The sequence below is a fragment of the Trachypithecus francoisi genome, unplaced genomic scaffold (assembly GCF_009764315.1).
Source record: "Trachypithecus francoisi isolate TF-2019V2 unplaced genomic scaffold, Tfra_2.0 Lachesis_group12, whole genome shotgun sequence".
Taxonomy (NCBI): domain Eukaryota; kingdom Metazoa; phylum Chordata; class Mammalia; order Primates; family Cercopithecidae; genus Trachypithecus; species Trachypithecus francoisi.
Window position 1 is genome coordinate 61529444 of NW_022681457.1, and position 60948 is coordinate 61590391.

Sequence of the window (60948 nt, forward strand, 5' to 3'; positions counted from 1 at the left end):
CTTCCCCAGTATGAAGAGCTCAAGCTGGGAACGTTAGAAGACAGACTCCTTGCAATCTACAGTTATCCATTTACTGATGTCTTAAAGAAGCAAGAAGTAGAACTCCCAGCCAGTCAGTGATGATGCCAGCAGCTCCTCCTAGTCTATCACCTCAAGAGGAGCTGTCAAAATAACAAATGACATATTTTTAAGTTGCAGGATTACCCCTTAGCTGGGCTCTCTTGGTTTGATTAGCAGTTACTTTTCCTTTTAGTATCTTTCTTCATCTTCTCCTCCTTCTTCTTTTCATTTTCTTCCTCTGCTCCACTCATCAATAAAGGCCACTGTTTTCAGGAAACTGCTTCTCTAGGAAGAATTGAACAGTATCCTATTACAATCACATTGTCTTGTTCAGAAGCAGGTGGTATTACCTGTCAACAGGGGTTTGGGGCAGAGCAAATAGCTCCCACCCAGCTCAGTGGAGCCACTCCCTGGCTCCTGGGGAGAGAAAAATGGCTGAAGGAGAGAGCTCTTTGGAGGCCTCAAAATCTCATTTTCATTCCCCCTGCAGAGAAGAGACTGACTTTATTGACAAAGACGACTGAAAATCGCTTGAGCGTTCCAATAACCAGTCTGCGTTGAGGCAGAAAGACAGTCTGGCGGAGGCAAGCTCCCTGCTCCACCACTAGCTCCGCCGAGCCACGCTTTCCTGCAGCACCAGTCTGTGGCATATGCAGACTAGACTGAAAGGAGCCTCCTGTCGGCCTCAAAAGCAGCCCCCCTCCACCTCCACTCCCAGCCTGCTGGTGCGTTTCCTGGATCCCAATCACAAATCAACACGAATGCAGGGAATCTCTGCCAGACACCAAACTCTAAGGCTGATTCAGGAGCTTGGGGTCAGGCCTAAGTTGGCTTGGACCAGGCACAGGTCCCACTTTCCACTGGAGTGCCCTGTGGCTTGGCTGCACATTGCAGGTGGGCCGCTAGATGTCACTATTATTGATTCTTGTCCTTATACCCAGGTCCTGAGTCTAAGACAGGGTCTCAGGGCTAGGGGAACTCTGGAGAGAATTCCTTCCCAGTGTTGACTGCAGGACTGCTATATTTGCTATGTCTGAGTTCCTCGGTGGGCCTTTTCTAAATAAGTTAGCATCTCAGCCCCAAAACAGCAGAGCTGCAAATTAAGCAAAGTCCAGTGTTAGCCAGAGCCAACTTTCACAATCACGTCCCCTGCCTTTTCTCCTCCTCTTCGTCGTCATGGTTGATCATTATGTATCCTTCTGGTTTACTTGGGCCCTCAATAAGAAATCAATTAATATGTATGCCTCACAGCAGCAGGGATTTTAGATGTCGATGTGCTGTTGAAAAAACGTAGGTCTGTGGCTTTTAGCAGAGAATGAATGACAGATGGATAATTTATGACGGTCCTGGAGACCTGAACTATAATTATGAAGTATTTCTAGGTGTATATTCAGGATGCAAAGTGTAAGGAATCCAGAGCTAATGTTAATTTATTACTGACAGCTGTATATATAATAATATATCACATCTTTTCATCTTACATTCCTTCTGACTTACATCTAGCAATCTTTTCATTCATTAATAAAATCAAGTCTTGCCATTATTCTTAATGAAGTTCCATCTTGAACCCAGACGACTCCTATCATTAAACTCTGTGCTTCTATATACCAGTCACCTGAAACTCAAAAAAAAGGATAAGTTGAACTTCTTGTTTTACAAGCAAGGTGAAAACATTGGAAAGATGGAGCCCACTTGCTCACAGTCCCACAAGAGCTAAGTAGCAAAATCAGGGACAATTTTTGGGTTTATTTTTCTCAGCTCACACTACCACATCCTTTTTTCCCTTTTAGCTCTTTTGCCTCCTCTCACCCTTGTACAATCTCTCCTTTTTTGAGGCAGTGTATTTTTTAAAGGTCATGATAAAAATTACAGCTTAAAGAAATACGGGCCACACGTCTCGTCCAATTTTCTGTGCTGTGCCAAAGACTTACATGATTAATCCCTTCAAAAGAAATCTAATCTTATCACACCAAAGACAAGGTGTCCTTCATAAGTATTGTGGCTGGAAACAAGTAGGTCTTCCTCCAGTTTCAACTGGCTCAATGTCTCATTCAGTTTACAACCAGTCATCACCTTGGCAACTTACTCGAGGCACTGTCTTCAGTGTTCCCAAAATGTAAGCAGGGCTCCAGTTCAACTTGTAAAGCACTATGTGTCATCAAATTCCATGGTCACTTTAGGAGATACAGAGACCCATGATACTTGTAGGAGAAGCGAAACCTTTAGCCTCATCAACTAATTAATGGCCTCAAAGTAAAATAATGAGGTGTGTGGAGATAGGGATTCAGTTACCGGGTCATCTCTCATCTGAAGACACAATCAGATTCCACTGAATAGGCGCTAGATAACTGAGTAAGCAAGTTTCCTATCTATAATACTAAATCTTACTAGGATTGTTTAATTAAATCATGATAAATAACACTCTGTGGCAGGTGAGAGGTGCTGAGAAGAGTTTAGATGAGACGTCCACAAGTTCAGTGGAACTACATCTGAATGCCTTTGCATTCTTCTGACTTAAAAATGGTGACTGCAATTTTCCAGAGAATTCTTTTCTAGGAAAAAGAAATACTGAGGTTCTGTGTCCCAGGCTTTTTGAAGTTGTCTTGGTTTTCCTATCAGATTCTGTATTGTATAATTTCTCAGTCTTCAGGAATGAAGGCCCTAATTATTTCATTATCATTTCTTTCTGCCTATAATGATTTCTTCCTAATGGCTCTGGCTGTTGCAGGTACATCCAAGTAGGGAGTGGGTATCAGTGGCTGTGTCATGCTATAGTAACAAACAGAGTTCTCAAAGAACTAACATTAGAATTACCATTCCACCCAACAATCCCACTACTGGGTGTATACCCAAAGGAAGATAAATCATTTTACCGAAAAGACACCTGCACTCCTGTATGTACTGAAGCACTATTCACAATTGCAAAGACACGGAATCGACCGACGTGCCCATCAGTGGTAGACTGGATAAAGAAAATGCAGTACATATTAACAGCAAGGAATACTATGCAGCCATAAAAAAGAACAAAATCATGTCTCTTGCAGCAACATGGATGCAGCTGGAGGCCATTATCCTAAGCAAATTAACACAGAAACAGAAAGCCCAATACTGTATGTTTTCACTTATAAGTGGGAGCTAAACATGGGTTATACATGGACATAAAGAAGGGGAAAATGAACATTTGGGGACCCCAAAAGGGGAGAGGCATGGAGGGGGGAAAGGTCTGAAAAACTACCTGTAGGGTACCACGTTCACTATTCGGGTGAGGGAATCAATGGAAGCCCATATCTCAGCATCACGTAATAGACCATGTAACAAATCTGCACATGGACCTCCCAAATCTAAAATTGAAGAAAAAAAAAAAAAGGCCAGGTGTGGTGGCTCATGCCTGTAATCCCAGCACTTTGGGAGGCCAAGGTGGGTGGATCATCTGAGGTTGGGAGTTTGAGATCAGCCTGGCTGACATGGTGAAAGCTCGTCTACTAAAAATACAAAATTATCTGGGAGTGGTGGCATGCGCCTGTAATCCCAGCTACTCAGGAGGCTGAGGCAGGAGAATCGCTTGAACCCAGCACGGGGAGGTTGCAGTGAGACGGAGTCGCACCACTGCACTCCAGCCTGGGCCACAGAGTGAGACTCCGTCTCAAAAAACAACAAAAAATCAGCTCCAAAATCATCAGAGACTTGCTCACCCTACATATCCACCACCCTGGGTCAGCTGGGGACTCAGCTCATCGTTGTCCCTCTAAGATGCTGGCTGATGGGGTGGCTGCCACCTGAAACATTGCCAGTCATCAAGCCAAAGGGAAATGTACTCTGGAGGGAACTGCACTGGCAATTAAATGCTCCAGCATGAAGGGAATGCCCTCACTCCCACACACCATCCATTCACCAACACCAGTACTGGCCACACCCCCAAGCCACAGGGCCAGGAATTTCTATCTAACCTTATGCCAGAAGAGGGACAACGGGAACTAGCTGGTGAATACCAATAATGACCACCACAGGAACTTCAGACAAAGATACACTTTCGTTCGCTTGTTTTAGAAGTTCTTTATTTTCCCTAGATTATATTATACTGTGTTTCTGCACTCTCCCTTGATCAAATAATTCTGTCATTTCATCTGTCTACTTTCAGATTCATGGACATTACACTTAAGACATGAGTAATGAAAAGGCTCTCTTCAGTTCAGATAATGATAAGCTAAGATGGTTTGTGCCAATAGCCCAAGGGAAGGAATTGCTCACACTACTTGTTTGTTCTCCCTTTCAACACTTCGTATTTCTGGTTTTCCTTGACTGTTTTTTCCTTCCACCCTTCTATGCTAGTCTCCTGCTCAATCTCTTACCTTTTATTGAAAAAAAATTACTCAACGTTTTATTTTTATTTCTTCATAGCTCTTTGGTCTAATTGGCAAAGGATTCTGTGGAACAGCAGAATTCTAACTTTGCAGCCAGGTGCGGTGGCTCACGCCCATAACCCCAGTACTTTGGGAGGCTGAGGCAGGTGAATCGTGAGGTCAAGAGATCAAGACCATCCTGGCCAATATGGTGAAACCCCATCACTACTAAAAAGACAAAAAAATGGCCAGGGGCGGTGGCTCACGCCTGTAATCCCAACACTTTGGGATGCCGAGGCGGGCGGATCACGAGGTCTGGAGATTGAGACCATCCTGGCTAACACGGTGAAACCCCGTCTCTACTAAAAATACAAAATGTTAGCCGGGCGTGGTGGCAGGTGCCTGTAGTCCCAGTTACTCTGGAGGCTGAGGGAGGAGAGTGGCGTGAACCTGGGAGGCGGAGCTTGTGGTGAGCCGAGATCACATCACTGCACTCCAGCCTGGGTGACAGAGCGAGACTCCGTCTCAAAAAAAAAAAAAACAAAAAAGAAACAAAAAAATTAGCTGGGCCTGGTGGCACGCCCTGTAGTGCCAGCTACTGGGGAGGCTGAGGCAGGACAATCACCTGAACCTGGGAGGCGGAGGCTGCACTGAGCCGAGATTGCGCCACTGCAATCCAGCCTGGGGAGAGAGTGAGACTCCGTTTCAAAAAAAATAAAAATAAAAATTCTAACTTTGCTGGTTTCCTAACCCCCAAATTCAGATGAGTTTGTATTCTGAAATACAGTAACAGGAATTATCAGCCTTTCTGATTCTAAATTTTGTTGGCTCTTCCTCCCAGGACAGTGGACAGCCCAGCCAGCTGTAAAGGCTTCTAAAAAGATCAGGAATAGATCCCCAAGAGGTATCTCACCAAACGAGTCCATTCCATTACAATGGCCGGAATCTTCAGTTTTACTTCCTTGCTCATGTCCACCGCTCACCCGGAGTCCAGACCCAAGCACCGCACTGCGTAGTTCCTAATACGGCAAAACTATCCAGCATTTTTGGTGAAATTGGCTGGAAAGCTTCACTCAGTCCGTTTTTCACTGTTAGCAGGGGAACCACCCTAGTATCTTTCATAATACAGATCCGAATGACAAACGCCATCGTGCCCTCGGAGGGCTGAGGTTGTGTTACTGGGTCTGGTCCTACAAACCCTGAAAATCCTGAATCTCTCAAGCAAAGAGATTTCCCCCCCAGCTCTTGTCCTTAACAGGCACCCCTTAAAGCCAAGCTGCGAATCTGGCTAAGACCTCTATATTTTAGCCAAGAACACCTCAAAATGTGCAGTCCTACCAAAAGAACTAATACAAATCTAGAAGCACAAGTCTAAAGAAAAAAAAAAAACCAATGCCCATTGTTGAAAACCAATTGCGGGGTGAGTGGGGTGATAAGGCTAGCCCAGAGCGGATTTAGGCGACATGGGGAGATGCCAAAGTGAATACACGGTGACTTCTAAACCTAAACGTCTGGAATGGGCCGTGAGAGCCAGACAACTGGGCCCGAACCCCGCCTGAGAGCCGAGATTTGCAAGGGGCTAAGCCGGCTAGAGAACCTCCCACTCGCCGGTCCAGCCTCGGCGGCCCGGGATGCTCGTGGGCGGGGCCTGAGCCTCGCCCCGCCCCCGCTGCCCGCCATTCGGGTCACCTGACCCACTCGCGGCTCACGTGATCCATCCCCAGCGCCGCCATTTTGGAGCTCCGGATGAGGAGGGGGAAAGCGGGGGAAAAGAGGGAAAAGAGCCGGGAGAGAGGTGGGCAAGGACGAGGGTGAGGGCACGGCCGGGTCCTGGCTGGCCAAACGAGGCTCGCGGAAGCAGCAGCCGCCGCCTGACCGCAGGTACCGCGCCCCGGGGCCGCCCCTCCGCCCGCTGTTAGCGCCGCCGCCGGCCATGTGCATCCTCCCCTCAGGCCTCTGCCGGCGCTCGCTTCCTCCTCAGCCGGCCGAGCCCCTCCCGGTGCTAGCCACAATCCCCAAGTTCCGTGTCCGGTTTCTGTCTTCTGTGCAGCAAGGCCTGCGGAGACCCCGGGCTTGCCCTGCAGCTGGGGGTGGGGGGAACCCGCTGCTCCCCGCATACTGTCACCAGCCCGGCCCGCCTGTAGGCCCGCCCGCAGGCGTTGCTTCCTTCTGCAGACGTGAGATCGTTTAGGCCAGCCGGGATGGACCCCAGCATCTTTTGATTAGTTTTCTAAGCCCCCTCATTCCCCACCCATCACCTCAGTCCTTTAGCCAGTGCGTATTGTAGTAAAAGGTAGTACGGAAACGCGGTCCTGGTCTTCTGCATTTATTACCGTCCTCTGGAGATAGAATTATATCTCCAGAGATCACGGAGACCATCAGGGAAAGTTCCCACCTCTTAAGACCTGGGGGCATCGGAATGAATGGTTTGTGTAGAAGGCCGGGATGATTAATAAGGTGGAGGCCACTTTCCCAACCCCAAGGCGGTCTTTTTAAGTTTCTGCAGTGGGCTGTAATTTGCTATCAGTCTGCATCGCTCTTCTCAGGCAATTACTGGATTTATCACCTCTTTGAGTTTGCACTTCCTCCAGTACTCTGCTCTCACTCAGAGTATGGGTTGCGTTATTGATTAAAAGAAAACCTGGCCCTTCATTCCTTTACCTCACTAACTCGTTGAAAATTAACTTCAGGGGAGCCCTAAAGATGTTTTTTCTGCCCTGGCAGTGAGCTATTTTACTTAACCGTAATCGATAAGGTAGTTGCATTGTAGGTGAAACGAATAAGCATTTTTTTTATCTTTTAGATTTATTCTAGCCAGTATAAGAAACAGTGGCAAAGAAATGTAGGACCAGAGTAGGAAACTGCATTAGAAGATATATAGGTCACACCACTGTGTCATGTCTTTTTACGCTGTTTTTCTGCCTATTGTGCTTGCAAAATTTGCAGAATCACTCTTTAGATTGTGTTTTTAGTTTAGATTAAAATAGCAATGTGCAATTTATTGTTCCATTCTCATTAGAAAATCGTGTCAGTAAAACCAATCGTGTAGAGTCTAGTACGTAAATTCTGAGGTAAAACAAAATACACAATTATTGGGAGAAGTTTCCAGAGCTATTTTTTCCTAACTTCTGCAAAACCCTCAAGTCGGCTTGTTAGATAAATTATTTAAATTTGCATTACGTAATGGGGTTGCATGAACATTCCTCTGAATTTCTTTTTACATGGAATATTGAGACATTTTTCGCTGCCAAAAAAAATCGTTACTTTGTTTCACCAAGAAAGAGAAATGTTTTGATACTATATACTTTCGTTCTTGGCCACAGCTGGATTTTGAAGATTGATCCAAGGGACTGTGTTAATTTCAGGAATTGATTTGAAAGACACTGGCTCTGCCACTTAACAGCCATGTAACCTTGGGTAAGTCACTTAAACCACACTGAGTGTTTCCTTATTTATAAGATTGTATAACACCCACCTAGCCTGTCCCAAAGAGTTATGAGGATCAGATACCACTAACATGTTTGATAGAGCCTCACTGTAAGGAGCTGTTACTCTTTTCAGTATTGATATTTTGTACATGTTTATTCTCATTGAGAATTAAGAGGAAAATTGGTGTATTAGAGAAAGCATGGCTTTAGAATGAGATCGGCCTGGATTCCTGTTCTTAAACCAGTTACCACTTTGTGTCTGTGAGTCTCAGGTTCCTCATCTGCAAAAAAAAAATACACAAAATTTGAGTATTACACAAAATCTACAGAGGCATTACTCCCTAGACTTGCACCTCATGGGCGAGGATTTCCTCAGTCTTTTTTGTAGTCTCCAGCACTCTGGTTGGCACATTATAGGTGCTCAATAAATGATAATAAATCTGAATATTGGTTAATGTTAGTTAGACCTTATGTCTTCATTGCAGCTGCCAATTTAGAATATTCTCTCAGGCTATGTGCCAACTAAGAAACTCTAGACTATGAAACTCCATATACTTGTGATATTATACTCATTTTTTTCTTAGTGGTAATTAATAATTACCTTGGGCTCAGAAGATTTTAAATCAGATAAATTATAGCCAATATAGTGAGTTAAATCTATAAATAATGTGTAAGCAGTTTCCAGGTAACTTTATAGACAGTTTATAATTCAGGGACCTGAAAGTTCATCTAGCTTCACCCTCTTGTTTTACATCTGAGCAATCTAAAACAGAGACAGTGACTTGCCTAAGGTCACACAGCTAATTGAGGGCACTTTAGGGGAGGGACCCTTGAGCTTATGTCCCCTACCTTCTTTTGGCTGGAGCAAAATAAATGTGTCATATTTTAGAATTACAATAATGTAGAAGAATGGGGAATTTATTGGCCATTACTTCTATAACACAATTTTTTTTTTTTTTTCATTTTGGAAAAAAATTCTTATTCTGAAAGAGAAGGTTCTTTTGTATTGTATTGTACTGTTCTTCATATATACACAGAAAATTATAGCCTTTTCTCCAGGCCCACATAAATTGTTCACCTTGATTTTACTCATGATAACCATACTACTGTAACTATAAGGAACTAATTAGATACACAAATCACCAAATAGCAAATTATAAGGAAACGAAGACAACTGAAATAATTTGGCTCCTAACTTTTTGTAAGAAAGATATTAATTAGAAGCATTTGCCTGTGGAATACTGTTGTCAAGGAAAGATTTGAGAGAGTTGGTGGAAAGGGTTATAGAACTTTTCTGGTTTGGGATAAAACTTTAGCTTATTACTTATTTATTTGTAACAATTTAATATATTTACTGTAATGTTGTTATGTCCAAAACAAGAAATTCCAAACAAGAAATCTCCTGTTTTGCTAATGCCTGTCATCTTCTTTCCTCCTAGTGAACTTTCGTATTCAGCCACATCGATCTTTTCACTCACCCCCAGATAGCATGCTTATTCTCACTTCTAAAAATATAGTCATGTCATGGCTGCTTTTCTGGTCACTGCTACCCTTGTGTCAACTTGTATCAGCAGTATTCCAAGGAAGCACATGGCACGTTGAAATGAGGATAATTCAAGGAAGGTATATTTACAAAGATACTAGTAATAAAGGTGTTGGACTTCAATAAGCAAACCACAGCATAATGCAGTTATCTGGAGCTAGCAGCATTAAGAGAGGGAGAGGTATCAGAATCAGAAGAAGGGTCTTGGAGAGCAGCCTACCTGGAAAGAAATAGCCTTCTATTGAGGAACATGGCCAATCCAAGGTGACCTAGAGATAGAGAACCGGGACAATGAATATTCTGATCTCACTGTGCTACCTCCCTCTCATCTGTCATGGTTCTTCATTGGCTGACCTCAACCAGAAAGCAGAGGGTAGGGGAGCCTAGTGATGTAATCCCTCTGACACAGAGCAGAATGGAAAGGAGGATACAGTGAGCCTGGAGGGCAAATGGATGATGTCTGGCATGCTACCCATCCTTTGGGAACCAGTGGACATTTTAACCTCTCCATGAAGCTTTTGCTTACCTTGCTAGCCCAAAGGAGCTCTTCAGTCTCTTTCGGGATTTAGTCATTGACTGTTGCCTTTTATTTTACCTTGTGTACTATTGCATTGTTTAAACGCGGTTACTTTTTAACTTCCAAATGTTTGCCTTATCCATTCAACTCAGTTTTAAACTACAAGTATTAAGAATATAAAATTTTTCCTGATACTTTGCCTTGAGTCTTGCATGTAACAGTTTGTTACATGCACACACATATTTGTATTTCTGCATTAGTGGTCTAAGTAAAATTTCTGGGATTCTAAGTAATCAAGAAATTTGAAGAGTTGGCCATAAGGTAACTTGCCCTCTGTGTATACTTTATTATGAGTTGTTAACCTTTTTATTATGAAAAATGTTAAACATTTATATAAGTAGAAAGAACAGTGAATTCCTAGGTACTCATCATTCAACTTTAATTACAGAATTAGTCATTCTTACTTTATTCTCATCCTCTCCACCCTACCACTGTACTGTCACCAAGGTAATTGTTTTACGTGGATCTCTTGGAGGCCAAGGAGAGTATGCAGATTGTCATAGTTTATGTTGTCATCACTATCGAGCCACTGACATTGTATGTGTACTCCTTATTTCATCTCTTTTGTTCAGATTTACTTCACTTGACAGGCAATCTCATGTGTGTGTGTGTGTGTGACACACGCACATACGTATCATACATATATGTATTTCTGCATTAGTGGTCTAAGTAAAATTTTTGTGAAAATTGGAAGAGTGGGACTTACAGTAGCTTCCCCTCTGTGTATACTTCATTATGAGCTGTTTAACATTTTTTTTTTTTAAACAGAGACTCGTTTTTATGAGATTAACCTGTGCATTGGTTTTGCATGTGGACCCAAACTGATTTTTCAGGTGTTTCCTGACATATTTTATGTTGTCATATCTGTTTTATAGCTGCCATTACTGTACTTATCCCCAAATGTATGCAGCCTTTAAAATGAGATACTTACATAAATGTTCAGGGAAAATTGGCGCATCTGCTGCAAATTTCCATTAGCTCTTAATGCCTGAGCAGACACAGCTTTAAAAATCTGAATGTTTTGTCAGATTCTTTTGTAGTAGTCTTTTTCTTGAATTAAGATGAACTCCTCCTTTTCTTCATTTCACTTTCTTTTTAAGGTACACACTGAAATATCCACAGGGAGCAATTTGCACTGGTCTGTGTCACTTCGCTTATATCATTAAGTAGAAGAGAGATAACATGAGTCACCTTCATAACCCTATGGGTGTGCAAAGTCTCTTGAACAAACATTCACTTGTTAACCTCCAGATGATCAGTCAGCCTACATGGGTGTTAACATTTCATGGAGAAGGAGACCTTAGATCTACAGTAGAGAGCCGTATCATGTTCAGAAAATTGAATGTTTGGGGATTCCTATTATTAAACTTGTTATTTAACCAATTTGCATTTAACCATTGAACTGACAGAAATAAGGCCTTAAGTTATTGACTGTTGCCTTTTATTTTACCTTGTGTACTATTGCATCACCTTAAAGGGAAATCAGTAGTCACATGAAGAGCCCCAGCTCCCCTTGGCCTAAAAATGTGGAATTCTAAGACAATAAAGCAACTTAGGAAGTCACAAAAGGGTTTTTCTAAGGAAACAAATTGTTCCCCCATTGGTCTCCTCTTTAGTGACTTACAGCTGAGCGAAGAGATCTAAAACGACTTTTGTTCCTTCTACCTGAGAAAGATGAAACAGAACTAGTATTTTGAGAGACTGTTTAAGGGAGAGTGGCTAAAGGACCACGGGCCTTTGGGAGCCAGGGTAGCCGTCACTGTTGGAATGGCCATGGAATGCATTTTCTGCTGTGAGGGCAGTAAGAGACAGCTAGTAGCAAAGAGAAAAAAGCTGATGCCATAGGGCAGAGTATTGTTAGGAAGAAGGGAAGAAGTAGTACTGAAGAAGCCAAGAGTAAAGTGTTTGCATTTTTGCCTGATGTGGACGTAGATCTAGAAAGCTGGCTTGCCAGAAGGAGTAGAAAATGAAGAAAAGCCATAGCTGCTGCCCAGAGTTGTGGGCGACCTGGCACTGAAGCTGGTCAGCACTGTGTGTGTGGGGGGGGCGGGGGGGCGGCGGGGAGGAAGGGAGGGGCCTGGCAGGACATTAGGTATCATCTTGGCAAGGGCTGAAGGGCCCTTGTATGTTGATTCAGCCATGCGGGGAAGAACAGCCATGATTCACCACCTAAAATAAGAATTCAGAGCCTGGGCCTGAAGTTTAAGAATAGTGTGGTCTCTGGTCTATAGCTAGTGCCACTAAAAATTTTTGTTGGCATTTATTGAATGTTGTGAGTAAGATTCCAGAATGCACCTAAAATGTGGAAAAACAAAACTTGTTGCTGGAAAAAAGCCTAAACTTAAAAATGTGATCCAAGTCAACAAATTAATCTCACTTTAAGCCAAAGGAAATGTTTGAAATGAAAGTACTGCCAGGAAATATAAAGAGTATTCTAGACTTAGGCAGGAAGATTTATGGGTATTTTATGTTTAGTGACTTCCTCAGCCATAATGCATTATTAGAAGGAACAAATAACCTCTTCTAAGGAAACTCTGTTCATATATGGACCTGAAACACAACTGGGATATCACTTTTTTCCTTCTCTGATGTCCCTTACCCTTTCAGAAAAAAAAAAAAGAAGCAGAAAACAAACAAAAAAAAAACATATATGTGGATATGAGTAATAGTTGACCACTAATATGACCTCTAGAAAAAAACCACAGCATAGTTTGTGGTTTATCCTCAGGAAGATAAAGGAAGTAAAAGTAGGAACTAGATCATTGCTTTTATTTAATTTCATTTATATAGTACTTTCCCAAATTCACTATGCCCTGTACAAACTACATGACTGTAGTTTCACAATTCCAAAGATTTGGGGAGAAAATAAACAAATTTGTGATTTTAGTAATAAAACTGTAGCTGTATTTAGTATAAGAAATAGTCTCTCAAGAATTGTATCAGTCATGGACTTTGTACAGAGTGATATTTCACAGTAACTGGAGGGGTTTCACATGCCTTGAGAATGGCTATGCTCCTTTAATCAAAAGGAATAGGAGTCTTTTCTTTCTTTTTTTTTTTTTTCTTTCTTTCTTGGCATTGTGCAAAAGGGAGCGAGTACTTTTAGTCCTGCTGGATGCTGAAGGCAAAGAAAGTGAAGAAAAATGGAGAAAAATATCATCATTTCCAAAGAAATAAGTGATAGAGGGGAGTATCTTCATTATTAGTCTTGATAGAAGATTGCATTCTAAAGAGAAATTCTAACCAATTTAAATTTATACTGGGGATCGCCAGGTGTGTGGATGTGGAGCTTCCAGCGTGGAAAATACTTAGGTTAGATTTGACACTAAAATTCGCTTATATTTCCTAAATTACATGCCTGTAATTATCCTGTAACCTGGAATTTTTGTTTTACATTATCCTTTTTAGATATGGAAGAAAGTAGCAGTGTTGCCATGTTGGTGCCAGATATTGGGGAACAGGAAGCTGTATTGACTGCTGAAAGTATCATCAGTCCTTCATTGGAAATTGATGAACAAAGAAAAACTAAACCAGATCCATTAATCCATGTTATCCAGAAGTTAAGCAAGATAGTGGAAAATGAGAAGTCACAAAAATGTCTTTTAATTGGGAAGAAACGCCCACGTTCAAGTGCTGCAACACACTCTCTTGAAACACAAGAACTTTGTGAGATTCCGGCTAAAGTAACCCAGTCACCTGCTGCTGATACTAGAAGAGCTGAGATGTCACAAACAAATTTTACCCCTGACACTCTTGCCCAGAATGAGGGGAAGGCTATGTCTTATCAGTGTAGCCTTTGTAAGTTTCTATCATCATCTTTTTCCATCTTAAAAGATCATATTAAGCAGCATGGTCAGCAGAATGAAGTGATATTAATGTGCTCAGAGTGCCATATTACGTCTAGAAGCCAGGAGGAACTTGAAGCTCATGTGGTGAATGACCATGACAATGATGCCAATAGCCACACCCCATCCAAAGCCCAACAGTGCATAAGCCCCTCCAACTCTTTATGTCGGAAAACCACAGAAAGAAATGAAACCATTCCAGACATCCCAGTAAGTGTGGACAATCTACAGGCTCATACTGTCCAAACTGCATCTGTGGCAGAAATGGGTAAGAGGAAATGGTATGCATACGAACAGTACGGCATGTATCGATGCTTGTTTTGTAGTTATACTTGTGGCCAGCAGAGAATGTTGAAAACACATGCTTGGAAACATGCTGGGGAGGTTGATTGCTCTTATCCAATCTTTGAAAATGAAAATGAGCCCCTAGGCCTGCTGGATTCTTCAGCAGCCACTGCACCTGGTGGGGTCGATGCAGTGGTCATTGCTATTGGAGACAGTGAACTGAGTATCCACAATGGGCCATCGGTGCAAGTGCAGATTTGTAGCTCAGAGCCATTATCATCTTCATCTCCTTTAGAAGAGAGTGCAGAAAGAGGAGTACACCTAAGTCAGTCGGTTACCCTGGACCCCAATGAGGAAGAAATGCTAGAAGTGATTTCTGATGCAGAGGAGAATCTGATTGCTGATAGCCTACTTACATCAGCACAGAAAATCATCAGCAGCAGCCCCAATAAAAAAGGGCATGTTAATGTGATAGTAGAGCGATTGCCAAGTGCTGAAGAAACCCTTTCACAGAAGCGCTTCCTCATGAACACTGAAATGGAGGAAGGGAAGGACCTGAGCCCGACAGAAGCCCAGATTGGGTGCGAAGGAACGGATGATGTTTATCGTGCTGATAAATGTACTGTTGATATTGGGGGATTGATCATAGGCTGGAGTAGTTCAGAGGAGAAAGATGAGTTAATAAATAAAGGACTGGCTACTGATGAGAATGCCCCACCAGGCCGGAGAAGGACAAATTCTGAGTCTCTTCGATTACACTCATTAGCTGCAGAAGCCCTTGTCACAATGCCTATAAGAGCTGCAGAGTTGACAAGAGCCAACCTGGGGCACTATGGAGATATAAACCTTTTAGATCCAGATACTAGTCAAAGGCAAGTAGATAGTACATTGGCAGCATACTCAAAAATGATGTCGCCACTTAAAAACTCTTCAGATGGATTAACTAGTCTTAACCAAAGCAACTCCACCTTGGTAGCACTCCCAGAGGGTAGGCAGGAATTGTCAGATGGGCAAGTTAAGACAGGCATCAGCATGTCCTTACTCACCGTCATTGAAAAATTGAGAGAAAGGACAGATCAAAACGCTTCAGATGATGACATTTTGAAAGAGTTGCAGGACAACGCCCAGTGCCAACCCAACAGCGATACGAGTTTGTCCGGAAACAATGTGGTGGAATACATCCCGAATGCTGAACGACCCTACCGTTGCCGCCTGTGTCATTACACAAGTGGCAACAAGGGCTACATCAAGCAGCACTTACGAGTCCATCGGCAGAGACAGCCTTATCAGTGTCCTATCTGTGAGCACATAGCAGACAACAGCAAAGATCTGGAGAGCCACATGATCCACCACTGTAAGACGAGAATATACCAGTGCAAGCAGTGTGAAGAATCCTTCCATTATAAGGTAAGCATTCGTTCAGGAAGTCTTTCAGAGGACCTTAGCATCTTAGAGTGAGAAGGGAACTTTGTAGATCTAGTCCAACCACCTCATTTTATAGATAAGGAAACTGGGTCCCAGAAAAGTTGGATACTTTGCCCAAGGGGATCCCAACTTATCAGTATTAAAGTTGGGACTGAAATCTAGGTCTTCAGAATTTCTGCTGTAGAATCCTTTGCCCTGCCTGCTGCCTCCTTAACAGCCTCTGTGTTTGAGTGTGTATAGTTTATTTAAAGTGTTGATTTTCTGTTGCAAGAGAATTATAGGGAGTATGTAGTGGATTGACATCATACATACGTTTGACTTAACCGTACATCATCACGACAAAAAAATACGTATTTTTCATCTTATATGGCCCCAAAATAACAGGCATTCAGTTCAGCTTCTGCACAACCAACAGTGATGTGTATCATTGCAGAAGGAAAAATGGGCTATAGTGGACCTATTGAAAGGCACTGTCATGGAAATAGAACCATGTGTGTAATGTTTTATGGGCAGGGTAAAGAACTTTCAAAGTTATTTTGACTGATTTTTATCTTAAGTGCTGACCTTATCAAAACCAACATCCTGTATGAAGTGCTATTTTATAAAGGAAACTCGTTGAATCATTGGTTTCGAACTTTTCCTCTTCAGTGGGCCAGGTGACTCCTTGAAAATGTATTACAAATGTTATCCTAAGGGCTAACTAGAAGGTAGACTTTTTCCTTCAGATTACTGAGAGCTGGGGTCTAGCTGTGATAAAAAGGTAACAGGAGGGAGGCCGAGGCGGGCGGAGCACTAGGTCAGGAGATCGAGACCATCCTTGCTAACATTGTGAAACCCCGTCTCTGCTAAAAATACAAAACCTTAGCCAGGCATGGTGGTGGGCACCTGTAGTCCCAGCTCCTCAGGAGGCTGAGGCAAGAGAGTAGCGTGAGCCCGGGAGATGGAGCTTGCAGTAAGCCGAGATCGTGCCACTGCACTCCAGCCCGGGCAACAGAGCGAAACTCCGTCTCTAAACAACCAGACAAACAAACAAAAAGGTAACAGGAATAAAAAAGCCCTTGAGTCTGAGGTTCACTGCTTCTCAGATTACACTCATGAAATTCCAAGTAGGACATCCAATATAGGCTGCAAAGACAAGTTCCAGAAGTCTCCAGGAGTTTCTTTTGCTGCTGAGCTCTTGATTCATGGGAGTGGAAGTAGAGGAGACAGGATGTCCTTGGAGGAGCACTTCCAGTTAGGTCTCTTACACATTTAGATATTTAAATGAAAAATTAGGAGTCCGGCAATTACGGATTGGATTTATTTTTGTGAAGTTGCATTATTCTGAACACTGCTGGTTCCTCTGGGCCTACCAGTGTTTCAGTAAATACGGACACCCCCTGTGTAATCACTTAAGAAAGCGGTGACTTCCTTTCAGAGAATATGAAGAGGAACTGTCCATTGCATGATGTTATGATTTGCTAATGCACCTCTTTCTATAAATTGTCAAATGTGTCAAATGATCTTTTAGCAGACTTGATTTTAAAATATGATAATTCGTTGTACTAGGCCATGAAAGCAATGAACCCGTTCTTCTACAGCCTCCTAAGAGTTGGACATGTATATTTATTGAAAATTACATATTTCTTTCCACTTTTTAGAGTCAATTGAGGAATCATGAGAGAGAACAGCACAGTCTTCCAGATACCTTGTCAACAGCAACTTCTAATGAGCCAAGAATTTCCAGTGATACAGCTGATGGAAAATGTGTCCAGGAAGGTATCTATGTATTTTGTTATATGGGCTGCAGTGACTCGCACATGACGTAAAAGTGCTCTTAGTTGTCATGATTGGTTATTTTCAGGGCAAAAGCCTATATTCTTCTCCATTTTTGTACCATGGATGTGAGTGAATCTGATCTCTGTTTCTGAGGAAATGCCAAGTACTGAATGAAGCAGATGATTACTAGGTCCTAGGTGAGAAGCCCTAGATAGTAAGGATTCATCTTCAGCTTTGTAGGTAGATATTGCAGTTGAAACTTAAGCGCCCCTTAGAAGGTGATGTACCAGCAAGCCAGAAAAGCTACAACATGGAAAACAGGCTTCCCCTCCCTCTCTCGGCACCAGTTGACCTACTGAGAACAGAGCTTTTGCAGATGGTAGGCCCCCACCCCAAACTTTAACTGGGGCTTCCCACTGTTATCTTATTCTTACCCAAGTATGACTGCCAGATTACATCTGCATTATTTAAAAAAAAAAAAAATACTCACACATAGACACACAAGATCTTTTTATGTACTAGTTAGGTAGCAGTCAACCGAGTTTCTGGCAATAGGAATATTAGAATCAAAAGATTTAATTAGAGCTCCATGAAAAGGCGGATGCCACATCCAGAGAATTAAGTATAAAGTGTACTAAGCTGTGCCGCTTTGGTTCAGCTCACTTAAATTGATATACTTTAAATGTCTCCAGTGTGGCGCATAATGTTTATGGGAGATAAAACATATTGGGGTGACTTTCCTTTTTAGATTTACTAAGAATTAAAGTTAGAAACGACTACAGAGTGAAATGTTTTACCATAATGTTTCATTAAATTATACCCCAGAAAGCATAACTGATTCTAGAATGCTTCTGAAAGAACTGATTTTGACACCACTGTAGCACCAAAATTCTCATGTCAAACAGATGTCATCCCTGTAAAACTCTCCAAAACAAAAGGAGTTTATGGCATAGCATCTGTTTCTGCAGTAGATGGCTGAGCTAAAACAGTTTTGTTTCCTTTTTACAAAATAGCCCTCAATGCCTCCTTTTATTTTAATTCATTATGTTTCCATATCTCCTTTAAAGGAGACATTAAAACGTTTGATATGATTGAACTATAAATCCCTAATGAAGGGATGAAGTAAATACTACTCAGTAGCACCACCTGCAGTTAATATCAGTGTTGGAAGATGTCTTTTTTAGCACCGTCCTAAAAAGCAAACATTTCAAACTGTCCAAATGAGTTAACAGATTAAAATTCACAATTTTAATAAAAAGATTAAAGCGTCAGCTCAAAATTAAAATAACCACTTCAGACTTTACAGTATTAATGTATGTTTACTATATTTTATGTTGCAGCATCTTTTCTTTGTGGCTCATGCCATTTTTTAAGGGTTACATGTATGGATTTTTAAATTGCCTGCCATGCCTCTTTTCCTCCACCTGGCTCCATTTGCTTTTTTCTCTCAGTACTGTAGCAGTTCAGATGGCTGCATATTTATACCTGGATGGGTATTTTATTAACTCATTAGATATTTTGAAATCTGGTTGTCAGGTCAAAGAAAAAATTTTTAGCTCACAAATAAGGTAATAATAAGTCATGCTTTGTTAAAACTTCTTTAAGCATTTAGTAAACTTGTTAAACAAGAAGAGAGATGTGTGTCTCTGTGATCCCCAGTCTCTGCCATTCTGACAGCACAGATACCTTAGGGCATGTTTCAGCTTAACATTTGCTTGGCCAAAAGGTGTGGCCTGCCTATCTTGAGCTAGATACTGTGCTAGGTGCTGGGAGTGCAGTGAAAGGCATCACTGCCCTTCAGGAACCCAACTCAGTGAAGAAGACAGAACGAGGCTGATGGGTGTGTCAGCAGATACCACAGGAGCTCAAATAGAGCCGCAAGCAAAGCCCTTTCGTATGGTGTTACTCCATGAAACCTAATTAAATTGGTTTTTGTTGGAAACCTATAATTTGCCAAGCCCTGGGGATTCAGTCTAAACAGAACAAGCAGATCCCTTATCCTCAGAGAATAGACATTTAGTGACAGGGCAGAGATTTTACCCAGACATGCAGGTAAAGTACAGACTTTGCTAAAGGAAAAATGTAGGACTTACTAAACTATGCTGTGAGGTTCTAGCGTTTCCAATTTGTAGATGAGAAAACTGAGACTTCAAGAGGCAAAATAATTTACCCATGATCATACTAGTAGAAAGTGGCAGAGCGAGGACTAAGCCCAAGTTTTTGAACTTTAAATCCAATATTCTTTCCATTGGAAACAGTTGCCTGAAGTATCACAGGCTCTCATTCTGTGCTATATTAAGTTTTTCCATCTGTCAGTTTTATTAGTTGTCATTGATCTGTAATATTTCTCACACAAAACCATTATCCAATATTTCACACTTCATTTTTTAGGGTTTTTTTAAAACTGTATTTGGAACAGTGCCATTTGTAATCAAGTCCAAGTTTTTAACCTACCAATTAAGAGCAATACTTAGATTATAATTATGATTAGTGTGTATATTAATGTTATAGATTTATACCAGGAAATTAGGACATTTTGTTCTGCCTGGCAGTAGTTATTAGCAAAAGAAAATTTCAATTTCAGAAGCTGTAAATTTAACTTAAGGATTTTCTTTGTTGAAATTTCAGTGTGGGTTTTCGTTTGTATAATGCCACGGATTTTACTTTTATGCAGTGTATACAGGTGTTCTACCTAAGCTTTCTTCCTGCCAAGAGACACACAGTTCTTCCTGCTCTGCCTTTTTCATGAGCTTCCATGCTTGTTTTGTTTCTGAATATAAAGCAGAGTGTGAATAGCCTGTGGACTGTATGCTGACAGACAGGTACATGAAGCGTTGAATATCTTCAGGAAATCGTTTTATATGATCAAGTCACTCAACTTGTGTTGACATAAGCTTACCCCAACTTGAATTACTCAGCCCTGTTGTTGCAGAGTGAGTTTAGTAACATGGCTTCTTTTCATTGGATCCATGTTTCCTGCATTTCGGAGAGCTGCATATTCATGTCAGTCATAACCTTTGTCCCTGTAACCTGTCAGTTAACTAGAAAGAATTATACATTGCCTAGCACTTAAAAATTTGCGCTGCTTTTCCTTTCTTGTTGCATTGATAGCTAACGTTTAGTGGTAAACAAAGAAAATGCACTGGGTGAAAAGGCCTTAGGCTTTTTTTTGCAGGGGGTGAGTAGGGGAGAGATCTCATGCTCTGTTGCCCAGGCTAGTCTCCAACTCCTGGCCTCAAGCGATCCTCCCACCTTGGCCTTCCAGAGTGCTAGGATTATGGGCATGAGCCACCACACCCAGCCAGCCAGGCTTTTTATGTTGAGTTGGTTATATATGCTTCATAGCTACACTTTATAATATTGGAGTATAGTATTAAATTACAGCTTGTTGGCAAGTCAGTGTTTCTTTAAGACAGTATATCCAGTATTGGTTAGAGTAACACCTACTTGGTGATACAGATCAACAGGGTGTCTCTGATTAATTTAGCTCCTACACAGTCAGCCGGAAGCAAGTTCATTATGATTTAGAATATTGTACATGGTTATGCAGAAATCATCCCAACCTATCTGTGTTTATAGGTCAGATGATGTTCAATTTATATCTGCTGATAGTGTATATGCGGAAAACCTATAAAACCACTTCAGACTTGTTAAAACAGCGAGAAAGCCGTGATTGAAATACTAATACAATTGTGTGGTATAAATTTTCATTTACAATGGAATGTAAATGCTGTCATTTGAATCTTGTCAAAGCCTGCTACTAAAACTCTGAAATACCTTGTCTAGGGAATAAGTCTTCAGTCCAGAAACAGTATAGATGTGATGTGTGTGATTATACAAGTACAACATATGTTGGTGTCAGAAACCACAGGCGAATCCATAACTCTGATAAGCCGTATAGGTAAGTGTTATGATTCTAGAATTTTAATGCTTGTATTAAAATATTTTATCGTAAAAAAATAAAATGAAATAATTAAAAATGTATAGCACTTATTGAAACACAGGTTAAGAAGTAAGAAATTTCCACTAATTGGTTTTATATTTTGTTGTTTTTATATTTACTTATTTATTTTTTGAGTCAGGGTCTTGCTGTATTGCCCAAGCTGGAGTGCAGTGGTGTGGTCATAGCTCATTGCAGCCTCGAACTCCTAGCCTCAAGGGATCCTCCCACATCAGCCTCCCAAAGTGCTGGGATTGCAGGCGTGAGCCACTGCACCTGGCTGGTTTTATAAGTCTTGTTTGGTTTGTTAAGATGTGAACTTTAAGCTTGAATCTTAGGACAGTAGGCATTTTGTCTAGTTGATATGTAGGAAATTGTCTTTATCTGTCAATTTTATGTTTTCATTTCATATGGGTATAAATTTCATAGCAATTTTCAGTGCCTTAGAGTTCATTTCAGTAATTTGGCAGTAAGATACTCAGTATTCCAGCAAAAGATCCTTAAAACTTAAAGGCAATAAAATTTCCTATAAGAGTCCATTTTTCAAAATTAAGCTAGTATGTATAGAATAAGTCATTTAATGTTGTAACTTGATTTTTCCCAAAAGCCAATTCTAATATGTATTTCAGAAAATATAGGCATTCTCAGTGATAGTGCTAGGCCATGGGCATAAACTCTTTCACCCCCTTGTCAAAACTTTGCAGGTTTTAACTCTCTCCCCAGAATTTATAGATACAATACAAGTGAGTGTGGGAAAGTTATTTTATTAATCTCAGTGAAAACCCGATAGACTGTGCCATAAAAGGTCATTGTTTAATCCCATAGTGTGGTGATCTGTGTATGGTTTCGAATATTTAATATGTGCTTAGTTTGCAAACCAGCAGATTTACTTATAATCACTCTTGAGACAGTACATCTGTTTGCAGAGTCTTAAAACTCTGTGGAAGATATTTGACCTTGCCTCAGTCTTCCTCAGTGTCTTTCTTTCTTTCCTTCTTTCCTTCTTTTCTTTCTTTTCTTTCTCTTTCTCTCCTTTCTTTTCTTTTCTCTTTTCTTTCTTTCCTTTCCTTCCTTCCTTCCTTCCTTTCTTTCTTTTTCTTTCTTTCCTTCCTTCCTTCCTTCCTTCCTTCCCTTCCTTCCCTTCCTTCCCTTCCTTCCCTTCCTTCCCTTCCTTCCTTCCTTTTCTTTCAACAGAGTCTTACTCTGTCATTGCCCAGGCCGGAGTGCAGTGGCGTGATCTCGCCTCATGGCAACCTCCGCCTCCCGGGTTCAAGTGATTATCATGCCTCAGCCTCCCGAGTAGCTGGGACCACAGGCATGCTAATTAGCTAATTAGAGACGGGGTTTCACCAGGTCTTAAACTCCTGGCCTCAAGTGTCTGCCCACCTCAGCCTCCTAAAGTGCTGGGATTACATGGTTACACCATGTCCAATCAGTCTATTTAATAGGTGGAACTGAGTATGTATACATTCGTGATTTATACTGGGAAATGATTAGTAGAATGTGATGGAAACAAGGAACACTAGTTTACCTGATAGGAGGAGAAAGCTTTGCGTTTATATTTTTGGTATCCTTGAATTTAGACATACCATGCCAGATTCATGTGATTTAAGTAAGAAGAAAATAACATTTCTCTGGGTCCAGAATTAGATTGTTCTTTCATTCATGGAGAAATATTTATTGAGCAAATATTATGCTTCAGGGGCCATGCTAGATTCTTGGACTACAGTCATAACAAAACAGATGTCATCTTTGCTGTCATGGAACTTGTAGACAAACAATATGCAAGTAGACCCACAAATACTTAGGATAAATGTATGCAACAGGTTAGTGATTCCAGTTCTGTTGAAGGTTTTACATCTGCTTTATTAGATCAGTTTTGCAGCTTAAAGATTCATTTTGATAGCTGTCAGTGTCTCAGGGATGTTTTCTTATGTTCTTAAAATATTCACAGACTCATAGGATTCCTTGCAGTTGTCCTAGGGTCTTCCTACTAACAGGCAACATCCTATGAGAATCCTCTTTGTGTAACATCAGAGAAGTCTCAGTCTGTTATTTTCCAAATTTATTCACACTCCACTTTGTCACTGGGTTTGGTGTGTTTATGCCTTAGAAACAATTTTGTCATACCTCCCTCTTTGTACTTATTATCAGTTTTTCCTCATAAGTCTTATTTTCTAATGTCATGGCTCTCCTTTTAACCTTCTTTAAATACTCACTATCCTTTGTCTTTATGGGATTTCTGGTCGCAGAGCATTATGGATTAACATGTTCTATTCCAGGATGTTTCTAGGACTTTCTCCTCATTGTCCTATACTGTGTACCTTAAGCTGAGCTGGAAAGTGTAAGCTTTATAATGCCTGACTTAATTCAAGGATCACAGGAGTTTCTCTGGCTCTTTTTGCGTCTGCTTCATTCAGTTTCGTTGCCTGGTGCACTTATGGTCAGAGTTTGGGCTTGGTTTCTCAGAGTTCATGCCATACTCTATGCATTTCTGATTCCCTACATTTCATTAAGAAACATGCTCACAAGCAGCAGTAACGAGTTCTTAATAGAGCTGCAAGGTCTTGTTGCACAACTTCTAAATTTTGCACAAGGGCACAAAAGGTTTATTGTTTATTTTAGTGTGCCTGTTACATAATAGGTTTTCTGTAGTGGTGAAACCTGTTCCTTTCTCGTGCTTTTGCTTCTTATGCTGTCATTCCAGTCCTTCAATGACCCCATCTTTGTGGTCTGGGCAGTACGGCTTCGTGGATCCCTGGTTCTAGGGGTAGATAGTCCTGAGATTGAATCTGAGCTCTCTCACTTGTGGGATTTGTTTCACCTCTCTGTGCTTGGTTTTGTCATTAATAGAATGAGGATATTAAGGTTGTGAGGATGAAATGAAATACCATATAAGGTACCAGCACATAATAAGCAGCCAGTAAGTGGTAGCTGGTAGTTACTGGGCCCAGCTTTTATCTTCTCAATAATTCATTATCTAAACAAAGAAAAGTACTAAAAGGCTGATGACCTCTAAACACTAGGGAAACAAAGAATGAATTCTGTGCCAGGGTAGGCAGGCAGAACTCATTTTACGGGAGAGATGCTGAGCCCAGGCAGAGTGCTGTCCCTGCTGAGGTCCCCATGCTATGTCTGGCTGCTTTGGAGTCACTCTAGTGTCTTGGGAGCATCCCAGGCCTGGACCACACACTTCCTGTGCCCAACTGGTGGCCCTGGGAATGTTATGCCACACTAAGCCTCTTTTCTCATACGAAACTGGGGAGAATACTTCCCTGCTCATAAAGCTTTGTGAAGATTAAGTGAAATTATATTTATGAAGTACCCAGCATGTTACTTGGTGCATTGAAGGGGCTTGTTCCCATTTTCTGCTCATGAAGTTGTCAGATTATCTCAGAAGCCTTGTTCTTACCCAGAAAAAAGAGAGCTGTTTTCCATTCCTGTGGAAGGCAGGTAAAGATTAAAATGACATCATTCCATCCCAGTCCCTACTAATGCAGCTATTAATAACTTTGTTTTTATTCTGTGTAAACCATACACCAATTATAGTTATACCTGACATTTCTTTTTTTTTTTAATTTTATTTTTCCATAAGTTATTGGGGTGCAGGTGGTATTTGGTTACATAAGTTCTTTAATGGTGATTTATGAGAACCTGGTGCACCCATCACCCGAGCAGTATACACAGCACCGTATTTGTTGTCTTTTATCTTTCGCCGTCCTCCCACTCTTTCCCCCCAAGTCCCCAAAGTCCATTTTATCATTGTTATGCCTTTGCATCCTCATAGCTTAGCTCCCACATATCAGTGAGAACATACAATGTTTGGTTTTCCATTCCTGAGTTACTTCACTTGGAATAATAGTCTCTAATCTCATCCAGGTCACTGCAAACGCTGTTAATTCATTCCTTTTTATAGCTGACTAGTATTCCATCATATATATATCTCAGAGTTCTTTATCCACTTGTTGATTGAGGGGCATTTGGGTTGGTTCCACAATTTTGCTATTGTGAATTATGCTGCTATAAACTTGCGTGTGCAAGTATCTTTTTCAAATAATGACTTCTTTTCCTCTGGGTAGATCCCCAGTAGTGGGATTGCTGAATCAAATGATAGTTCTACTTTAGTTCTTTAAGGAACCTCTGCACTGTTCCACAGTGGCTGTACAAGTTTACATTCCCACCAGCAGTGTAGAAGTGTTCCCTTATTGCCACATCCACACCAACGTCTACTGTCGATTGATTCTTTGATTATGGCCATTCTTACAGGAGTAAGGTGGTATCACACTGTGGTTTTGATTTGCATTTCCCTGATCATTAGTGATGTTGCATTTGATTTGCATTTCCCTGATCATTAGTGATTTTTTCATATGTTTGTTGGCCATTTGCATATCTTCTTTTGAGAATTGTCTATTTATGTCCTTAGCCCATTTTTTGATGGGATTGATTGTTTTTTTTCCTACTGATTTGAGTTTGTTATAGATTTTGGATATTAGTCCTTTGTGAGATGTATAGATTGTGAAGATTTTATCCCACTCAGTGGGTTGTCTGTTTACTCTCTTGACTGTTCCTTATGCAGAAGCGCTTTAGTTTAATTAGATACAGCTATTTATCTCTGTTTTTATTGCAATTGCTTTTGTGTTTTTGGTCACGAAATCCTTGCCTAAGCCAGTGTCTAGAAGGGTTTTTCCAATGTTATCTTCTAGAATTTTTATAGTTTCAGGTCTTAGGTTTAAGTCCTTAATCCATTTTGATTTGATTTTTATATAAGGTGAGAGATCATACCTGACATTTATAACGTTGACCCCAAAGTTTTACTGAAAAGTTCCAGTCAAAATTTTTCATAATAGATGGTCATCAGTTTAGTTTAATATTGCACTGCTGGACCTGCCCTGATTTACATCTCCCAGTACCACTTTTGTAGAGAACAAGATGGGAGAACAAACCGTTGTCCTGAGAGTATCAGTTTCTTTTTAACCATATGGCATGGAACCCATTTTCCCTTAGAAACACAGGTGTACCGTGCTTAGGTTCTGAAACTACACTGTGGCAGGGGGACAGTGTGATGTCAAGGGAAGTACAGGGGCTTTGGGCTCAAGTACTCCACACGCTGCGCAGGACATCGTACGTGCACAGTAAATGTTGACTGATAGTTGTCCATATCCCTCAGTTTTTCCTATCTATAAAATGGTTCTGATTCTTTAAGTTTTTTGTATAAGTTTAATTTATTCTTGAAAATAAATGTGTAGTGGTATTATTATACCTTTTCTTCCTTAAGTAGAATAGCTGCCCAAATAATATAAGATGAATTTTTTTTTGAGACAGAGTCTTGCTCTGTCGCCCAGGCTGGAGTGCAGTGGCCAGATCTCAGCTCACTGCAAGCTCCGCCTCCCGGGTTTACGCCATTCTCCTGCCTCAGCCTCCCGAGTAGCTGGGACTACAGGTGCCCGCCACCTCGCCCGGCTAGTTTTTTGTATTTTTTTAGTAGAGATGGGGTTTCACCGTGTTAGCCAGGATGGTCTCGATCTCCTGACCTCGTGATCCGCCTGCCTCGGCCTCCCAAAGTACTGGGATTACAGGCTTGAGCCACCGCGCCCAGCAAGATGAATTTTTTCAATACCCAGTCCAAAAATACCCATTTTTCCATAATTGTTTCAAAATATACTTTTAGAGGTAGCTTTTTCATATCAAGAACCAAACAAGGTCCAGCCACTCTATTAAGAGAGTCTCTTAAGTCTCTGTCTCCCTCCTTCCCTCTAAATTTTTTAAATAGATTTTATACTTGATGTTCCCATGCCTCCTGAAAACTGCATAAATCATAAAGGTACAGCTGATGAATAATGACAAATTAAACTCATGCTTGTAACACAAACCATTATCAGCTCTTCAGCAGCACCCCTTCATGGGCCTTCCAGTCTTTAACTACCCCTCCCCTCTTTCTGGTAACCACCATCTTGACTTTTTTTTTTTTTTTTTTTTGAGACGGAGTCTCGCTCTGTCGCCCAGGCTGGAGTGCAGTGGCGCGATCTCGGCTCACTGCAAGCTCCGCCTCCCCGGTTCATGCCATTCTCCTGCCTCAGCCTCCCGAGTAGCTGGGACTGCAGGCGTCCGCCACCTCGCCCGGCTAATTCTTTTTTGTATTTTTTTTTAGTAGAGACGGGGTTTCACCGTGTTAGCCAGGATGGTCTTGATCTCCTGACCTTGTGATCCGCCCGCCTCGGCCTCCCAAAGTGCTGAGATTACAGGCTTGAGCCACCGCGCCCAGCCACCACTATCTTGACTTCTAACATTATCAATTAGTTTTTTCTGTTTCTGAACTTAATAAAAATGGAATCATACAGGACATATTCTACTTTATGTTTAGATTTTTTCACTCAATGTGTGTGTGTATAGTTCCACCTAGCACAAATGCATTTCATTGCTGTATAGTATTCCACTGTTAAGACCACCACAATTTATTCATTGTGCTGTGGATAGACATTTGGGTTATTGCAAGGTTTTCCTCCCTGAAATGATCTGATATCAGTTTGAACATTGTTTTACATGTTTTGGGGCGTATATATGAAATGAGTCCATTTCTATTGGGTTTATACCTAGGCGTGAAATTTCTTGGTAATTGGACATGTATATGTATTCAGCTCTGGTAGACAGTGTCAACAGTTTTCCAAAATGGTTGTACCTATTCACATCTTCAGCAGCACTTTGTGTTGTCAGTCTTTAATCTCTATTGTTTTGGTAGATGTATAGCAGTGTATTATTGTGCTTTCGTTTGCATTTCTGTGATAATTTCTGAGTGTGAGCATCTTTTCATTTATGGGCCATTGCCCACTTCTCTGTTGCATTGTCTGTTGTATTTAGCATTGTTATGAGGGAATACTTCAGGCTGGGTAATTTATAAAGAAGAGGTTTATTTGGCTTATGGTTCTGCAGGCTGTCCTCTGCTTCTGGTGAGGGCCTCAGGAGGCTTCCAGTCATGACAGAGGTGAAGCGGGAGCAGATATGTCACATTGTGAGACATGGAACAAGAGAGAGGGAAGGAAGTACCAGGCTCTTCTTTTTTTTTTTTTTTTTTTTTTTTTTTTTGAGACGGAGTCTGGCTCTGTGGCCCTGGAGTGCAGTGGCCGGATCTCAGCTCACTGCAAGCTCCGCCTCCCGGTTTACGCCATTCTCCTGCCTCAGCCTCCCGAGTAGCTGGACTACAGGCGCCGCCACCTCACCCGGCTAGTTTTTGTATTTTTAGTAGAGACGGGGTTTCACCGTGTTAGCCAGGATGGTCTCCATCTCTTGACCTCGTGATCCGCCCGTCTCGGCCTCCCAAAGTGCTGGATTACAGGCTTGAGCCACCGCGCCCGGCAAGGCTCTTCTTAACAGTCAGATCTTGCAGTAACAGAGAGAACTCATTATTCATGAATGGCTACACCAAGCCATTCCTAAGGGATCCGTCCCCATGACCCAGTCGCCTCTCCCCAGGCTTTACCTCCAACATTGGGGATCAAATTTCGACATGAGATTTGGAAGGACAAATATCCAAACTATCATCTGCTGTTTTCTTACTGATTTGCAGGAGCTCTTTATGTATTCTGAGTACAAGGCCTTTGTGGGGCATATTGCAGATGTCATCTAAACTATGGCTTGCCTTTCTACTTTCTTTTTTTTTTTTTTTTTTTTGAGACGGAGTCTCGCTCTGTCGCCCGGACTGGAGTGCAGTGGCCGATCTCAGCTCACTGCAAGCTCCGCCTCCCGGGTTTACGCCATTCTCCTGCCTCAGCCTCCCGAGTAGCTGGGACTACAGGCGCCGCCACCTCACCCGGCTAGTTTTTGTATTTTTAGTAGAGACGGGGTTTCACCGTGTTAGCCAGGATGGTCTCCATCTCTTGACCTCGTGATCCGCCCGTCTCGGCCTCCCAAGTGCTGGGATTACAGGCTTGAGCCACCGCGCCCGGCAAGGCTCTTCTTAACAGTCAGATCTTGCAGTAACAGAGAGAACTCATTATTCATGAATGGCTACACCAAGCCATTCCTAAGGGATCCGTCCCCATGACCCAGTCGCCTCTCCCCAGGCTTTACCTCCAACATTGGGGATCAAATTTCGACATGAGATTTGGAAGGACAAATATCCAAACTATCATCTGCTGTTTTCTTACTGATTTGCAGGAGCTCTTTATGTATTCTGAGTACAAGGCCTTTGTGGGGCATATTGCAGATGTCATCTAAACTATGGCTTGCCTTTCTACTTTCTTTTTTTTTTTTTTTTTTTGAGACGGAGTCTCGCTCTGTCGCCCGACTGGAGTGCAGTGGCCGGATCTCAGCTCACTGCAAGCTCCGCCTCCTGGGTTTACGCCGTTCTCCTGCCTCAGCCTCCCGAGTAGCTGGGACTACAGGCGCCCGCCACCTCGCCCGGCTAGTTTTTGTATTTTTAGTAGAGACGGGGTTTCACCGTGTTAGCCAGGATGGTCTCGATCTCCTGACCTCGTGATCCGCCCGTCTCGGCCTCCCAAAGTGCTGGGATTACAGGCTTGAGCCACCGCGCCCGGCCTCTACTTTCTTAATGATGTCTTTTGATGAACAGACATTTCCAGTTTAATATAGTCAAATGTATTAATCTTTTTGTTTGTGTTTAGGACTTTTGTGTCTTTATATTCTGAAACTGGTTTTGATTTTTTGAAATAGTCTGTTGAGTAAGGTAGATGATGATACAGAAATAAAAATGTGTGCTGATTTTCAGGGATGGTGCATCAACTATGTATGCTTAGGTAGTACTGAGCCTGGTTTGTTGTAATATGGCACTAAAGCTAAAAAAAATCTAAACAGAAAACATTTCAGAAAGGCTTTCAGCAGTGGGAATGACAGTTTGGAATGGAAATAATAAGGTTGCCTCTCAGTGTAGTCAGTTATTGTATGGGATTTGTGTAAATATAAGTATATTAGAAATGATAATAATAGCTGATATTTTTGAGAAGATTGTTTTTGGGCCAGGCCTGGTGTGCTAAGCATTCAATACGTGTCACAGCACGTGTATTCAGTCCTCACAGCAGTCCAGTACTTAGGAATATTACTACCCCAATTTTATAGACATAGAAACAAAGGCTGGGCTAGCTTCAATAACTTTCCCCATGTCTCAGAGCTGGAGCTTGAACTCTTGCTTCTAATAACTGTCATCCTGCCTGTCTGTGCTACACCAGGGAGATCTCTTTATGAAGTGTACTGCTGCTGCATGCCAGCAGCCCACACCAAATCAGGGTGTGAAACAGAAGCAATCTCATTATGCTCAGGGCTTCTGTGGGTCAGTCAGGAATTTGGAAAGGACACGGTAGAGATGGCTTGTCTCTGTCCCATACCGTCTGGGGTCTCATCAGAGAAAGCTTGAAGGCTGGAAGTGACCCAGACAGCTGGGGGTTATAGTCCTCTGAAGGCTGCCTCAGTACAGGCTGGTGCTGTGCTAGCCGTTGGTTGGGCCTCAGCTAGAAAACACACATGATTTCTCCTTGTGGGCTTTGCAGGCCTGCTAGTCCCCAAAATGAGCTTCTTAGATAGGTAGGCAAAAGCTGTGTTGCCTTTTATGACCTAACCTTGGAAGTCACAGCCCATCACTTCCACCAGAATTACAAGCTTCAGTCTTTTTTCATCTGTAGGCATCGTGATTCTTTAGTCAATGTGTTGGCTTGGGAAAAAACTTAAGTCTTTAAAAAGCTTCAGTTTGTTTAAGGAAAACAGTGAAGGAGATAGTTTCATCAGGAGGAAAAAATGTATATTTTGTTTTGAAGAGATGAACTGAAAGAGTTTGTTTTTCTCAGTGGCATAAAGATCTCTCAGGTTCATCACAAAATTTGAAGTGGCTGTTTTGTGGGGGCCTTAGTTATTTCTTTTTTTTTTTTTTTTTGAGACGGAGTCTTGCTCTGTGGCCCAGGCTGGAGTGCAGTGGCCGGATCTCAGCCCACTGCAAGCTCCGCCTCCCGGGTTTACGCCATTCTCCTGCCTCAGCCTCCCGAGTAGCTGGGACTACAAGCGCCCGCCACCTCGCCTGGCTAGTTTTTTGTATTTTTTAGTAGAGACGGGGTTTCACCATGTTAGCCAGGATGGTCTCGATCTCCTGACCTCGTGATCCGCCCGTCTCAGCCTCCCAAAGTGCTGGGATTACAGGCTTGAGCCACCGCGCCCGGCCTAGTTATTTCTTTAAAAGCGTAGAAAATAAATTGAAGGTCATAAGATAAGCCCTATTGCAAAATTTCTGTTGAAATCATTGTGTATGTGTTCAAACCAGGCTCAAATCACCCCAAATCTTGTAGGACATCCAGCTGCTTTCTTCCATCTAAGCCCTCAAGGCATTTGACCTGGAAAGTAACCAAGTAAGGTCCCAGGCCAGGGAAGTAGGGGTTTTTAAACCAGCATCCTTATCTCCTTGGGGTTCTGAGACCAAAGTAACTGACTTACTAACAGTGGGAGAAAGTCTGTAGAAAAAATCAGTCTCAGGCTTTTTAGCCAAGTTGCAAGAAGCCTTGGGTTTCTACACTGGCTTTCTTTGGGTTGCCGAAGTAGCTTCTTTGCATTGGGAAGGAATCATTTTTTATACAGATACACATCGGGTTTTATTGGGTAACATAGAAATTGTGCTTCTTTGGACATTCCAAAGCCTGGATTCAGCAATGGCCATATTTAGGCCACTCTAGGAGTCCAGCAATCACACTGTTAGGGTGTTTTTCCTAATGTCATGTGTATACTTTGCCTTGGTAGAGGAGTCCCAAATGGCTCTGTCACCAGGAGCATCCAAGCAGTTCCACCAAGGAAGCAAAGCAGAATCATGACAGGTGGTGTCGTGATCAGTGTGCTTTTTTGTCAGTGTGGTTTCGTTTTGGTTTAAGACTTTTTTTGCCCAATGGATGGGGCGGGATAGGAAGGAGCAGTTTACCCTTCATGGAAATATGATTGTTGCTGGTCTGTTGGTGAGGTGGTTAGAAATGATTTGTTAGACATAGCCTCTGTTTCAAAACATATTTTCTTTATTTTAATGTTTTTGTTTTGTTTTTTAATAAATCTTATTGTATATATTGGAGGTTAACAATATGATATATAGAATATAGATAGTAAAATGGTTACTATAGTGAAGCAAATTAGCATATCTATCATCTTACTTTTTTTTTTGTAGCAAAAGCAGCTAAAATCTACTTATTTAACAAAAATTCCTAATACAGTACATTTTGATTATAGTCCTTATGCTGTGTATTAGATCTCTAGACAAGTTCATCCTACATACATGCTGCTTTGTATGCCAGAATCTTCTCTCCCTCCCCACCCCTAGCCCCTTGTAACCACTCCTTCCTTCTGTGTGTGTGTATGTATTGGACTTTTAAGTAACATTGAGCAATACTTGTCTTTCTGTGTCTGGCTTATTAGCATGAGGCCTCCAGGCCCATCCATGTTGTGCCAAAGGCAGGATCTCCCTTTTTAAGGTGGAATGATTGTGTGTGTGTGTGTGTGTGTGTGTGTGTGTCGCGCGCATGCCACGTTTTCTTTATCCATTTGTCCATCAGTGGACACTTAGGTCGTTTCCATACCTTGGTTTTTGTGAGGAATGCTGCACTGAGCATGGAAATGCAGATACCTGGTAAGGTGGCGATTTCATCTCCTACACAGAAGAGGGATTTCTGGGTCATGTGGTAGTTCTATTTTTAATTTCTTTAGGAACCTCCATACTAGTTTTCATGGCCGTACCAATCTACATTGTCACCAACAGTGTAGTAGGATTTCCTTTTCCCTACACCCCTGCCAACATTTGTTCTCTCTTTTGTCTTTGATAATAGTCATCCTAACAGGTTATCATTTCATAGTGGTTTTAATTTGTGTTTCTCTGATGATTCGTGATGTTGAGTACATTTTCATATCACTGTTGCAGTTTTTATGTCTTTGGAGAAATATCTTTTCAGGTCCTTTGCTCATTTTTTAATCGAGTTATTTGTCCTTCTGCTATTGAGTTATAAGTGTTCATTATAAATTTTGGATATTAACCTCTTATCAGATATGTGGTTTGCATTTTTTTTTTTTGCAGTCCTTAGGTTGCTCTTTCCTTTTGTTGATTGTTTTCTTTGCTGTACAGAAGTTTTTTGGTTTGATGTTGTCCCTTTTATTTGTGCTTTTGTAGCCTGAGCTTTTAGTGTCATATCCAAAAAATCATTGCCACTGCAGCGAGATTTTTCCCTGTATTCTCTTCTAGGAGTTTGACAGGTTCTGATATTCCATTCAGCTCTTTTATCCATTTTGAGTTGATTTTTGTGGATGATGTAAGATATGGATCCAATTTAATTCTTTTGCATGTGGATATCCAGTATTCCCAGCACCATTTATTGAAGAGACTGTTCTTTCTTCATTATGTCCTCTTGGTGCCCTTGTCAAATATTCATTGACTGTGTATGTTTAGATTGATTTCTGGGCCATTTATTCTGTTCCATGGATCTGCATTTCTGTTTTTTTGTCCTTACCATACTGTCAAAACATATTTTCTATCATTTCTCCTTTTTCTGGGTACTACATTTACAGATCAGAGCCTTAAAAATGGCTGTGCTCGGCCAGGCACAGTGGCTCATGCCTGTAATCCCAGCACTTTGGGTGGCCGAGGCGGGTGGATCACCTGAGGCCGATAGTTCGAGACCAGCCTGACCAACATGGAGAAATCCTGTCTCTACTAAAAAAATTAGCCAGGTGTGGTGGCACATGCCTATAATCCCAGCTACTCAGGAGGCTGAGGCAGGAGAATCACCTGAATCTGGGAGGGGAAGCTAATGGTGAGCCAAGATTGATTGCACTGTTGCACTCCAGCCTGGGCAACAAGAGTGAAACTCCGTGTCAAACAAACAAACAAACAAAAAAATGCTGTGCCCCACAGCCCAGGAACGTTCTTATCTCTGGAAAGGAAGGGGAGGCAATTGAGGTGAGGCACACAGGGAGTCTCAAAGGTATATTGGTAATGTCCTGTGTCTCAACTAGGAGTGTTCATTGTTTATCATCATCATTATTATTATTATTATTATTATCATTATTGTTTTTGTTTTGAGACAGAGTCTCGCTCTGTCACCCAGGCTGGAGTGCAGTGACGTGATCTCGGCTCACTGCAAGCTCTGCCTCCCAGGTTCATGCCATTCTCCTGCCTCAGCCTCTCAAGTAGCTGGGATTACAGGTGTCCACTACCGTGCCTGGCTAATTTTTTATATTTTTAGTAGAGACGGGGTTTCACCATGTTAGCCAGGATGGTCTCAATCTCCTGACCTCGTAATCTGCCCTCCTCGGCCTCCCAAAGTGCTGGATTACAGGCATGAGGCACCGCGCCCGGCCCATTCTTTATTATTCTTAAGGAGTCTTGGGGGGAAATGAACTCTGTCCTAAAGAATAATCTGCAATGCATTTATATTGATGTACAAGATAATTTGTTATAGCATTGTTTATAATGTCAGAAATACCAAAAACATTCTAGCTCTATGCTACTTAGTAGAGTGGTTAAATTACGATATTTTCATAGGATGGAACGTTATACCCCATTGAAAATGCATAATTTTTAACTTGAGAAGATACTCATGGAACATTGTCAAAAGTAGGATTAAAAATCTATAGTATGATTCTACTTTTGCTTCAGATCTACATATGTACATTTAAAAAGACTAGAAAGCTATGCAAGTAATTTTTTAGAATTTATCTTTATACTTGCCTATATTCCATTTTTATGCAAGGAATATAGACTATATAATAGAAAAGAGTTTAAATAAAGAGATAACATTTCTTGACCAGTTGAGTGGACAGGAATTGGCTCAGTAATTTAAAACAACAATCTATAAGCAAAGGGCTCTGATAGCATGGCGAATCAGATAACCCACAATGCTCCAAATGAAGAAAAGGCGTTTTTTTCAGCTGTCAGTTCTGCAGGCCGAAAAGTTTGAGGCCCTGGCCCTGGCTTCTGGTGAAGGTTTTTGTGCTACAACACAACATGGCAGAGAAAGTCACAAAAGGGGGGACACATGCGAAGAAACAAAGAACTGAGGGGTGTCCTGGCTTCATAACGCCCCACTCTCAAGAGAACTAATTCATTCCAAGAACCAGTCCAGTCTTGGAAGAGCAGGAACTCACCCACCACTGAGAGAACAACACCAACATCCCATTTATAAGGAATCCACCCCCAAACACAGAAACTTCCCACAAGGCCCTTCCTCCCAGTACAGCCATATTGGGGATCAAATTTCAACGTTAGTTTTGGTATTGACAGACAGACCATATCTAAACTGTGGTGCTGTGTCTTAGTCCATTCAGGCTGCTATAACAAAATGCCTTAGGCTGGGTAATTTATGAGCAACAGAAATGTATTGCTCACGGTTCTGGAGGCTGGGAAGTCCAAGCTCAAGGTGTCAGCAGCTTTGATGTCTGAAGAGGGCCTGCTCCCTACTTCATAAATAACACCTTTTTGCAGCATCCTGACATGCTGGAAGGGGCAATAAAGCTCCCCTGAGCCTCTTTTATAAGGGCACTAATCCCATTCACAAGGCCTCTGCCCTCATGACCTAGTCACCTTCCAAAGGCCCCACCTCTTAATACTATCCCTTTGGGGATTAAGATTCCACATAGGAATTTCAGCGGGGGGGCACGTACACATACATTCAGATCATACCACTCACATTCACAAGGCCTCTGCCCTCATGATCTAGTTACCTTCCAAAGGCCCTACCTTAATACTATCCCTTTGGAGGTTAAAGTTTCCACATAGGAATTTCAGACAGGCGGGGGTGGGAGACAGGGGACACATAAATTCAGATCATACGACACTTAGAAACTTTGAGAAATAAAATGTTTTGTCTCTTTGTAAGAGACTTATTGAGTGGTTTGAATAGTGCTTGCCTTCTCATTGTGTCCTTTACAGTCTAGAATGAGCATCTTTCCTGTGCTTTGGCAAGTAGTCAGTTGTCCTTTCTAAGAAATTGTCTCCAAGAGTTCCTTTAAAACTTTTTTGCTGCCATAACTTCCTTCAGGAACTACATACTTTGTTGTTAAATTCACTTTTAGTAAGATCCTCTGGCTGCATATCCCAAGTTTTCTTCAGTGTCAGCAGTGTCAGCATTCCTGTGGCCAATTATTTATTTGTTCTAGAATTCATTTACATTTATGTCTAATTTTGCTTCCAGCATTATCACTTTGTGGGTTTTTGCTGCACTTCAATTTTGTTGGCCAGTTCCTCTCTTATGACTATCCATTTTCGTAACATGTCCTGCAGGTTTAACGTTGGGAGATAAGGATGCAGCATAACTACATGTTTTGCTGTCTGGGAGTGAACGGCATAGCACAGTGACCAGTCACCAGCTTTGAAAGGCTTGTTTGGTCACTGGCCATGATACATCTCTGTTTACATAGTAGACTGAAGAGCTGCCAGTGAAGTTTGTTCTCTGCAGTTACTCACAGTTCATATTCCCATAGTAGTTAATAACTGAAATTTGAACCATGCTGTTGGGGGACTGATAATGTTTAAGCCATAGTAACTGAAATTCATGCAGCTCAGAACTGTGCAAAGCAAGGACCACACACACACACACACACACTCATTGTTAGGCTTGTTCTTGTATATTTTATTTTTTCCATTGCTATTATAAATTTTTTCCTTCTTCTAGCATTTTGCTAGCATTTTAATATTGTTTCCATATAAGAAAGTTGTTGATCTGTACAGAATGTTAGATTTGTGGCTTTACTTAGTAACAGTTTTTAATTTTCTATTGGATTGTTAAGGTATATCATTACATTATCTGCAAATCATTTTCTCATACTTTCCTTTCTGTTTATAGCTTTTCTTTCTTTCTTTCTTTTTTTATTTTTTATTTTTTCCTGAGACAGAGTCTTGTGCTATCACCCAGGCTGGAGTACATTGGTGCAGTGGTATGATCTCGGCTCACTGCAACCTCCACCTCCTGGGTTCAAGAGATTCTCATGCCTCACTCTCCCAAGTAGCTGGGATTCCAGGCACCTGCGACCATGCATGGCTCATTTTTGTATTTTTGGTAGAGACAGGGTTTTACCATGTTGGCCAGGCTGGTCTCAAACTCACGACCTCAGGTGATCCGCCCACCTCAGCCTCCCACAGTGCTAGGATTACAGGTGTGAGCCACCACACTGAGCCTATACCTCTTCTTTCTTTCCCTTGTCTGATTGTCCTAGCTGGTACCTCCACAACACTGCATAACAGTGGGGATAGTAAATGTCCTTGTTCTGTTCTTGACTTTAATAGAAATGCTTCTGGTGGTTCCTAATTAAGCTTGACACTAGTTTTGGAGTTGAGAAAGTTATATTTTTATGATATTGAAGAATTATCCATCTACCTTATTTTGTAGAGAAGTTTTATTAAGAATGTGTATTGGGTTAGGTGTTGTTGGTTTAAGTGCCTCCTGAGTATGGCAGTAGGAAATACACAGCTGTACCCATGGAGTGTATTTGTAAAAAAAAAAAAAAAAAAGAAAGAAAGAAAGAAAATTAAATATGACCTTGAATCTAATGAAATGAAATCTGTAGATCATTGGTTCCCAACTAAGGGTGCTTTTGCCCCCTCAGAGGACATTTGCCAGTGTCTGGAGACATTACTGTGTTTGTCACAATTGACGTAGAAAGCGTTACTGGCATTTAGTGAGTAGAGGCCAGCGATGCTGCTGGACAACCTGCTGCCCAGACAGCCATCACAGTGAAGAATTACCTAGCCCCAAATGTCAGGAATGCAGAAGCTGAGAAACTTTTTTCTAGATCTCACTTCCAGTTCACAAGAAACATGAAGGACACAGGGACATGATAAACGACATCACCAGAAAGTCCTCAGTGTAATCCATGTGGTGAGAGATTCTGCAAGACAGATGGCCTGATATCTTCAACAGATACATGCATGAGGGGTGACGGGAAAGAAAGAAGAGATATTATAGATTAAAAGAGACTTAAGAGACTTACCAACCAAATATGAAATGTAGATCTCATTTGGATCCTAATTTGAATAAGACATGTAGGCAAAAATCAAGCAACTTTAAGTTAGGAGAATACATGAAACAAGATTAGCAAAATGCCAACAATCAGTATTGAAACTGGATGGTACGGATTCATCACATTTTTATTTATAATTTTATCTTTGTTTAACGATTTCCATAATCAGAAATTTAAAAATGAATATTGATTTTTTTTTAGATTTAGTCTCAGGAACACCAGCAAAAATATGCCTTTTCTCTTCCAGTCCTTTCAAATGGTGACTCATAATAATGAAGCTCCTAATACTGAACTGTCTGTATTCCTAGAATAAGTCTCCCCTAAAAGAATGAGCACATGCTGGTACACAAATTAAAGTTTATAGACTGTGTTCCTAGAAGCTTTAAGTGCCTAAAATTTTTATGCAAAGATGATTGTCAATTGTCAGAATTATATATTCTGCATAAAATAGAGAATTAAATGGAATTCCACCAATTCCATCCAATGTGAAATGCTAGGCAGCTTATTGTAGTCAATAAATACTTTATTGTAGAAAGTTTAAATTGTAACAGTAGCCTTCCATAATTCAAATTTTATAAAAATATATGTATTTTTAAATACTGGAAAATAAACATCAAAATAATAATAATGGTTATATCTAGTGAAAAGGCTATGATTGATTTTTATTTTCTTTGTTTTTTTTTTTTCTGTATATTTCTAATTTTCTAGAGTGAATTTTTAAAATCAGGAAAAAAGTTATTTACAAAATTAAAGCAGTTCACCTATCACCCAAATCTTGGTTTCTGATACCTTTTTCCAATAGAAAGAACTAGAGAGAAATTATCAGTCTAGTCTAGGACTGGTGGGGAATATGCAAGGTGATCTTGGAGCGTCTCATAGGACCAGCAAGTAAGGAAGTGCTTAAGAAACAAAACTCGGGGTGTGGCAGAAGGACATGGGAGCCAACCACAGAGGCCCAGGGGGCAAGGCTAGAGGAGTTTGAGCAACAAAATAAATAGTGCAATACAGAATTATACCCCAAAGTATAAAATACCCGTGTGTCCATACTGATGTACATAAATGGTTGAATAAATAGGTGGGTGAGAATAGACACATCCCGTGCAGAAGAATTCCACATAATTGACGCAGATACCCCTCCCTCGAGGAGGCGGGTGATCATCCCAGCTCTTAAGTGTGGGCTGCACACAGTGACCCCCTTCCCAGTGGTACGCTATGGAAACAGGGTTGAGAAAGAGGAGCTTGTCCCTGGAGAAACCTGAGCTTAGCCAGGGGAGGAATGTCAGGGGCAAGTTCTCCTGAGAGTGGGATGTCGGGAGGACGGCCCTTTTCCTTTGTGGCCTTTCTCCCGAGAACTCATCAGCTTAGTCTAACTGTGAAAAAAACAGCAGACAGTCCCAATTTGAGGGACATTTACAAAATATCTGACCCATGTTCCTCAGATCTGTCAAGGGCATTAAAAACAAGGCAAGTTGGCCAGACTTGGTGGTTCAATGCCTGTAATCCCAGCACTTTGGGAGGCCAAGGCAGGCGGATCATCTGAGGTCAGGAGTTAGAAACCAGCCTGGCTAACATGATGAAACCCCGTCTCTACTAAAAACGCAAAAATTAGCCAGGCGTGGTGGCGCACGCCTGTAATCCCAGCTACTCCGGAGGCTGTGGCAGGAGAATCGCTTGAACCTGGGAGGCGGAGGTTGCAGTTTGCCAAGGTTGCCGTTTGCCGAGACCACACCACCGCACTGCAGCCTGGGCGCCAGAGTGAAAATGCATCTCAAAAGAGACGAGGCAAGTAGGAGAAACAATTGCAGTCTAGAAGATCCTAAGGAGACGTGAGGACTAAAAGCCATGTTGTTTCCTGGATGGGGTCGTGGAACAGAAACAAGATGTTAAGTACAAACCAGGGAAATCCAAATAAAGTGTGGACTTCAGTTAATAATGATGTAAGGAACATTGGCTCCTGATTTGTGACAGATGTACCCCACGAATGTAACGTGTTAACAGTAAGGGAAATAACTTTTCTATGTATCTGCATCTATATCTGTAACTATTCTAAAATGAGCAGCTTTTTTTTTTTTTTTTTTTTTAAGGAAAACAGTAAACAGTTCTCTCATTTTTAAAAGATTGGAATAACATTAGAGATGTTCTATAGGATACATTTGCGATTTCTGGTGTTTACTTTCTGACCCAGTTTTCGCAAAAGTATGAAATTCTTGTTGCATAAGTATGACTTGTCATTGGGGGATCATTCTGGATAAAGAATTTTCGGGTGAGGCCTCAGGACCACAGTCTGAATGTAAGTTAGGAGGCAGGTGTCTGAAGAGCCAGCATTTCGTGTCTGTTTCCCCTTAGCATAACATAAAAATTAACGTATGAGAGCCCGACATGTAAAGGCACCTTGGTAGAGGCACTAGGTGGAAGGGAGTGGGCATCTCTTGGCCGGCATCAAGCTGGGTGCCCAGCCACCATGGCGCAGGGCAGTTGCCCTTCTCAAGCAACTGATCCAGAGACATTTGAGCAGGGGACTGTAACCACACTATAGTACACACCACCACCGTGTGACAGTCACACATATAGACACTGAGTTTAATGGTTTGGGGGTGGAAAAGTTGCCAGCTGCCCACCCTCTGATAAAGATGTTAGTGAAAATATTATAGATTTATTGAGGTTTGTCAAAAAATGGCTGCATCTCAGATATAAATGGGCAAAGTAAAATGAATTAAGATTAGTTTTGTTTTTTTTTTGGTAGATAACCAAGAATAAAATGTAGTGATTTTATTTTATTATACCAGCTGTAATAAAGTCTTAAGGAGAATGCAGGCCGTAAAAGCTTAAAAGGGGAACAATTTTTTAAATATTTAAATAAACAAACATTTTACCACATTTTGAAGAAATAAAACATTGTAGATACAGCTAAAGCTTCAATTTCTTACTTCTTCAACCCTTCCTCCTGAGAGGTACCCCATTGTCTTGATGTCTTGATAGTGATGTGTATCATTTCAGGTATTCGTGAATAACTTTTCTATGTATATAACATACATGTATGTGATATACATATATATGGATGTATTAAACAATACATTCTGTTGGTTTTGGTGTTTCAACTATTTAAGTTAAAAGCCTAACCAATCTTTTTATTTTTCTTTTCACTGATCATTATTGACATCGGTTCCTGGTGCTAAGTGTAGATCTCATGGGGGTTTTTTGGTTGTTTTTTTTTCAACCCCACTTTATAACATTCCACTATATGAAAATAAACTAATTTGTTTTCATATCCTTGTGGAAGAACAGGGGCTGTGGGTTGTATCTTTTCTTGCTGTTCGTAGCTAGGATGATTCTTGTATGTGTTTCCTTGTGAACACCAGAATTGTGGGGCTACAGGTGTGTGCCACTTCAGCCTTAATAGATATTGCCAAATTGTTCTTCAGAGCGCCATACATAAAATTTGTACATTTCCATTTTTCCACATCTGTGGAAAAATCTTACCAGATTTATCAGATTCCACATCTTATCAGACTTACTTATCTTTGCCAATCTGAGGGGTGTGATACATTTCCCTGATTGTTAGTGAGATTGAACATCTTTTCATATAGTTGAGTTTATTAGAAGTTCTATCAAGAATTGCCTATTTGGGCCGGGTATGGTAGCTCAGGCCTGTAATCCTAGCACTTAAGGAGTATGAGGCGGGAGGATCACTTGAGCCCAGGAGGCCAAGACTGCAGTAAGCCATGATCGCACCACTGCACTCAAGCCTGGGCAACAGAGCAAGACCCTGTCTCAAAAAAAAAAAAAAAAAAAAAAAACTGCCTGTGTATTGCCTGTAAGTGGGCTGGTATTTCTTGAGATCAGAGACCTTTGGCCTTGGACCTGATTCCTCAGGGTGTGTAAAAAAAGAATACTGCTGCATGCTATCACAAAGTTAAATTGGAGGTGGGTCAGAATAAGAGTTTAGTCTTTGCCCGTATTTAATTGTTTTATTTACTCCTATGCCGTTTGATTTTCTTTGTGCCTCGTTATTGCTGACTGTGTCTCTTATTGGTGTAGGAAAGAGTTCAGGTAAGTTATCTGATTTGTTAGGTTTGTAATTAAGTATTTAACAAAAATGTCTTTGGAAAAGTGCATTTGCAGTTTCCTAAAAAGATGACAGTTTTACAGTACGACCCAGCAATTGTGCTCCTAGGTATTTGCCCAAAAGATGACAACTTTTATCCTTATAAAAACTTGCGCTTTCCTTATAAAAACCTGCGCTTGCTGGGAAGCTGACGCAGGAGGATTGCTTGAGCCCAGGAGTTTGAGACTGCAGTGAGCTCTGGTCGTGCCACTGGACTCCAACCTGGGCAACAGAGTAAGACCCAGTCTCAAAAGCAAAACAAAACAACTTTGCACATGAATGTTCATATCAGCAATTATTCGTATTTGCAAAAACCTGGAAGCAACCAAGATATTGTTCAGCAGGTGAGTGAACAAACAAACTATGGTACATCCACACAGTATAATATTACTCAGCGATAAGAATGATCAACCCCTGACAGACATGGAAAAATCGTACATGCATATTGCTATGATTCCAATTATGTGATGTTCTGGGAAAGGCAAAACTACGGAGTCAATAAAAAAATCAGTGGTTGCCAGGGATTCAGGGGCAGGAAGGAAGGATGGAAAGGTGGAGTACAGGGCATTTTTAGGGCAGTGAAACTATTCATATGACACTGGAATGGTGGATTCATGGCATTATACCTTTGTCAAAACACAGGATTGGCTGGGCATGGTGGCTCACACCTGTAATCTCAGCACTTTGGGAGGTGGGTGGATCACTTGAGTCCAGGAGTTCGAGACCAGCCTGGACGACATAGTGAAACCCCATCTCTATCAAAAATATAAAACTTAGTCAGGCATGGAAGTGCATGCCTGTAATCCCAGCTACTCAGGAGTCTGAGGCACGAGAATCACTTGAATCCAGGAGGCAGAGGTTGCAGTGAGCCAAGATTGCGACAGAGCAAGACTGCACTCCAGGCTGGGCAACAGAGCAAGACTCTGTCTCAAAAAACAAAAACAAAACAACCCACAGAATTGTACAACACAAATAGCAGACCCTAATGTAAACTATGGACTTTTGTTAATAAAAAATGTATCAATATAGATTCATCATTTATAACCAATATAGCACACTGATATTAATAATGGGAGGAATTGGGAGCAGGAGAGGAGGGGGCATGTGAGGACTCAGTTCTATCTGACCAGTTTTTTTTTGTAAACCTGAAGACATCTGAAAAATAAAGTATATTAATTTTTCTAAAAATCCTTCATTGTTAAATTCAGATTTTACCAAGTGTACCCAACTATGTGGAACAATTGTTTTTTAATAGAAACTTTATAAGATTATTTGTTTTATTTATGAAATCTAAATTGTTGAAGCTTTTTCAAGATGACTGCTTCCATTTTTTTGTGGGTCTGTAAAGAGTGCAGAGTTCATGTTGAAAATCATTTCATTTCCTTTTTGCTTTCTCAGGTAGTAGAGTGGTATAAAGTATTGTGTAAGTTTTTCTTCGTGTGTGTGATTAATTTAGAGCAAATATTTTGCATATTACTACATCAAAAATCTTTCCAAATATTGTAATAGCTAAAGTAATCTGGAATGTTTGTCTTGATTGTTACTCATTCTTTATAAAACACCTTCTTTCATTGATTCCAGGCATGTATTCTAGGACCTCTCTGAAATCAGTGTACCTCTTAGAATGAGTAACATCTTAGATTCAGTGAATGAATCTATGTCTAATAAGGGTCCGGAAGAAGGGCTATAATGATTGTTACAAAATGATAATTTTTCACCGGTGTTATGGAACCGTTCTTATTTTCCTTTGCCTGCCTGTCTTCCAGATGCTCTCTGTGTGGGTATGTGTGTAGCCATCCTCCTTCTTTGAAGTCTCATATGTGGAAACATGCAAGTGACCAAAATTACAACTATGAACAAGTAAACAAGGCTATTAACGACGCAATTTCACAAAGTGGCAGGTATTTCATCCTACCCCCTCCCTTTATTGCTATATGTAAATCAAAGCCAGGATTAAATCTACTAGTTCTACATTATAGCCTCCTCACGGTGTGGTATGTTTGTTTTGTTTTTAAGAGTTCTGGGGAAATCCCCTGGAAAGACTCAATTAAAGAGCAGTGAAGAGAGTTCTGATCCCATCACTGGAAGTTCGGAAAATGCAGTGTCATCTGCAGAACTGATTTCCCAGACTCCCACCGAAGTTCTGGGTCCCAGCGAGAATGAAAAACTGAGCCCTACAAGTAATACCTCATATAGTTTAGAAAAAATCTCCAGTCTGGCCCCTCCTGGTATGGAGTACTGCGTTTTACTCTTCTGCTGTTGTATTTGTGGTTTTGAATCAACCAGCAAAGAAAACCTCTTGGATCATATGAAAGAGCATGAGGGTGAAATTGTAAACATTATCCTGAATAAGGACCACAACACAGCTCTAAACACAAATTAGGTGGAATAATGACTCGAACACGAAAGCAGTAGAAGAGGATTCCTTCACCACAGTTTCACATTTACGCTGTCAAATAACTTCCTAGCCACAGAAGAAATCATTGATGTGATCTTCAAGAAAATGACAGATGTGACTTTGGAACCAAGCTTGTAATAAAAGGAATTCCAAATGGACAAGCAGTAATGATATTTAAATATTTTGAGTGAGGGGGAGTGGGTCGAAGAGGAAGCAGAGGTGTAATCCTGTAGTAACCCTCTGTCACCCCTTCTTAGTGTTGAGTGTATTTATTAAAGCTTATTAGAGTGTAGAAATGCAAGCAAAAGAGTTAAGAAAGGGCTTTTCAGGAACCATTCTAAAAGTCATAAAAAGGTCACAGTCTTAAGCAGAGCTTAGTTTTCTTCTCACTTCTCGAATGCAGACTTGAGGCCTCCAGTGAGAAATGGGAGGCAGTTCTGGGAGGGGTTTTTTCAGTGTCACCAACAGAGTCAACAAGGAAACATAATTAGAGGGCTTTGAAATGATCTATTGAAATCCCTAAATTGATAGAAATTCATCATACTCAATCTAGGACATGTTTTAAGGAGTAACCTTAAAAAAGAAAAGACCTCTCAATTCAAAACTAGATTGTAAATAGGCATTCAAGAAGTATTGTCTTAAATTTACAATGAATTTCTTGTGAGCCGAGGACGAAACAGGTGATTCCCACCAGACTCAAACCAGATCTCAGTTCATAGTAATGTTAATAGTCTTGCGTGTCCTCAGAGGTTCTTTTCAGTGTCTGTTAGAATTTGGCATACTTTCTTCATAGTACATAGACCTTCTAATACTCTCTGCTAAATGAGACCACACTTGTTATCTGAAAGTGTGTAAAAGAAACAATGTATGAAAATTTACATTTGATCATCCTGCACTGGAAATAGTTTGAACTATTTCCAAAAATCCCTTAGGGGATGAGGGGTGAAATTTAGAAGCTGCTGAAAATGAGTACTGCTGTGTTGAGCTTTTCGTTCCTGGGATATATTAATTTAGTTATATTTAGCAGAAGAGGAATATAACCAAATGTGACTAAAATTAATAGCAAAAATTCAGGTTGTTTGTAAAAATTTTAATAACAAATAGCATTTGGCAAATCTATAGGATTCCTCCTATCTGGGAAATTCTATTTTGTTAAGAGTGCGACAGGACATATGGAAAACCAATGCAAAATGCTTAAGCATTAAAACTCACCATCAAATAGATGTAGTCTTACTAATTACACATTTTGTGATTTAATTATTTCAAGGAGTGAAGAAAACAGGGTGTTTTTGTTTTTGTAGTTCTGATTACTCATTTATGCATTGTTTTGTTAAAGTAAATTCTGCCTACAAGTGAAAAGGTCGGTGCGCTCTTCCGTGCACCATCCTCATGGTGCTATTTCTGAATATCTGAATATTGATTTCTAACACCTGAGATGAGGCTGTGACCGATCAACTTGGAACACTGTGAAGGTTTTCGAATGGGATACGCTGTAGGCACATTTTAGGAAGAATTCTGTTCGCAAAGTCCAGGTATGATTGGATTAATATTTATAAAATTATTACTAGGAATTATTTAAGTGGGGCCAGGCATCTTGCAACATTTTCTGATTTGTTGGGTTTTTTTTCTTTCTAATCTCATTTTGGTGATATTTAAGCAAACATAAATGATTGTACCTTTGCAGCCTTTTTATTTAGGTAGCTTTAATTTATTTATGAAAGTTAATCCATTTCTGATACATGGTTTTTAAAAATATGAAATGGATTTATATATACTGTATTCCTCAAATCCACTGAATGTGGACTTATATGCATTTTCTCCTTTTTTCAGAATGGAAACATTTTAATTTCAAATTCAAATAAAACATTTAAAATGGTTTCATTATTATTACCCATACTGTTGCCACTCATATTGTAAGTCAGTTTTTTCATTGCTGGTACAATGACTCAGTATTTCTTTATAAACATATGTTGTTCTGAAAATCAACAACCTTAGAAGAATCTTGTTTTATAGTATTTCCTCGGCTTTAGTTTTATGTCATATTTAGAAAATAATAATAAGCATCCCCAAAATTTGAAAGATGTGAATTTTTAAATTACCTTTCTTTATTTCTTTAAACTAATTCCATTGATTGTTACTTAAATTTTCCACTTGGAATCATGGATTTAAAATTTCCCCACCTCATGGGGAAAAAACTAACCCAGAAGTTCAAAGCCTTTAAAGTTTCATTTGATTCTGGCCTTAGAATTGTCCTTAAAAGCTTTCTCCTGGCCCATAGGAGGAAGCATATATCAAGGAGGTTCTTTACCTTCCCATTATCATTTTGTGGCAAGCCTTAAGTTAACAATGTGTCTACCAAGAACAGTTGAGTTTTCTAAAAGTGATAATGAAGATTATGCAATTATAATTGTAACAGAGATAGCTATTAAAATAATCAGTAGCCTGGGCACAGCAGCTCACACCTGTAATCCCAATACTTTAGAAGGCCAAGGCTGGAGGACTGCTTGAGTCCAGAAGTTTAAGACCAGCCTGGGCAACAAGGGGAGACCCCGTCTACAAGAAACTAAAAATTAGCCAGGCATAGTTAGTTGGCATGTGCCTGTACCCCAGCTATCGGGAGGCTAAGGTGGGAGGATCACTTGAGCCTGGGAGATCAAGGCTTCCAGTGAGCCGTGATGGCACCATTGCACTCCAACTGGGGTAACAGATGAGGTCCTATTACCCACCACCGCCCCCTGCCGCAAAAAAAAAAAATTCAGTAGCAATTCCTTCATAGGAATAACATTTTATTTATTGGCATTAGACTTATTAGACAGAGCTCACAATATTTGTTTCCTGCTCTGAACACTTAAAAAATTCTAAGATGTGATAGTGAAAATAGCCTTGAAAAGAAACTGCATATGGCAAAGGTGGGGAGGGGGGAAGATGATGCATTCTGATCATTATAAAGAATACTTTTTAGGGCTCTATCATTTTCTCCCTTTCTCTAATCATCCAGAATACGGCAGGTGTTCCAGTGTTCAACAGTTATCATGCTAATATTCCATTTGATCGGTAGTCCAAGTTCTTTGGCCAGATAGTGCAATGTTGTGACACCAACCGAAGCCTTTGTTCTGGATCTTTCTTTTATTGAAGGTGGCTGCTGGTGGCTTCATAATTATTTTCTGTTTTTTTCTCACAAAGTAAATGGTGGGCATCCATGTTTACATTGCACCTTCCTGTGCTGTAATTGGCTTGACAAAGACAAGCAGGCTTCTCTGTTGAGACTTATTGTGTTTTTAGTTTTCATAGACACTTATTTAATCTTTTTAAATTGTACAGCAAGGTGCTCTAAGTAATATTCGATAAAATATATTTAATAGAAATTTGCGTTTGATATTCATGAACATGAATACATGTATTTTTTTAAGAAATAAGTATTGTGTAACACTATGGCATTGCTTCTATAGCCAAAGTATAAAAATTTCTGGAATACTGACATGTAAAGACTACAGTTAATTCTGACACTGTATCTTATTAAAATAGGATGATTTGCATTTTGTAAAATTATCCTGCACATCGAGCTGCATGCCTTAAAGCTGAAACTCTAGGACTGTGTTCATGGGAGAACAGTTCATCTGTTCAGAACAGTGAGGCAAGGTCTGTAGTGCTTCTTTAACTACCTTTGGAAATACTGTACAATGTTAGAATAATTTATTTTGCTTTACAGGAGTTTGTCATGTATTGACTTTAATATTGTATTTTGGTAATAAATTTTTTGTTAAAAAAAACTTGCCTCCAAGTTTTATTAACCACGGGTTGTGTCCATTCTTTTCCTGGAAATGATGACTTTATTGCTTAGAAAGTTGTATTTAAATAATTAAAAGCTTCCCAAGGGTTAAACAAAGGTTTATGATGACTCTTAATAACTTGTTAATCTGTTGCTGACTAGCATTAGACTGTTACACGATAAATTGAATAAGCATTTAGCTTTTAAAATCATTTTAAAAATTCAGTCTAATTTTGAAACTTTTTTCCTTGCTACCCAGTTCAGTTTCTCTTCCAAATGTGACACGCTTATATGCTTTCAATTCTGATATAGTCAAAGTGCTAATGACTAGTTCTGCTATTGACAATTAGCATTCCTTAGCGAAGGCCAAAAACTACAGTGATATGTTCACACTTTGATCATTTTGTAATGTATACAGATAGCTGTTGACATCATATTTGTTGCATTGACAAATGAAGCTAACATCATCTGACTGTATTGTGGGTCTAGTTATCCATGTGTGCCCTAGAATCCTGAGCCACCTCAGTTGAAAGTGACCAAGACCAAATATTTCATCCCATGCTTCCCAGGGACAACGTAATCATATTCCGTCTTTGAAGAACCCAATCTGAAACTGTGTCACTAACCTCCAAATTAGAGAATCCTAGCATGGAAGCTCTAGAACATATGGTCCAGTGTGGCAACCACTATAATATGATCTAAGTGTAGAATACACAGGAGTTGCAAAGACTTAGTACAAAAAAAGGAAATGTATTAACAGTATTTTATATTGATTACATGTTGAAATGATATTTTGGTTTAAATAAAATTAAAATTAGTTTTACCTTTTTTTAATGTAGCTACTAGACAATTTTAAATTACATGTGTGGCTTACATTATATTTCTTTTGGACAGTGCTGGCACAGAAGAGAGATTAGCAAACTAGGGTCCTCTCTTCAAAGCCAGCATGCCTCCTGTTTTGGCAAATAAAAGTTTTATTGGCACACAGCCATGCTTGTGTGTGTACATATCTTATACAGCTATTTTCAAGGTACAACAGCAGCACTGAGTAATTGTGACAAGAGACTGTATGGCCCACAAAGCCTAATTCACCACCTATTTGATAGAAAAAGCCTTCTGACTAGACCTCTGCACTAGAACAATGGTATAATTTGTGCTCTAGAACTACCAGAAAGAAAATGGCTGTTTACAAAGAAAGCTTTTTATAGTAGTGCTTTATAACTAAATTAGTTTGTTTCTTCCTTTGTAATTTTTATAGTCTACCTGTCTCAGATCTTAACTATATTTGATGACTTGAACCTATTTCATCTCTGATATTTAAAGCCAAACAGTTTGTTTGAAATAACAATGCATGATTAAATAATAAATTAAATCACAATGCAGCTATAAAAAGTCTCACTTGCCTCCTGACAACTTTATGGTGTTGATGTCAGCCCCCACGGCTTCACCCTGTCAGTGGTGTGGGACTGCAGCACACCGCCTGCACATGTAACCATGGTGCAGCATACCCCCAGTGACTAATCCACTTGGCTGGGGTGACAATGAATTGAATAATCCAGGATATAAAGAAAAGAGTCTTAAATGCACCTCTTTATAATGAATAGCATGTGTGACTCCAAAGCCAGCTTCAAAGGTAGGGAGGAGGTGGTAGTTGGCTTTGGTCTAGAGCTGTTGATTAAACTGGCAGAGCTAAGAAAAAGTCCGTACTCTTCTACATAGATTTCTTCCAAGTCAATCAGTGAATATGTAAAATGAGAACATTTTTGGCCCTGTAAATTCATAGAGAAGTTACTAATTGGTGCCATACGATAGACTGACTTAGGTAGTGTGTTTTGATGTGTATCTTAGAATCCAAATCAGTGGAGCATAAGATGCTGAAACCATTTCCAGAGACCTATGTGTACAGCACAGTCCAGTTTGGATGCTGTGCTAGGGGACTATAGACCTCATTTTTCTAGTGGTACACTAATAAGTATACTGTATCTAGTTTTATTTGAACTAAGTGTTTATGAGAATATGACAGCTTTGGTTTCTTTAATCTCCTGATTTTTTTTTTTCCAATAATGGGTAATCAGTTTAAATTGTTTGCCTTACCAAAGTAGATTATGTAGGTAAGAAGGTTTTCTTTTGAATTAAAAAGTTTAATGTCAGGCATCTAATATAAATTCTTACTGCCATATAACAAAATTGTGTCACATTGTGGTGGCTTTTTGCTCCCTAAGTCAACCAGATTTACACCAGTCGTGTTACTTAATCCAGATAGAAAAGGTGTCATTCTGTAATAATTTGTACAGATCTATATAAGACAGGTACTTCTACAATGCGGTGTTTGTTTTAAAAGGATTCTACATATTAGGTAAATGTAGAAAAAACATCTAAAAACATCTTTTAAAAAATTTTCACCAGATGCAGCGGCTCACCTCTGTAATCCCAGCACTTTGGGAGGCTGAGGCGGGCAGATCACTTGAGGTCAAGAGTTCAAGACCAGCCTGGCCAACGTGGTGAAACCGTATCTCTACTAAAAATACAAAAATTAGCCAGTTGTAGTGGCACACGCCTATAGTCCCAGCTACTTGGGAGGCTGAGCCTGCAGGACTGCTTGAACCCGGGAGGCGGTGGTTGCAGTGAGCCAAGATCGTGCTACTGCACTCCAGCCTGGGCAACAAAGCGAAAACTCTGTCTCAAAAAAAAGAAAATATTTGCACAAATCAGAAAATCATGAATCCTTAGCCATGAGCTCAGACCCAACTGTTTCACCTTTCTATCAGCTTTGTACTTTGTTAAAAGGAAAAACAAAAAGAATATTTATAATTACCCATGTTATTACCATGGATTGATCAGTAACAATCAAGTATAGTTTTAAAATGAGAAAGTGTGTTATCTGAAATGTATACACAATGGAAAGCTGGACCTGAACAGACCCTCAACAAAATAAAACATTCATTTTTCAGGATTTTTATTAGCACCTACTGTTGACATTTAAAAGATTTTTGTCACAATTGTGCATATCTCCAACTTTTTTTCCTACTTGTCATCTCATGCGTATTTCAGAAATAATGTGGCTGTTTTACTGAAATAGGCACGTCAATCCACATCTTGTTCTTTTTGTTTGTATCTGCAGTCCCATTTAAATTCAGTATTTCCCACCACAAACGGTGTTAGAAAATTCTATTTCAGGCTTATGAGAAAAAGTACAGCAGGATATGGTTCAAAGCTTAAGCTGTATGTCTGCTCTTCCAGAGCTAGCATTCCACAAAAAATAGTTATGCTGAAATAAACAGTGGTAGGAAACCACTGGTTTCAAGGCTATCTGCACTTTGTAAACCCTTCTCCATGTGAAGCCTGAGAACACAGTTGGTGCAGCTGTGCCTCCCTGGAATGGTGATACTGGAGTCCACCAGTTCCACTGCAGAGGTGAAAAACTCTAACATGAGGCTCTTCGGCATTTGGGCCCCCCTGGAGCAACCCTGTGCTCAGCCTGCAAATGCAGACAAAAGCTCCCATGTACTGTCTGACAGCTGTTTTTTTAATTTTTAAGTTCCAGGGTACATGTGCAGGACGTGCAGGCTTGTTACATAGGTAAACATGTGCCATGGTGGTTTGCTGTACCTATCAACCCATCACCTAGGTATTAAGCCCTGCATGCATTAGCTATTTATCCTGATGCTTTCCCTCCCCCCACCCCACCCCCAACAGGCCCCAGTGTGTGGTGTTCCCCTCCCTGTGTCTGTGTGTTCTTACTGATCAGCCCCTACTTATAAGTGAGAACATGTGGTGTTTGGTTTTCTGTTCCCACGCTAGTTTGCTGAGGATAATGGCTTCCAGTTTCATCCATGTCCCTGCAAAGGACATAATCTCGTTCTTCTTCATGTCTGTATAGTATTCCATGGTGTATACATACCACATTTTCTTTATTCAGTCTATCACTGATGGGCATTTGGGTTGATTTCATGTCTTTGCTATTGTGAATAGTTCTGCAATGAACATATGCGTGCATGTATCTTTGTAATAGAATGATTTACATTCCATTGGGTATATACCCAGTAATGGGACTGCTGCATCAAATGGTATTTCTGGTTCCAGATCTTTGAGGAATCACCGGGAGTGGTAGCATGCACCTCTAATCCCAGCTACTCGGAAGGCTGAGACAGGAGAATCATTTGAACCCGGGAGGCGGAGGTTGCAGTGAGCCAAGATCATGCCATTGTACTCCAGCCTGGGCAACAAGAGCAAAATTCCATCTCAAAAAATAAAAAATTTAAAAGTATACCTGCAAACCAGTCCAAATGCTAGCCTCTTCACATCAGGTGCCATCCTGCAGGCCCAGGGCATAGCTTACTAGTTCTATCAAGTGGCCTCGTGATCAGGCAGGAAAACAGCAAAAGTGGCAAAAATAAAACCAAATCAGCACTTGTCTTTAACCATAATCCACTGATGAAACTTACTCTTGAAAGATAAAGTGGAACAAGGCATGGTGCAGTGGTTCATGCCTGTAATCCCAGCACTCTGGGAGGCCGAGGCGGGTGGATCATTTGAGGTCAGGAGTTTGAGACCAGTCTGGCTGACATGGTGAAACCCCATCCCTACTAAAAATACAAAAACTAGCCAGGCATGTTGGTGGGCACCTGTAATCCCAGCTACTTGGGAGGCTGAGGCAGGAGAATTGTTTAAACTCGGGAGGCAGAGGTTGCAGTCAGCCGAGGTTGCACCACTGCACTCCAGCCTGGGTGACAGACTGAGTATGATTCTGTCTCAACAAAAAAAAAAGTGGAACAAGAGCTTCATAGCCATATTCCTAACTAGGTTATTCCTTACAAAACTAACAAGAATAAGTATGGACATGAGATACAAAGGGCATGATCGCTAATTAAAACCCTAAAATAGTAACACCTATCTACTGTAAACAGGCAAGCCAGCTGCACCTATACATTGTATTAAATACCTTCAGAGTTTTTGAAATTCAAGACATCAGGCCGAGTACAGTGGTTCACTGTAATCCCAGCATTTTGGGAGGCAAAGGCAGGAGGATTGCTTGAGGCCTGGAGTTCGATACCAGCCTGGGCAACATGATGAAACCCCATCTCTACAAAAATAAAAATAAAAAAATTAGCCTGGTATAGTCCCAGTTACTCGGGAGGCTGAGGTGGGAGGATCACTTGAGCCTGTTGCGAACTGTGATTGCACCACTGCACAACACCCTGGGTGATAGAGCAAGATGAAAGAAAAGAAAGAGAGAGAGAGGAAAGGAAAGGAGGAAGGAGGGAGGGACAGAAAGGACAGAAGGGAGGTAGGGAAGGGAAGGGAAAGAGAAAGGAAAGAAAAAGAAAAGGAAAAGAAAGGAAGGAAGGAAGGAAGGAAGGAAAAGAAAAAAAGAAGGGAGGGAGGGAGGAAGAAAGAAAAAGAGCAAGAAAGAGAAGGAAGGAAGGGAGGGGAGGAAGGAGGAAGTGGAAGGGGAGGGAGGGATGCAGGGTGGGAGGATGGGAGGGAGGAGGGTGGGAGGATGGGAGGGAGGGAGGGTGGGAAGATGGGATGGAGGGAGGGAGGGAGGGTGGGAGGTTGGGAGGGAGGGAGGGAGGGAGGGTGGGAGGTTGGGAGGGAGGGAGGGAGGGAGGAAAGGAAGGAAGGAGAGAGAGGGAGGGAGGAGAGAGAGAAAGGGAGGGAGGGAGGGACTAATGGTGTGCCTGAAACAATACACATCAACCTTAGCCTTCAAAAGAATGTACTTTTCACATGGGTAATGGCAGGTACTGCCAGTTGTTCAATATCCATTCTTCCATGATCACAGAATTTTCAGTTGGGCACAAAGCTGCCCAGGGAGGCTGTATTTCCCAGGCTTCCTTGTAACTACATGAAGTCATGTGACCAAGTTATGGTTCGTGGGATATGATTAGTGATATATGAAAGTTCTGAAGAGATCACGCCAGGCACAGTGTCTCATGCCTGTAATCCCAGTACTTTGCGAGGCCAAGGAGGGAGAATCACTTGAGGCCAGGAGTTCCAGACCAGCCTGGGCAACATGGTGAAACCCCATCTCTACAAAAAAATACAAAAATCAGCCGGGTGTGGTGACACACGCCCTGTAGTCCTGTTACAGTACGCAAACAGCTAGACATAAGCAGGAGGGGGAGCCCCTAGAAAAGGAAGGTCTGGGAAACCCCTGGGGAGCCCAGGGACCACCCAAAATTTGTAAATTATTAACATCTCTAATACTGGAGGGGGTGTGCAACGAGTCCAGTGTGAGCAAGGAGGCGGGGAAATACCTATGCAGAAAGGAACACCCCTTAAGACTCCTAGTAAATCACCCACTCTTCAGTAAACCTCTCAGAATGTTGCTAGCTGCATGCTGTTGAGGGAAAGATGGCAAAGGAGAAATTCCTAAGATACCAGGTGCAATACAGACCTGACCTCTATACAACCCTCCTGGGGTGGCGGCAGTGAGCAATGCAGCCATTTGGTAGAGTCTGCACCCAACACCGGCCACACATGCCCACCAAATAGTAGTAAGAGAGGGTCCCTTGAGCATGGGAGGGAACGAGGCAGTGATAAAGGCAAGGACTTAAGGCAGAAGCAGGAAAACTAGACAAAGAAAAAGGGCAGGGACTTAAGACAGAGGCGGGAACTTCCAGAAAAAAATCAGACATCATTAAAACCCACCACAGAACCCTTGGAGCAGCTGTTGGCTCATTCTGTCTCGCAGCTGTCTCTGCCTCATCTTTCAAAGTATTCTGTCTCTCTAAATAAACTCTCTGCTCTCTGTTTTCCTTCAATCAATTCTCTCTTTTTTGGCTAAACTGTCTCTTGGCCGAATTCCTTCTCCCAAGGAAGACTAAGAACTGAGGACTCTGCTCTTCCAGGTAACACCCCCAACTACTCAGGAGGCTGAGGTGGGAGGATTGCTTAAGTCCAGAAGGTTGAGGCTGTAATGAGCTATAATTGCACCACTGCACTCCAGCCTTGGCAACAGAGTGAGATACGATCTCTAAAAATAAAAATTAAAAATATTTTTTTAAAAAAGAGATGAAATGAATCTAGGATCACAGAGTTCAAAGCTGGCTGAGAAAATAAACCAGTTGTCCTTGAAACATCCACTGTATTTGATGGCTGTCTTTTCTCTAAACATATTGTAATGCAAATATAAAATTGTTTTGTTTCATAAGACGATAGAATCCATCAGCTGAAGTTACCACCAAAAGAAATGAAAGAAACTTCTGGGTGTGCCCTTAAAATGAAGGGAAGTTCCACCTCCCCTTCTTTCTCTGTGCTGCCACCTGTTATGTAAATGTTATGATCACTAACTGTGAGAACAAGCACAGGACAGAACTAAAACTCAACAACAAAACTCAATTCAAAAACGGGCAAAGGGCTTGAATAGATATTTCTCTAAAGAAGATCTACAACTGGCCAAAATTACATGGAAAGATGCTCAACATCACTCATCATTAAGGAAATGGAAGTCAAAACTGCAATGAGATACCACCTTATGCCCATCAGGATGACTACTATCAAAAAATAAAAAAGCAGAAGATAATGAAGTGTTGGTAAAGATGTGGAGACACTGGTACCCTTGTGCACCATTGGTGGGAATGTAAAATGGTACAATCACTGTGGAAACAGTATGGTCTAATGCGCATAGAGTTTCAGTCTTACAAGATGAAGAGTTTTGGAGGTATATGATGGTGATGGTCGCACAACATTATGAATGTAATACCACAGAACTGTACATATAGAAATAGTTAAAATCAGCCAGGCACAGTGGCAATCCCAGCACTTTGGGAGGCCAAGGCAGGCAGATCACTTGAGGTCAGGAGTTTGAGACCAGCCTGGCCAACATGCTGAAACCCTGTCTCTACCTAAAATACAAAAATAAGTCAGCTGTGGTGGCAGGTGCCTGTAATCCCAGATACTTGGGAGGCTGAGGCACAAGAATGGCTTGAACCCAGGAGGTGGAGGCTTCAGTGAGCTAAGATCACAGCCTGGGCGACAGAGTAAGATAAGAAGGTAAATTTTATGTATTTTGCCACAAAAGAAAAATTTTTTAAAAACCACAAGTGTGACATTTTTGTTGGAAGGACCCTGGGTCCCTGACATTGTGGAACCAGACTGCTTACGTGACAGAAATAAACATCATTTCAGCCACTGTCTTTGGGTCAATACTGTTCCCTCAGCTCTTATTTCCAGTCTGTCCCACCATTTACATATCGAGAAATACATTAAAGGGAAAAGTAAACCACCAGGATTCTGCAAGGATCCAATCACCAAAACCTAGTCTGTTATCGGTGTTTCCACTTTATTTCATTACCCTCCTCCTAACCCCTTCAAGGCATTTTTCCCAATTTCCCCACCCATGACACAGAAGTACTGTACTGTTTATCTTTCTAGGTACTGTAAGTATATCTGTGCTTTTTCTTTTTTTGTGGGGGGGGGAGGGACGGAGTCTCACTCTGTCACCCAGGCGGGAGTACAGTGGTGTGATCTCAGGTTACGGCAACCTCCACCTCCAGGTTTAACAGACTCCCTTGCCTCAGCCTGCTGAGTAGCTGAGTCTACAGGCACGTGCCACCACACCTGGATAACTTTTGCATTTTTAGTAGAGACGGGGTTTTGCCACGTTGGCCAGGGTGGTCTCTAACTCCTGACCACAGGTGATCTGCCCACCTCAGCCTCCCAAAGCGCTGGATTACAGGCATAAGCCACCGCACCAAGTCTGTATATCTGTGCTTTATACATTAAAATAGTAATTTTTTTCAACAACCAGGGACCAGTTTTTCCCCACTAGGGGGTTATACTGCCATAGGAAATTCATCCTTGTATTTAAATGAACTGGTTGAATGAAGACAGTTATAGGGAAAGCTATTTATTTCAAATCTCATTTCCTGGTGTCTTGACTGAACATCCAAAAAGGTCAAGAGATTGTGAGGAGAAACCTGTAAGAGGAGGCTGGATTTGTTACCTCCATCAAGTGGAGAATCACTAAAGTACAACAAAATCGACTCGATACAGCTAGACTCCATCTAGCTGTTGGGATAGTTTCCGTCTCAGAGCTTTTGGACCTGGACAGTTGCAACCAAACCTGTGGACTTTATGCATAAGGAGTCCTTTGCGTTATCTCATTTCTGTCCACCGGCTGACTCAGGAGGGTTTGTGGGGAGCACCTGCTAAGTGTTAGTGAAAATCCAGCCATGATTTAAGGCACGATAAAATGTCTGAATTTGAGAGTGTTAGAAACACATCCTTTTCTGGCTGAAAGTCCTGCGTACAAAAAAAAAAAAAAAAAAGTCCCAAGCCTAACAATACACCTTGGCATCTATTAGAGGGAAAATTCTGCTGCTGAGATTTGTGGACACGTGTGTACATGCCTGTTTTGCAGGAAATGACATTACAGCAGTCCAAGGAAACAAACCAGAAGGACCAGCCAAGGACACTGATTCTCGGACTAACATCTAGGGAATCAGCACATGTGGCAAAAGCTTATGTAATAAAACATCATCATCTGCTTTAATTGAATACCTTACCTATCCGTGTCCTCATTCAAAAATATACAAGTTATTCTAACCATGGAAATGAAAAAAAGTGTAGGTGGTAACCATGGAAATGAGAAAAGTACAGACAAGTAGAGGTAAGCAGAGAAGCAGGTGTTAAAGAAGAAAATGAGGCCAGACACAGTGACTCACCCCTGTGATACCAGCGCTGTGGGATGCCAAAGCAAGATTGCTTGAGGCCAGGAGTTCGAGACCAACCTGGGCAACATACTGGAACCCCACCTCTATTAAAAATTGACCAGGTGCAGTGGCTCACACCTGTAATCCCAACACTTTGGGAAGCCAAGGTGGGTGGATCACCTATGGTCAGGAGTTCGAGACCAACCTGGCCAACATGGTGAAATCCTGTCTCTACTAAAAACACAAAAAAGTTAGGGAGGTGTGGAGGTGAATGCCTGTAATCCCAGCTACCTGGAAGGCCGAGGCAGGAGAATCACTTGAACTCAGGAGACGGAGGTTGCAGTGAGCTGAGATCGCACCATTGCACTTGGTCTGATGACAAGAGTGCAACGGGTGACAAGAGCGAAACTCTGTCTCAAAAATAATAACAATAAAAGAAAATGAAACAAAAATTCCGTATGTAAATACTTTGCTAACTTTACATTTCATAGAAATCCTTGGATTTGTGCACCTATGCTAATCTGTCTAAAAATTTCACTATTTTAAAGCACTAAAAATTTAGTTAATATAAAGTTGAACAAAGGAAGAGAAAAAACACAAACATTTCATAATGCTTTTCTGAATGTTCCCGGACCAAATCGAGGGTCAGGATGCTTATTCTCACAGCCCAATAACGAGATGCAGATGACCTGGGAAAGGAGGGAGTTTATTTCTGTAATCAGGTACAGGGAGAAGGCCTAGAAATTATCCCCAGACTAACTCAAAATCATAGTGTTCCAGAGCTTATAGACCTTCTCAGCTATATGTCTGTGTGTAAGTGTGCATTCATCTAAACACATAAGTGATCGACTTTTTCAAATCTATAACTAGGATCTAAGTCCTGAAGACCTTCCTCTGGAGCCTCAGTAAATTTATTTAATCTAAATGGGTCCAGGTGCTGGGGTGCTTACCCTTATCTTGTTTCCTGCTAAATCATGGTTTGGGGAGTTCCTTCAGACCCCAATAAAACTAGTATAATCCTAAACGGGTCCTGTTGAGAATTCCTCGTTATCTTGTCATGCTTCAAGACCCAGGAAAGGCCAGGGCGAAACTCCTGATGGGCATTTGTTACATTCTAGCCTTTGTATAGGGTACTGGCTCTATTGGTTTTTACTATTTAACTTCACCACTCAGTCAGTAATGACATGGTTGCTACCGAGGCCTGCATTAGTGAGACCTGGCCTGCCACATGAAGACTCCAAGAGAAGCAGCCATCTATTGATAAACACTTTAAAAGGAGGGAAAAAGTAATCCAGTGTGATGTCAGTGACTGTGGGACTCTGGAATGATGCGAGCCAAGAGGAAGCTCATCCCTGGCACTCGGCCTGGGTTCCCTGAGACCTACACATGCCAAGCCAATCTCAGAGGACTGCCATAGACACGCCCCACCTCTGTGGTCTCAGACATGAGTCATACAGTGTGCGTAAAACAATTCAATGGGATGTATGCAGAAAACACTAGGATTTCCACGTGTAGTCACTTTGTTTAAAAATATGTTTATATGGGCTGGGTGTGGTGCCTCATGTCTGTAATCCCAACACTTCGGCAGCCCAAGGCTGGAAGATCGCTTGAGCTCAAAAGTTCAAGACCAGCCTGGGGAACATGGCGAGATCTTGCCTCACTTAAAAAAAAAAAAAAAAAAAAAACATTTATATAGATACAGAAAGAGAATACAACATTTTTTTCTGATAAAAGTTTGGAGGCTGGGCGCAATGGCTCACACCTGTAATCCCAGCACTTTGGGGAGACCAAGGCAGGCAGATCACTTGAAGCTAGGAGCTCAAGACCAGCTTGGCCAACATGGTGAAACCCCATCTCTACTTGAAGTACAAAAATCAGTCAGGTGTGGTGGCACACGCCTGTAATCCCAGCTACTCAGGAGGCTGAGGCACGAGAATCGCTTGAACCCAGGAGGGAAATCGCACCACTGCACTCCAGTCTGGGAAACAGAGTGAAACCCCGTTTCAAAAAAAAAAAAGAAGAAGTTTGGAGATCACTGCTTTGACTTTCACCAAGACACTTGAAAAGTCAACTAAATTGAATGAAAGCACAGTTGGAAAAAAATATATGTAGTGTACCAAACTGTCCCACACGTTTCTGTAAGGGAATACTCAGCATTGTAAATATCTCATTTCTCCCAAACATTTCTAAACATTTTATATAATTCTGGTAAAAATTTCCATGTATTCTGTTTTGGAACTTGGTAAATGATTATAAAGTTTATCTGAGCAAGTAAATATGCAGAAATTGCCAAAATACATATTGAGACAGAGTTCCGCTGTTGCCCAGGCCGGAGTGCAATGGCATGATCTCGGCTCACCGCAACCTCTGCCTCCCGGGTTCAAGCGATTCTCCTGCCTCAGCCTCCCTAGAGTAGCTGGGATTACATGCTTGTGCCACTACGCCCGGCTAATTTTGTATTTTTAGTAGAGACGAGGTTTCTCCATGTTGATCAGGCTGGTCTCGAACTCCTGACCTCAGGTGATCCGCCCGCCTTGGCCTCCCAAAGTGCTGGGGTTACAGGCGTGAGCCACTGCGCCCGGCAACTATCTAATTTTAAAAAAATTGTCAAGTCTCTCTCACACCATATTAAGAAGATATAATATTTTTAAATACTAGCAGAAAGAATTTTAAAAAATTTACGATCTTGAGACGGGGAAGGTTTTTCTAAGCATGATGGAAAAACCCAGAAGGCATAAAAGAAAGTTGACAATATAAAAATGGAAAATCCCTGCACAGCAAAAGACATCATACCAGATACACAATAATGAGAAAATATCTGCAGCATATATGACAACAG

The 60948-nt window shown here is 41.1% G+C and overlaps 1 protein-coding gene across 2 annotated transcripts; it reads left to right on the forward strand.

Annotated features, from left to right (window-relative positions):
* Positions 1-6097: 6097 nt before the first annotated feature.
* ZNF507 (zinc finger protein 507) lies at positions 6098-48451 on the forward strand. 2 transcript variants are annotated; one of them, XM_033225588.1, is made up of 7 exons: positions 6108-6281; positions 7724-7817; positions 13357-15485; positions 17144-17261; positions 21048-21162; positions 44050-44184; positions 44300-48451. In XM_033225588.1, the coding sequence occupies exons 3-7, from the start codon at positions 13359-13361 to the stop codon at positions 44664-44666; spliced, it is 2862 nt and encodes a 953-aa protein (XP_033081479.1). In that variant the 5' UTR covers positions 6108-6281; positions 7724-7817; positions 13357-13358; the 3' UTR covers positions 44667-48451. The 2 variants fall into 2 exon arrangements, with proteins under 2 accessions (XP_033081480.1, XP_033081479.1); XM_033225589.1 differs by lacking the exon at positions 7724-7817 and having other exon boundaries at positions 6098-6281.
* Positions 48452-60948: the final 12497 nt, after the last annotated feature.

Bases quoted from the DNA above. Each gene is read 5' to 3' on its own strand.
- ZNF507 (XM_033225589.1), top strand. From the start codon at position 13,359: ATGGAAGAAAGTAGCAGTGTTGCCATGTTGGTGCCAGATATTGGGGAA. The intron at 21,163-44,049 runs GTAAGTGTTATG...CCTGTCTTCCAG, and splicing joins AACTCTGATAAGCCGTATAG to ATGCTCTCTGTGTGGGTATG. The intron at 44,185-44,299 runs GTATTTCATCCT...TTTGTTTTTAAG, and splicing joins GCAATTTCACAAAGTGGCAG to AGTTCTGGGGAAATCCCCTG.